The sequence below is a fragment of the Malus domestica genome, chromosome 13, assembly GCF_042453785.1.
Source record: "Malus domestica chromosome 13, GDT2T_hap1".
NCBI classification, from domain to species: domain Eukaryota; kingdom Viridiplantae; phylum Streptophyta; class Magnoliopsida; order Rosales; family Rosaceae; genus Malus; species Malus domestica.
In genome coordinates, this window is record NC_091673.1 from 24,794,035 (window position 1) to 24,866,123 (window position 72,089).

General features: G+C 37.7%; 2 protein-coding genes and 1 long non-coding RNA gene across 10 annotated transcripts; 1 reads left to right on the forward strand and 2 right to left on the reverse strand.

Annotated features, from left to right (window-relative positions):
* Positions 1-9,858: 9,858 nt before the first annotated feature.
* Positions 9,859-30,337, forward strand: LOC103453768 (calcium-transporting ATPase 10, plasma membrane-type). 7 transcript variants are annotated; one of them, XM_070811074.1, is made up of 37 exons: positions 9,859-10,201; positions 10,364-10,456; positions 15,858-16,102; positions 18,105-18,259; positions 19,077-19,193; positions 19,280-19,322; positions 19,554-19,663; positions 19,751-19,882; positions 19,997-20,086; positions 20,510-20,579; positions 21,316-21,386; positions 21,474-21,557; positions 21,647-21,724; positions 21,816-21,887; positions 22,087-22,170; positions 22,250-22,332; positions 22,468-22,576; positions 22,700-22,755; positions 23,030-23,072; positions 23,181-23,264; positions 23,617-23,754; positions 23,867-23,932; positions 24,031-24,129; positions 24,452-24,562; positions 24,913-25,080; positions 25,236-25,295; positions 25,944-26,108; positions 26,231-26,347; positions 26,539-26,637; positions 27,699-27,836; positions 28,016-28,116; positions 28,751-28,796; positions 28,915-29,040; positions 29,381-29,488; positions 29,572-29,663; positions 29,828-29,927; positions 30,018-30,337. In XM_070811074.1, the coding sequence occupies exons 4-37, from the start codon at positions 18,119-18,121 to the stop codon at positions 30,027-30,029; spliced, it is 3,213 nt and encodes a 1,070-aa protein (XP_070667175.1). In that variant the 5' UTR covers positions 9,859-10,201; positions 10,364-10,456; positions 15,858-16,102; positions 18,105-18,118; the 3' UTR covers positions 30,030-30,337. The 7 variants fall into 7 exon arrangements, with proteins under 7 accessions (XP_070667175.1, XP_070667174.1, XP_070667177.1 ...); XM_070811073.1 differs by having other exon boundaries at positions 9,968-10,201; positions 10,364-10,452; XM_070811076.1 differs by having other exon boundaries at positions 9,969-10,201; positions 15,900-16,102.
* On the reverse strand, positions 13,166-13,921 carry LOC139190676 (uncharacterized). Its single transcript, XR_011575021.1, has 2 exons — positions 13,785-13,921; positions 13,166-13,683 (listed from the first exon to the last, which is right to left on the reverse strand). It is a non-coding gene; the product is annotated as an uncharacterized lncRNA (long non-coding RNA).
* On the reverse strand, positions 30,308-33,550 carry LOC103453769 (choline monooxygenase, chloroplastic). Of its 2 annotated transcripts, none has more exons than XM_008393340.4 (10): positions 33,118-33,550; positions 32,797-32,842; positions 32,574-32,709; positions 32,160-32,234; positions 31,864-32,064; positions 31,641-31,736; positions 31,241-31,362; positions 31,039-31,132; positions 30,732-30,782; positions 30,308-30,645 (listed from the first exon to the last, which is right to left on the reverse strand). In XM_008393340.4, exons 1-10 carry the CDS (start codon positions 33,374-33,376, stop codon positions 30,508-30,510), a joined length of 1,218 nt encoding a protein of 405 aa, XP_008391562.4. In that variant the 5' UTR covers positions 33,377-33,550; the 3' UTR covers positions 30,308-30,507. The 2 variants fall into 2 exon arrangements, with proteins under 2 accessions (XP_008391562.4, XP_028946979.2); XM_029091146.2 differs by having other exon boundaries at positions 32,574-32,712; positions 33,118-33,496.
* Between the last annotated feature and the right edge of the window lie 38,539 nt (positions 33,551-72,089).

Genomic DNA, 72,089 nt, shown 5'->3' on the forward strand with positions numbered 1-72,089 from the left:
CAATTATTACTTTAATTTTATAATACCATTTCTGAATTCTTATTTTGTCTAAAAGACTTAGGACTAAATCTTATGTGGATTTCTTACCCGAATGAGCATCTGAGTTATGATCTGAAGAAGAACTTTGTTCTTCATCATTATTGTTAACAAGTGTTTGGGTTTGAACTCTACTAAGATGTGTATGAATTTCTAGATTCTTAGATTTTAAGATTCTAATTTCATCTTTGATTTATTAACTTCGCGTTGTAGATCCTTAATTGTGATTTCTTTCTTAGTCTTATTGAACCTTTCTAAGGTTGTGCTAAGAGAGATTTTTGGAGTTGATTGGAATTGGGGTTGGCTAGTGCCAAGTTATTCAAAAGAAACCAAATTTTTTAGTTTCTTGAGATAGAAAGATTTGAGTTCAGGGTCATCGACTTTACTTATTAATTCGATCAGAAGATCTTTTTGTTCTTCTTGTTTGTTAAGGACTGATATTTTGTTACAGCAAGTATCGATACATCCTAGCTTGATGTCGGGAGATGAAAAACTACTTGAGGAATTGTTATTAGAAGAGGATAATTCTAAGTCATCTTCTGATTAACTATGGTCTGTGTTCTTAAGTTCTAGGACTTGGATTAACTGAAGTTTCTCTTCCTCAGAGATCTTCAATTGGTTGATAGTTTTCTTAACACGACATTTGTTGGCGTAATGGCTAGATTTGTCACACTTGTAGCAATTTCCTTTTTGGTCTGGATTTTTGGAGTGGATTTTTTCCAGAGGGTTGCCTCTTCCACTTGTTAGATTTAGGTTTTTCATAAAATTGATTGGGTTCAAAGTGTTTGTTTTTGGATTTGTATTTATTGGATCTAGGGTATTGTCTTTTTGAGTACTTGTTGGAGTACTTATGATAAACTTGTGATTTTTTCTTTTTATTGGAGGGAGCAATAGGAGGTAATCCGTATTGTTCACAGAACATTTCTAGTTCATATTTAGCTATGGATTTATCTTTGTTGACTTGTTTTGGAATTTTCATATCGATACACATTTTTAATTCTTCTTTCTGGATAATATTAATTATATTTTCATAAGTAAGGGTATGATAATGTATGACATCTTCTTCATTAACTAAGACATTTCTAATTTTGTGTGCAAAAAGATTTGGTAATCCATTTATAAATTTTTCTTTCTAAAATGGTTGGTTACTGTCTTCTCTGAGTATGACTTTAGACATGAACACATCTTTGTACCATCTAAAGTTACTTAGAGTAGGATTCTGGTTGGTAATATAACTATTAGCAACCATAGAGATATGTTGAAGTTTATTGAGAAATTCTTGTTCTGACAAACCATCTATATTCCGTTCATAGAGTTTATCAGAAGAGACTGAGAATTGATTTTGGATATTTCTTTCTTCAAATTGAATATCTGGAGGCGTTGATCTGGGATACCAATTTTTAGTAAGAGATGTTGGATTAATTCGTTTATTTGTGATTCTTTTAAGTTCAAGATTCTGAAAAGCTTGTTCAACTTTTCGGATGGATTCTGAACTATCTTCTGACTCAGATGATATAGAAGATACACACATACACAATGTTTGTTTTAAAACTCCATTTGTTTTGATAAAAAACAGGTCTCCCCTTCATAACTCTTCTATATCCTTTTAAGGTACACCATAATCGTATAACCACCAGAATGTTAGGACAAAAAATCACATTTGAATTTTGCACGGAAACATATCTCTAAAAAATTAAGACAATTATAAAAAGATAGCATCTCAAAAACCATCAATCTAGTTACCCAAAAATCACAACAAATTAATTTCTTAAAAGAAGAAATTAATTACAAAAGAATTGAAGAACAATTAACAAACAAATCTTTGTTACAAAGCATTGACAACTTTCAAAAGAAACTTGTTAATGAAATTTGTTCGGATATTCCCAACGCCTTTTGGCACAAAAAACAATACATTGTTCAACTTCCTTACAATAAGTAATTTAATGAAAAGAAAATACCAACAAAAGCCAGACCAATCCAATTGAGTCAAGAAGTTATGGAATTTTGCAAAACAGAAATCTAAGAACTTTTCAATAAAGGAATCATTAGGAAAAGCAAATCACATCATGGTCTTGTCCTGCTTTTTATGTCCAGAAAAATGCTGAATTAGAAAGAGGAACTCCCAGGTTAATCATTAATTACAAACCTCTTAATGAAGTCTTGGAATGGATACGGTATCCAATTCCCAACAAAAGAGATTTAATTAAGAGACTTAGTCAAGCTGTAATCTTCTCAAAATTTGACATGAAGTCTGGATTTTGGCAAATTCAAATTCATGAGGATGATAAATACAAAACATCATTTGTCACTCCTTTTGGTCATTATGAATGGAATGTAATGTCATTAGGTCTTAAGATTGCACCTAGTGAGTTTCAGAATATCATGAACGAAATATCTAATCAATACAGCCATTTCTCAATTGTTTATATTGACGATGTTCTCATTTATTCCAAATTGATAGATGAGCATTGGAAACACTTAAACATGTTGCTAGGATAATTAAGTCAAATGGATTAGTTGTCTCAGCACCCAAAATTAAGTTATTCCAAACCAAAATTAGGTTTTTAGGATACAATATCCACCATTCAACCAATAGATAGAGTAATTCAATTTGCAGATAAGTTTCCAGATGACATCACTGACAAAACCCAATTACAGAGATTTCTAGGATTTTTAAATTATGTTGCAGAAATATCCACATCTTAGACAACAATGCAAACCCTTGTTTGGTTGTCTAAAAGAAAATCCATCATCATGATCCAATACTCATACTTTCATAGTCAAACAAATCAAATCACATGTTAAGACTTTGCCCTTTCTTGGCATTCCAACTCCTAATTCCTTCAAAATTGTTGAAACTGATGCCTCTGGAATTAGTTACGGGGGTATTCTCAAATAGTCAATTTCTTCCAAATCTCCTGAACAAATTGTTCGTTTCCATTTAGGAGTATGAAATTTAGCACAAAGTAATTATAGTACTATTAAGAAAGAAATATTATCTATAGTATTATGTATTAGTAAATTTCAAGATGATTTATTAAATCAAAAGTTTTTAATCAAAGTCGATTGTAAATATGCAAAACATGTTTTACAAAAAGATTTTCAAAACATTGCATCAAAACAGATTTTTGCATGATGACAAGCTATATTAAGTATTTTTTATTTTGAAATCGAATACATCAAAGGTAGTCAAAATTGTATCCCTGATTTCCTAACCAGAGAATTTCTGCAGGGAAAGAATGACAGTAAGAAGACCTAATCAGATGAGGCTTCCAGCCACTCTAATATATATATATATATATATATATATATATATATATATATATACACATGGGTTTGGATCTGGGACATATGCTTTTGACCCACATTTTGACACCCATTTTGTACGATTTACTTCGTAATGTATTTCAACGATCCGAACCGTTATATTAACTCATTTTGTAAGGCCCAATTCGTAATGTATTTACAATGATCCTTGCAAACAATTAGACAAATCTAAAACCATTAAGACATAAATTTGTTGTGAGGAAAATGAACAAATATGGTTTTACAAAAAAAAAAACTAAATTTACTCCTACATTCATATGGTTTCAGATTTGATTGATTTTTTATAGACATAATCTTTGAGGGAAGATCTAAAAGATAAACAGTTCAGATTGTTATAATAAATTACATAATAGACTTAAAAAAATGTGTGTCAAAATGTGTAGAAAGCATGTGTTAAACATTTCACTCGATCAACTATATGTTTTATATATTTGTTTAGGCCGAGATGGATTGACCTAAGGACCACAGTTCTCAGCCCAGTAAATATCCATTAGGTCAATAGGATTTTGGCCCACGAAAGGATCTGTTTGACCGAGTCCTTATGAAAGTAGGACTGTGAAAAAATTAAGGATAAGGGTGGCTCAGTCGAGTCCTACACACATGTAATTACCAAGGATTAGAATAAACCATGAATAAATGTGGATTATCCCAGGGATCATAATGCATACATGATCAGATAAAGATGGATGAATCTCATAATGAGACTAGTTTCAGGGTCCTATTGACAATAAAAAAGACCGACAATAGATGAAAATGAAGTTTTGACTAAGAGGGGATAAAAGGAATATTCAAGCAAATGTTGAGCAAACACAGTCCTATTAGGACTCTACCTCATCAAACTTGTTTATCAAGGAAGTCTCACCTTTAAATAGAAGAGGCTCTGCAACATTGAAGGCCCCTTCAACTCAACAAACAACTCAAACGCTCTATGAGAAATCCCTCACTCTGCGTGAAACTCTTCTCACACTTCTTGAGGAAAACACTAATTATCTTGACCTTCCCGTCAACACATCTTTAGTTTGGATAATACTGTGTTAACAACCGGTGAAGTTTGGACCAATAATACTAGAGCCATAGAATAAAGCAATCAATAAGCATCTTTAGTTTGTATTAACAACAATAGTTCTAGTAAGTTGGTTATCTATTCAAGTCTCGGCCGGAAACAAGTTTTTAACTTATTCACCGAAAGAAGTTACTTCATTAGCTTCCAGCGAAGTAGAGTGTTCTTTAATTGATTATTCTCAAGTGCATTTTGCAATTCGGCATTTAGACGGCCGAACCACGTTCACCATAAAGATGCTCACCTCCTTTGAGTACATGTGTCCCTACAACCTGATACCGATTCGGCACACCTATATCTCCTGAATATATATAGTCGATGCAGCTGAACATAGTGCAAGAGATCCTAAATTTTGCAATGACCTAACCTAGTCTTCAAGTTCTAGAACCCAATGCGAGATGTGTTACTTCCTCAACCTTAACTGCTCGAGTACATAAGTTAGCAGCACATTTGACACCATCACAACATATATTCTACTTGCCCCGATCAAATTCAGTTGTAAGTTGGCACACCCGTATTCACAAGAATGACATAGTTAGCTCATAGTTACTCAACATGTGCACCACATAGGCCTTGTACCTAAAATGTAGGAATACGACGTGTGGAACACATTAGTGAGTTTTGCTTATATTACAGTGTACAAGATTGTACAAATAATTTTGTTCCTTTTCACCTTCATTAAATAAATAAAAAAATCTTTTGTATTTTGCTCACCCTATTCATAGTAAATAGTACCTGTTTATGATGAACTCTTAATTTAGACTACACATTCATGACGTGAGAGCATGTTAGACTGTATGATTGTTGGTCTGATGATATGTTAGAACATAAACATACATTCTAAAATCAAATAACACTTGTGGAGAGATTTAAAATGTTATAAGCATTTTGAATATGTTACTTGGTCTAATGCTAATGTTATAACCAATTAGCATTTGCTAGACTTTTATCATTGAGTCGTCCAAATGTATATATAAAAAAATAAAAATAAAAATATAAAAAGTGAAAGAATTCATCATAAATATGTTACTTTGTCTCATACCGTCAATTTGTTCCATACTTGAATGCATAAGCCAACTATATTGGAATGATTTTTTTTTTAAGGAATGATCTTTGATTGAAGATTAAGAAATTAAGTGGTTTTGATTATAATTGTGAAGATATGTTATTTGCATGGGGTAGGAGGGGATCCGCATGTTAGGATTGACAGTCCTATTGGATAGAGAAAATCACAAACTAAATTAGAAAGATAGACACCAAGGATTTACGTGGTTCGACAATTTGTGCCTATCCACGGCGCAACGATCAATCTTCCACTAAATCAAAATAATGGGTACAACCAAAACAATCTTACCAAGCCGAAGACAAGGCTTGATGAATACAAGAAAGTATAACACACACTCTCTCTGACTAAATGTCACAATTTGTGATGGAACACTCTCACTCTCAACCTTAGCATGAAACAACTCTTAGAACACTCTCTCTCTCTCTCTCTCTCTCTTTCAAAGTGGTATACTTGCTTTTGGATGATCAGCAATAGTAAAATGCCACTTCTATTTATATGCATACATGAAACATCCTCCTAAGTCAAAGAATTAATTCCACCACTATCATTGGAAGTCGAAACGTTCATGCACCATCCAATGAATTGGCCTTGAAACTTCATATATTCATGCACCACATAGAGTTCTCATGTTTTGATTAATCTTATTTGTAATTCCAATGTATAGGGTGAATGAACCAACCATTACATTCCTTTGAATGTAGTATTCTTCAACAAATCATTAGTTCTCTAAAGAATTCTAGAGATTCCAAACCATCCTTCATCATGGGATGGAACCATGCTATACCAACACCATGTATTATCACGTATATGTAATTAATTTTTTTTTCCGCTATTGGTTGGTTGCAAAAGGATGAGAAATTTTGTGTGCCGGGAACACCTTGCCCCATGATGTTACCGTTTCATGTATTATAATATGAGGGGACAAAATTAAGGATGATTATTCAACCCCTTAAACCTGATAACCATTCGAATGACACAAATTTGAGGATGAAAATTCAGATATTTTTTGGATATGGGAAAAAACCGTTAATATTATTCGATTAGGAGTTTGGATATGTTTACAGGGGTCCCCAATCCGTATATGTCCCCGAATCTAATCTGAATATAATATTCTCACGTATTTAAATGATTTAATAATTTGTTTTGTCTTTCTCCCTTAGTGGCTATTATATTTGCTTTTGTCAGCCTTTTTTTTTTCTAGGACCAATTTGCCTTAATTTGCTTTCATATTTGGCTTATAATGAACATCTGAAGAAAGTATTGTTATGTTTGTTAAGATTTGAATGTGGATATTTAATGATGGAATTAGAATCCATTAAATTCTAATGTGTCAGTTGAACGAATAATTATTTGGCATTAACGAAGATGGATATAACCGTTAACCGATGAGAAATATGTTACCCCTTAGGTATGGTTATGGATAATCCCTGATGGTTAATTTGCGGTTATAAATATAGTTAATTTTCGTGGTTATGGGAATAGATATGACATCTCCGTCTCCAAACCGAACCATTGTCATCCCTAGACAAAATATAGTTCATATTATATGTACATATTTATAATTTCAGTAAAATTATAACACCACGTTGTAGTGTCAAATTACCATCATGTAAAAAGATTCATAAAACTGTTCTTTTCTTTTTCTACCAAAAAGAAAGGGATATAAAAAGAGAATTGTTATTAGCACTCCAAAATTCTTATTTTGCACTCCAAATTTTATATATTTAGAAAGAAAAACAAATTTTGAGAAGTGCATAATTAGATTTTTGGAATACAATATTCCCCAAAAAAAATTGGCCACTTTAGTTATTCGTTAAATAAGCAGAAACACTTCAAACATATTTCATTTATTTCGTCCGGCCAGTGATGAAATATGATAATCTATAATATCCCAGAAGACTTGGTAGTAGGGGTGGGCATAAAAACTGCAAAACCACATCGAATTGTATGAAAAAACCCGAAAAGAACCGAGTTGATCGGAAAAGTCAACTTTGAGTAAAAAACCGAACCAAACTAGTTCAAACCGGTTCCGGTTTCGAAGGAACAAGAACCGGTCGGAACCAAACCGAACTGTTTTACTAATAAATAAATTATATATATATATATATAAACACACGTGTCATGGTATAATAGGTTGAAAAATTAGTTTCACCAAGTTGCAAAGCAGTGAATCCATCCAAATTAAGGCTCACCCACCCTAAAATGTTTTTGCTTGCTACTGTTGGTACTGCTGCCAATATCAGGGAACCAATATCAAGAGACCGATGCTGCTTAAGTTCTTTATGTTTTTTTTTTTGTTTGCTGACCAACCAATGCACATTTCTTTTAATTTTCTCTTTTTGTTAACTTGGTGCCACTGCCAAAGACATTTGCATTAAAAAGGATTTGTGTTGTATGCAAGTTTATATAATCGTTTTAGAAGACGTATTTGAATGCATGATGATTTAGTGTTCAAATAATTTAGTATTCGGAACCGTAAACCGACAAGAACCGGAATCGGAACTGGTATAGACCAAACCGTATGATTATAGTAATAAATTTAAGCGGAACCGCACTAAATCGAACCATTGATATTTTCTGGTTTCGGTTCCAATTTAGGGGTGGAACCGCACCGTGCCCATCCCTTGTGCATAACCAGAACTAGTCTTGTGGAAATTTTAGGGTACTAGGAGAAGAAAAAACATCGATGAAGACCAACCACTGAGTAGCCGTTGTCTTGCCTGCAAATGCAGGCTGGATGTCAGTGGAAAAATAATAGTCCATCCCGGCCGTATAGCTTTCATTGTCATCAAGTGGAGTAGTTGTAGATAGAGATGTAGAATTTTTTTATAGACACCGCGACGACCACTCGATTACCAAAAGGGAAATTACCAGGAAAAGACGCTAATATAAGTGCCGCGCGGAGTCTTAGGATTGCGCAAGGATTACGCGTGGAAACTTTCATTCGATAACTCATATGAGAGACTTGCCGGAGCCGGCCGGCAATCGAAAGCTTTTCTACAAGATATCGTCAATCTAGAGTACTATGGTAAATAACTTCAGTTAGCTTTTGTTGATTGGTGCACCGTACGTGTGAATGCATCCAACATTTGCAAGGGAAACCTGCATATATACTTAAGCTTATCTACTCTGTCTCTGATTTATAATGCAACCCTCAATCAAATGAAGCTTGTAGGGCAAGAAAATTACGTGTTATGCTCTGGCCTTGTCCCCCCGAACTTAAAGTTTGTTCTACTTTTCTACATTATATCAAAAGCTGTCTGTTGAGCTAAAGACTACTGTATACGTACATATTTATCCATATCCACTATCTAGCATGTATCTGTATTTGGATATGTTGCCCCCCAAAAAAATTTTTATTTGGATATGCTAATCTCCAGAGATTGGTGGAGTGAAAATCAAGTAAAGGTTTAGAAACCTCAACCCCAGTTCGAATTCCCATAAATGCATTCTTTGGGCCAACCTGCATCAATTAGTGTGTAATATTTCTTTATTATAAAAAATTATTTGGATTATGATCCGGGGAAGTTCATAACCTTATTACCGAGCAATTTCAGTCACATGGATTTCTATTTTTTTCAACCTGCTTAGAATAAAGAGAGATATTAAGTATATTTAGTGACTTCAATCGAATTCATTCATTTTTGCATCTGTCATATTCGGTGACTTAATGGTCAGCCTTGCGTGGAAAAAAACTAAAAGCAATCGAAAGAGCTTCAATATATCGATCCCCTTGATCCTCACAAAATTGCTTTAAACGCATGCATGCTTTGGCCCAGACGACAGCAGAAGAAATTATGGAGTTGTTGGTTTAATTTGGTTACCTGTTAATTAGTTGTTGATCTATCATTAGCCAGGTAGGAATTGAAAGCATATCTACCTGCTGGGTCCTGAATTATAATGTAGTGTAATGGCAAGTCTTTAATTCTATTGTCTTTTAAGGGTTTTTCTTTCACTCATTTTTTCCTGGAAAGTTCCTACGATTCCAAATGATGTATATATCTTTTAGTAAACATATCCTATTACAGAATTAATCCCCCTTTGGACAAATTTCTGACGTTTATATATATGTGTAGTACAGAGATCATATGGTAGTACAAAAATGTAACAACAATAACAACAACAACAACAAAGCCTTATCTCACTAAGTAAGGTCTGCTATATGAATCCTAGAACGTCATTGCGCTCGGTTTTATGTCATGTCTTCCGTTAAATCCAAGTTGTCCAAGTCTTTTATTAGAATCTTTGTTCAAGTTTTACTAGCTAGGTCTTCCTATACCCCTATGGCCTTGAGACTCTGTCTCGTAACCACATCTTCTAACTAGAGTGTCTGTAAGTCTTCATTTCACATGTCCAAACAAACAAAAATAGATTTGTGGTGACGAGCGGTGACTGAATTAGACTTTTGTGGGCAACTTCCGGGAAAGTCAGTAATCTCTGAGTCCAAATTATATTATGACAAATCCCATCTTAAGGTCCACACATTTCATCCTTAGAAGTTGCACTACGTTTGATGCCCATCGAATCGGATTACGCACAGCAGAAAGAAAAATATCATTCTCAAATCGAGCGAAACGCCTTTTGCTGAATACTTGAGTCATTGCAAGTCCGTCAGTATATGTGCAAATAAGATATTCACTCATTTATGGAAGATGCGTGTCTTGAAATTGTTGGGAGGAATATATATTGCTGCAAAAGCGGTCTTTTTACACGTACGTATGTGCTTTGATGCTATCTTTGTTTGTCAATAAAGTTATGTTCTTTTACTCTATCTTCTTGAAGTTGTTCTTCTCCTTTTTTCGACATATGGAATAGAATATCAAACATAAGAATATCTGATCATCTGATCTTTCTGCATTTTCCCCGGAGGCCAGCTGATTCGATCTTTTAAGTTCAATTTCCTTCTGGAGCAATATATACACGAAGTTTCTTGGAAATTTCCTTCTATTGGTTTCTCGCTAAGGTAGGTATGTGTATTTTTTCCAATATATATATATATATATATATGGCTTTTTAACCAAAATGATCCCTGAGATTTGCATAATACATCACTTTGGTTCCTGATGTTGAAAATCAATAGAAATGGTGCTTGAGATTATCCACCATCCATTATTTTGGTCATTCCGTTAAAAACTCCGTTAAGTGTTCCGGAGCTCTTGGCCGAAAGTTTGGGCAATTTTCAAAGCTTCGTAACTCAATCGTTTCTTAACCAAATTTGACCCATAATAGATCAAAATGAAGATAGGAAAGTGTAGAACAAGATTATACCTATTTGGAAAGCCATTGATTGCAGGTTATGACCGGAAAATAGCCTGAAAGATGACTGGTCCATGAGAAAACAGGAAAACTCTCCGAAAACTAGGTAAACTTTAAACGTTTATAACTTCTTCAACACTCAAAGAAATTGAGTGATTCAAAAACGAAAATCATACTTCTTGATGAGACCTTTCTCGACGGCTAAATCGTCGTGGTTTGGCCGGAAAACGGCTCGAAAGTGGCTGTCTTGGTCTCAAGTTAGTCACTTTCAAGCCGTTTTCCGGATACACCACGGTAAATTAGCCATAGAGAAAGGTACCATTCTCTTTTTCTCGTTGAGAAGTATGATTTTCGTTTTTGAATAGCTCAATTTCGTTGAGTATTGAAGAAGTTATTAACGTTTAAAGTTTACCCAGTTTTCGACGAGTTTTCTAGTTTTCCTGCCGACCAGTTACCTTTCAAGCTATTTTCCGGCCATCTCCGGCAACCATTGGGCTTCCAAATAGGTATAATCTTGTTCGATACTTTCCTATCTTCATTTGGATATATTATGGGTTGAATTTTATTAAGAAACGATTGAGTTATGAAGCTTTAAAAATTGCCCAAACTTTCGGCCAAGAGTTATAAGATATTTAACGGAGTTTTTAACGGAATGACCAAAATAATGGATGGTAGACAATCTCAGGAACCATTTCTATTGATTTTCAATCTCAGATACCAAAGTGATGTGTTATGCAAATCTCAGAGACCATTTTGGCTAAAAAACTTTATATATATCTTTTGCAGTATATTATTCATGTTTTTCCTTTTGCATTAATGCAAATTTGCAATCACTTTGAATGGGAAACGAATAAAAAGAAATCAAATCCTCGCAACTTCATATTTGATTCTTAGCAAATAGTTTGAGGTCTAATGGGCGGAATGCAAAAGGCAATAATTTCAAGGAACAAATTTTAAGTGGATGTAAACCATCATTTTGGCTAAGAATGTATATAAAAACATAATTAAATATACATATTTAAAAGATGGGCTTGTTAATTATAGAGAGAAAAGTAAAACAAAGGCATAAGGTTAATGCTTGCATTCCCCCCTTATAGAGATGAGTTCGTTCCTTCACCTACGTATGACGTATCTTTACTGTTTCATAATTGGAACCGTTTTATCTCTTAATCTTCACTTGAAGATCGTCCTTACAAAAAAATCATTCAAATCAGATATTGTTTAGTATGTATGAAATCAATAAATCTTTTATCGTGAACATGCAACTTGGTACTGACATTGTTGATTTATTTGATACATTTGATGATTAAATGATATCCGATTCAAATGATTTTTAGTACGAATGATCTTCAAATGAAAACTAAGAGATTAAATGGTTCCGATTATAAAATTTCTACGATGGAGATACGTTATTTGCAAGTGGGAGAAATTGCTCATCTCCTAAGAGGAGAATGCTTTGCTTGTATTGTCCAAGATAATAATGCCAAACATTACTTGATCCTTATTAAAATTGGCTGTTGGCTAGAGGCTTAGAGCTACTCAGAAACTAATCGAGACGATGTTGGTTAGAGTACTCAATTAAAGTTCACAGTTTGCTCAACGCATGGATTTTGGGATGTTGATCCCAAGGAGCTTAGTGGTCTTTTGATTTTTTTTTTTTTTTTTTTTTTTTGAAAGGATAGTGGTCTTTTGATTTAGGCTCAGTGAACATATATAGTTAGTTTTATTTAATCCAATATTTATGTGGTTTCAAATTAAATTAAATTTTTGCATTCATTTTTCATTTGTATGACTATTTTGCCCATAATAATAAATATGAAATTAAATTGAAAATTCCTAATTATATGGTTTTTTAATTTAAAATTTCAATAATATGATTTGCACTTGAAAAACATTCAAACAGATCAATTAGCGAGTGTGACACAACTATTTACCTATGATAATTATATCTATAACACTTCCAAAAAAAAACCTTGCCAGAGAAAAAGTTTGTCAGGTCAAAGTTGTTTTCATTGCCATAAACTTTTAACCGACACAAGTTTATCGAGAAAGATTAGTCGGACAAAATCAGTCACTAAAAGTTTTACTCAACGAAATATCTATTTCGTCAGCCACAATAGAGTTAGACTGAAGAATACATTCGTCGGGCAAACATGTGTTGATCGTATTGACTCGACGAAATCATCTTGCTCGACTAGGATATTTCGTTGCCCAGAATCAAATAAAATAATGTTATAAATTTGACCCGATGAAAAAGTTGTCGGGCCAACTATATGTAACCAAAATTTGAAAATAATATAATGTTTGGCTGGACGAAATTCGTCTGGCTAATATTTTTTAAAATTTTTAGAAAATGTTAAAAAAATATTTGTAATAAATAATTTATTTAATTGTAATTATATTAATTTAAAAAGCTATAATTAATGACAACTTTAAAAATTTTATTTAATTACATTCAGAATAAAATTGTCCGTACAATTATGTTAAAAAAACTAAACATATAAATGTAAACTACTCGGCTGGATGCTGAGGTGGCTAGAGGAATGGCTTATGAAGGTCGCTCAGGGGCTCATGAATGCTTATACCAGAAGCTGACAAGGATTGGCTTACCCTAGCAAAGTACATGCACATTAATTTGCGCACAACAGCTTCTCTCCGCCCCACTTCTTCTTTTTGGTGCACTAACTCCATCTCTACATGCTGAAGTTTGGAATCAGTCTCGGTCGAAGGATTATAACTCGCTGAAGAAGACGACCTCCGAGGTCTTAAACCCGACTTGCTCATAGGCCGCAAAGTTCTTTGCCTTTCCATCGCCTAACCTCGTCCATCAGTAACTGTAGATACACCTTTGGATCAGGTATCAGCTTCTCCATAGGCATGTCTGGTTGCTACTGGGATAGTAGGCGAGGTACTCGTCCTTCTTTAGTGTCATAAAAGCCTACAAAAAAAAAGGGGAAATCAATTAAGATTTTTTATCATAATTTAAACCTTATTTATTGTAATGAAATTTACAATTAAATCATAGAAAAGAATACTTACAAAAATGCCGTTGCAACTTGGATGTCATAATTGGCATGTGTCTCCCCCCAAACATCCACCTTCGGGAAATGTGAACCTGTCGCTCGCCATTCCTCAACCCCTGATTTTTTTTGTAAAGTAAAACATATAATTAAACATTACTAAAGAAACATAAAAATTGAACTAGAATTAAAATGGATTTGGATCCCATTCGGATCCAATTTGTGGGGACCCTAGGGATCCTCACATCTTATCTATCACTACAGTTGACACCTACTTCAACTAACACCCCCTTTCTCATAGTTTTTATATTTTGGAATAAATCGACACGGATTAAACACTGTGTCGCAGTGTCTATTTCCTTATTCTATTTATTACATTTGGATTTAGACACTGCAACACAATGTCTATTATTTTGTTTCGTTTTTTCCATCACTCAAACGCCTCCTACATGTTCTTTTTTACATTTGGATTCAGACATTGCAATGTAGTATTCATTTCCTTGTTATGTTTTTTATTTTTGGATTCAGACGCTGCGTTGCAGTGTCCATCTCCTTGTTTTGTTTTTTCCATCACTCCCATGCCTCTTACATGTTCCTTTTCCTTTTCTTTTTTTTTTTTATTTTTTATTTATTTTTTATTTTTTACATTTGGATTCAAATACTGCAACGCAATGTTCATTTCATGGTTTTGTTTTTAACTTTTGGATTCAGACTTTGTGTTGCAATGTCCGTTTTAGTTTTTTCCATCACTCACATGTCTCATATCCTCACACGACTTCTCATTTTTACATTTGAATTAAGACATTGTATTGCAGTGTCTGTCTTTTGGCTCTATTTTTTAGATTTGGATTCAGATATACTGCAATGCAGTGTCCATTTCCTGGTTCCGCTTCCTTGAGTTGAGCAAACTCCTCCATGTAAACTAGGGGGGGGAGGGAGTGATAGAATATTCTTGTTCTAACTATTTATAATATCTTAAAGGCCATATGACATTCATAGAGAGAAGAATAAAATAGTTAAGTTCTAATATAATGAAAGGATAGAAGAGTCAAGTTTTAGCTATTTATAATAACTTAAAGCTCATGTGACATTCGTTACTGACCTATGCCTAGTTAATAAAAATATATCCTTGATTAAGTCCAAACAAAAACATAACATTGATATATGGCTAAATAGTAAAGTTTTATTGATTTAAATCTTAATAACTTTGCACTCAATAAAGAGTATTTAAGCTTGATATTCATCGGCAGCCGTTCTCACAGCTTAAGCTTTTGAGACCATTGTCGCTTGTCTATCAATTTAAAGCTTAATAACTTTAGTTTTACCAAGTAAGACTAAACTTAAATACAAGCTTACTTACCTGGAGATGGTGAAGTACATTCGTCGACAAAGAATCAAGACCGTCTTCTACGTACTTTCAACAAACTAGAATGTTTTAAAACCTAAACCTTGACTAATGAGAAATCTTTCAGAATAAAGAGTAACCTAAAAGATTAACATCAGAACAGATTACTTGGACGTGAAATCATGCCCCCTAAGCAGTGCCAAAACCAATTGACAAGCAAAGGTCACCCCACCTAAGCACACAGATCGATGGACCAAACAAGAACAATTAGAAATTATTAAAACAACCAAGAAAAATATGGTGGGGATGAAAGAAACTGCTAGAACTCCCTTTCCACTTATAGTATATATGCATATCTATCAAAAAAAAAAAATATAGTATATATGCATAAATGACTTAGTTGTTAATTATAAAGAGGTGAAAATCAAAGCCAGCAGACACTACCAATTGATTTAGCTGATTTAAGTACTGTCTGCATGAAAGGTTTCAGGCCGATTCATGTACATTTTTGGTTTCTAATACTGCAAAGTTATTCTTTATCCATTTAATATTACTTTCTCTAAATTAGGACACGTTTTTATTAAAATAAGCAGATTATTGCATCATTTTAATACCTTTCCACCTGTCTGTGCACAAATTCTTTCCAATCCACCACAGCTAGAACTTTTTTGGGGTTAAGTTCCACCCTAGATATTCTTATTTATATAATTGCTGCATCCAGTTTACATTAGTCCGTTTTGATTGCAGTTTTACACAGAATAAATACTTAATTACTGGAAATTACTTCAGGCATGCGCAGTACTCTTAGAGAAGAATAATATATATACATGCATGCTGGATTGTTTAGTAGAGGGAATATGAAGGCCACCTCAATTATATATAACATCTCAATCTCGTTGGCGATGCGGAGATATTGATCATCGCTTTTTCTTCTGAAGATATATCATACAACACTTCAGTAGTAGCTGTTCTGGATATTCTGCAAATTTCAGGTACGTATTATAATTTACTTATCTTTGCTTTCATTTCATTCATATCCAGAAAAAAATATATACGTATCAGATTCAGACCAAGCAAGAAAAGTCTAATAAAACTGCCACAAGTCACCCCCATACTCCTATACCAAGGTACAAAGTTATAGTTCCAAATTGCCACAAGTCATCCCCATATGCTGCCCCGCCGTTTGCTTATCGAAACTTTTGACAGTCTGCTCTGCCCTTCCACACGTCAACAATCTATCAAACCCCATCGACATCAAAATATAGTATAAACACTAGTGTGATCAAATCAACAATCTATCAAAACCCCCACCGACATCAAAATATAGTATAAACACAAGTGTGATCAGTCATGAATAATGATGCTACAACCGTGTCTACCTTGTCTTCTTGGCCGACTCAACAATCTTTCCATTGCTGCCATAGTTTTCTACACCTTTTATAGGACTTTATTTTGTTGCCTAATTCAATACATTTTAAAACTAATTTCCACACTAGCTTTTTGTTTCCACGTGTTAAAGAGTCACTCAACCAATTTTCTCCCTGGAAATAATAGGTAAAACTTGAGCATCGCCATTGATTATTTCCTTGCTTCCAACAAACACCATAGTAAATTCCGACCTCACTTGCAAGAAAAAAACACGATCACATGATTCGATTCTTTGCTTCCAAGAAACATCTTCCTAACTTGCTCCCTAATAAGGAAATTAATTATCCCACAGAAAAAGGGAAAAAGAAAAGAAAAGAAAAGGAAATAAAACAGGTGAGAAAATGAAAATCAAAGGAATAAGAAAAGGCACCGCCACTCTTGAGGTCTCCCCCACGGCAACTACCATCACACGGAACCGTGTGTCATTCGCAATCACAAATGTGTTTCTTCACCAAAACTGCTTCACTCACTCACTTTCTCGCGTAGGCAACGATAGTACTACATTAATGGGATGAGGGAGTGGGCACCTTACAACTTCTTATTTACAACTGAAGAATAATACTACTAGATTATTTCTTATTTCTTTACTCATCGTCTTTTTTTCTTCGAAAAACTAAAACTTCAGTTGGTCACAAAGATTCTTGACTCGAGTACCTATCTCTTGTCTATCCAATTATCTTCCTCTTTCGTAAACTAAAACTTTCACTTTGATTGAAAGATTATTCACTCGGATACTCGTTTCTTATATATCCATTTGTCTTTTTTCTTCATAAACTAAAATTCAGTTTCTAACAATTTGATTTGTGCATGCAAAAAAACGCATATTGCTACTCTCCAAGCATCCATTATAAGGTATATGCTAGTGCTATTCTTTAATTTAAATTTTTGTCATGAATAAGATGACCTAGAAGATCAAGAAAAATCTACATAAATTAGAATATCAATCCACACGTAGTGGAGAAGAGGATATAATCTAGGGTTTTCTGAAGAAGGCTGAGTGGAGAAATCGTAATTACCTTTAAACCCTTGTCCAAAATATCTTTTTCTTCAAACATGAAAATATTAGATTAGAGTCGACATTCAAACCTAACCAACCAGAATGTAAGAGCAACATTTTTCTCCACCGTAACCGTCGCTTGCCAAAATATCTTTTTCTACTGTCCCTAATATTTTTTTTATATATTCTGAGAGATAAAATAAAATAGGAAGGGACGGGGGTAGTAGGAAGTTTGTACGGCAGAGTCTCGACTGTAAAAGTGAACCCCTATCCAGCTATTATAAATTGTAGCCAAACTTTCCGGGTTTTCGTTAGGAACCCTAACGTTTCTGCCAAGTGCGGCGGAGCGAGCGGCGGTTCCAGATAAGTCTCGAAATTTCGGACTGGAAGTTGCACTAGTTTTTACTGTGACGAGCATTCGAGTTTTAGAAAATTTGAAACGAAATTAGAGATTAGAAAGCTGGAAATTGGGTTCGGGGAGTGAGAATTTGGGAGTGTGAGAGGGGTTTCGAGTGGTTGTTAGGGCCCGGCGGTTGAAGAAACTAACGGCGCCATCTCTCCTGCGACAGGTTTTTAACGAACGATGAGTCAATCGAGAGGCTCACGGGCGGATTTGGAGGCCGGCGGCAGCCGCTCGGGCGACTTGGACGACGAGTCCTCGTCCAGTCCTTTTGACATTGCCAGAACTAAGGATGCTTCGGTCGACCGCCTCAAGCGCTGGAGGGTATGCTTTACAATCTATATAACATTTTGCAGTTTTACAGTCATTTTTATATGTATTTACACATATATTGTTTTGTTTCTGCAATTCGTTCTTCATCTCTGTATATATGGATATGTATATGTTTATGTTGCTTTGCGGGTGTATTTTTGGTCCAGTGTTCTATCTGTTTGTGTATCTGCCTCTACGATTTAGGTTTCGGATTGTAATGTCGGTTTTCTGTACCGGATGGTAAATATCTATTAATAGTGTAGTTGCTCCCTCTATGTGAATAGATTAGTCTCAATTTTTCAAGAAGGGAATAGTACTTTCCGAAATTGTGTTAGGTTTAGTATGGCCAGGATTAGAAGATTAAACCTATAAAGTAGTGTTGTACAGTTGAAAGAAAAATTGGAAAATTGTTGGCGAAAAGTTCTACGAGCATCTTTTTTGATATGGGAGTCGTTTTTAATAACAAAATCAATAGAATTGGAAATATATCTTTTGGGTGCGTAGTTTACGAGCTTGTTTGGATATGCTTTTAAAATGACTGAAAGCGCTTTTGGTGAAAATATTTTTAGAAACAATCCTTAGTAAAAATGCTAGTAAATCCTAGAAAAGCACTTAAAGTGCTTCTTGGAACTGGTGCTTCTTGTAGAAAGCATTTAAAGTGCTTTTGAAACCTAAAAACATTTTCTCTAAAAGTGCTTTCAGTCATTTTAAAAGCACATCCAAACGAGACATTGTTACTGGAAATCATTTATTTTGTTTTATTTTATTTGATCCGATCTTTTTTATTGAGGCTTCTGGCTGAACTATGTTTTGTTTTGTTTTGTTTTAGCAAGCGGCACTTGTGCTGAATGCTTCTCGTCGATTCCGGTACACCTTAGACTTGAAAAAGGAAGAAGAAAAGCAGCAGACACTAAGGAAGATTAGAGCCCATGCACAAGCCATACGAGTAAATCACTTCAAAATAAATGTGTCTCAAGTCACTCATGTACTATCAGTATCCTAACATATGATTTTTCTTTATTTTTAAAATAGGCTGCATATCTTTTCAAGGAAGCTGGAGACCAGCAAGTGAATGGTACTTCTTTTTCTTTATTGCATTAATTTTTTTGTAAATATTATCCGCGGAAAAAAAATGCAACATTATTGTAAATATTCATTTTCGTTGTTTGAAGGGTATTACCCTGTTTTTTAGGATTGTGTTTTAGAGATCTCTCTCATTTGCTCCACTATCGTGATGCATAAATCCTGGTGTGGAAACTGTTCTCTGTGGTAGTTCTGGAGTTAACTTTTTGCTTTTTATTGTTAGGAGTCGTAGTACCAAAACCAAATTCTACTGGCGATTTTCCAATTGGACAAGAGGAACTAGTTCCAGTGACGAGGGATCATAATTTTGCTGCTCTTCAACAATATGGGGGGGCAAGTCCACCACAAAACCTCTTTTGTGATCTGAGTTGGTACATCAACACTGTTGCTTATATTTGTTCTGTTGTTTCCTTAAATCAGGTCACAGGCTTAGGGGACCTATTGAAAACAAATCTCGACAAGGGAATTCATGGAGATGATGTTGATTTACTAAAACGGAAAAATGCATTTGGGTCGAACACATATCCTAGGAAAAAAGCAAGAAGTTTCTGGGTAAATTTGCTACAGTTGTGAACTTTTGAAGTTTCCATATTGGATATAATAAGAAAAAAGAAGAAAAGTTTGTGCTGTCATAATATATTTCTTTTTTCTTTTTCTGTCTGATAGAGATTTCTTTGGGAAGCTTGGCAAGATCTTACTCTGATCATTTTGATGGTAGCTGCAGTGGCTTCTTTAGCGCTGGGTATAAAAACAGAGGTGAGCTGGCATTGGCTTCTTAATAGCTTCATCCTTAATCAGAGTAGGATGTGAAACTTTTAGGGTGTTCTTATGAATATCTGCTAGTTGTGGTGATTTTTATATTCTGATAATGTCCTGTTTGTTTTGGAGTCTGAGTTGTTGTTGTAGCATGATTTGTCTTTTCTTAAATAGTGCACCCTTTTGATTGCATATATTGCGAGGGCCATGGTGTTCCATTATTAGAGAAATGACCTCTATCATTACCACAGATATAGTGCTTATATGGTTGCAAATCTGTCACTTTTTGTGTGAATGTTGATGATTTCATAATCATATTTGGAGAGTGATATCACAAACCCTTGTGAATCTCATTTTATTTATTCATTTTAAATACGAAATTTGTTTATGGTGTTCGTCTTATGCATTCTTTGTAGCTTACAGGGTATAAAGGAGGGATGGTATGATGGGGGCAGCATTGCTTTTGCAGTTCTCCTTGTCATTGTTGTCACAGGTATTGACTTAGCATGTTTATTCAATGATGTCTAAAATGTATATATTTGATTGTCATTTTTGTTTCCAACATTTTAGTTAATTTGCTTGTAGGGGCTGGTGTGTTGATGTACTAGTCAACTTGCTTTAAATATTAGGCATATATATTATAGATGTCTAACAGTTTTGTTTCTTTCCCTCTCCATATTCAAATAAAATTCTGTGAATATGCTCAGCAAGTTTTGTAATTATTTCCCAAAAACTAATTTGAGTGAAGACTATTCATGGTGGCCAGAATCCATCAATTCCACATTTGAGCACATTATTTGACACTAAAGCCTTGAGTTCAAAATTTATTCATCTTTTCTAACTCTCTCTTTCTATATTTGTGTGTATATATGTATGTGTGTGTGTGTGTGTGTTTACGTGTGTATATGTGTGTGCACTTATATATACATATTATATATATACATATTATACATATTATATATATACATATTATATATATACATATTATATATATATATATATATCTGCCATTATTAGAGGGGATGCTATGCATGTCACTTGTAGCCGTATATGGGCTTCTTACAAATTTGGATGATGTTTAATCATTTATGCTCTTTTGTGGGGTGTTTAAGCATATGTCAATCATGAGCTTATACAAGTTTATTACTTGAATTCTAAAATAAATGGGAGTTTCTATTAATCTGAAGTGGTACACACTCATCAGTTTTTCCTATAATTTTTACCTGCAGCCGTTAGTGATTACAGACAATCTCTTCAGTTCCAGAATTTAAATGAGGAAAAGAGAAATATACATTTGGAAGTGAGCTTCTGGTGCTCTTCGCCGTCAGTTTATGTGAATTTTATTTCTTCTCATGTGCCGATATTTAGCTTTGGAGGTAATGTGCAGGTCATTAGAGGTGGTAGACGTGTTGAGGTCTCAATTTATGATCTTGTTGTTGGTGATGTTGTACCCCTTAATATCGGCGATCAGGTATGCGCATTTGTCAGTAAATGTTTCATGTATATTTCGCAATTGCATTCCAATTGAAAAGTTTATTAATATTGTGATTCTATATGTAGGTCCCTGCTGACGGCATTTTAATAACTGGGTACTCACTTTCAATCGATGAGTCGAGTATGACTGGAGAGAGCAAGATTGTGAGCCTCTATACATGTTCTTTAGCCTTGTTTGAACACTGACCATTTATTTTCTGTAAATCATATGATGTATATATTTTCCTTTTTTCAGGTTCGCAAGGACTCCAAGGACCCATTTCTAATGTCTGGCTGCAAGGTAGCAGATGGAAATGGTACTATGCTGGTAAAGATTCCTATCTTTCTTTTCCTTTTCCCATGATACTTATATAGATTCATAATAGTTTTTCTAGAGTCAGTCAATGGCATATCTGAAATCTTTCTGGGTACTGAGAATTTTTTTTCGGAGGCTTCTTTATTTGCTGCCCATGTAATTTTGAAATAGAACTGTCAATGTTTTAATATTATTATCATTGTTTCTTCAGGTAACTAGTGTTGGGATTAATACTGAATGGGGAATGCTCATGGCTAGTATTTCTGAAGATACTGGTGAAGAAACTCCTCTGCAGGTCAGCGATGAACTTTTAACTTGAATAATTTCATTTGATGCATGGAATTCTGTACTCAAACATATACATCTTTGAATAGGTGCGCTTGAACGGGGTTGCGACTTTCATTGGTATTGTCGGACTCACAGTGGCTTTTCTTGTCTTGATAGTCCTGTTGGTTAGGTATATTCCTATCTTCGCCAGTGACCCTTTCTCTATGACAGTGACACTTGATTTATGATAAGAGTACTATCACTAGTGACCCCTTCTCGATGACAGGGACACTTGATTTATGATAGAGTACTATAACTTGTGCAGATACTTTACTGGCCATACAAAAGATACAACTGGAAAACCTCAGTTTACCGCTGGAAAGACAAAATTTGGAGATGCCATAGATGGAGCCATTAAAATTGTTACTATTGCAGTATGTCAATAACTCCTGGGTTGTTTTCAATAAATACTTGCCCGTGATGTTTCATTGTTTACCTGATTATTCACTTTAAATACAAGCGTTTTTGTGAATTTGATTAATGTGAAAAAGTTTTAGGTCACCATTGTGGTGGTTGCTGTTCCTGAAGGGCTCCCTTTAGCTGTTACCTTGACGTAAGTCTGCTCATTGTTTTGTGCTAAACCTGTTTTTCTTTTTCTTTTTTTCCTTTTTTAATTTCACTCGTGTGTTACACTGAGTAACATACTATCAGAAAAATGATTATTTCGATACTAAGTTTTCTGTACGATGTGTTGTGGCCCTGGGCTTCCCGCAAGCCAAACATAAAATATAAAACTTTTCTTTTTTCTTTTGTAAAAGGATACGTTTTTATTGCATACGTTCCTCATTCCTTACTTTTGCCCCTTTCATTCTTTGGCTATGACACAGGCTTGCCTACTCGATGAGAAAAATGATGGCAGATAAGGCCTTGGTAAGTCTAATTGTCTTTCAGTTTTATGCCTTCATAGATTTTTAAGTATATGTACTTTTCTTAGGGTTAGCATATAATAATTTTGGAACAATGGATCTCTAAATGTAGGTGCGGAGGCTGTCTGCATGTGAAACCATGGGTTCTGCAACTACAATCTGCAGTGACAAGACTGGAACCTTAACATTAAACCAGGTGGGTATAACTTACACTACAATGGGGTTCTAAATGGAGTTCTAAATGCCCAGTTTCTCTCTCATTGTAAAATATATGACGGTCGAGGTGTTGAGGTCTCATCAACTAGGCTAGTTCAGATGAAGTTAGTTTGAGGGTTCAAATCAGCTTAAGTGTTGTCTTACTAAGAGAAAATTTTAGTCAATTGGTGTGGGTGTTGTGAGATTAAAAAATGGTGGTGGACGTGGCAGAACAAATGTTATGGACATTTATTTCTAATTGTCTCTCTTGCTCTCTCTCCTTCTCATTCTTTTGTTCTCTAGCTTAAGATTGCTAATGAGTGATATTTTTCTCTACATTTCTTTGAGTATAGATGACTGTTGTTGAGGCTTTTACGGGTGGGAGGAAAATCGTTCTCTCTGGCGATAAGCCAGACTTGTCTCCAATGCTATCATCTTTGCTTATTGAAGGCATCGCATTCAATACAAATGGCAGTGTTTATATGCCTGAGGTATGCTTAAAGTATTTGTGTTGCTTTCTTGGAAAGATTTTAAAGCAGAATATTGAGTGGTGAAGGCTTAGGTTCAGTAAGGTTGTAATTTGCTGTTTCTTCCCTTTTGTAGACCGGCGGTGATATAGAGGTTTCTGGATCACCAACTGAAAAGGCAATTCTGCAATTGGGAATCAAGGTTCTTTCGTTTGGTTTTCCAATTCATGTATCTTGCTACTGCTCATGGGTGACTTCATCCCTTGAACTCACCACTAATAATTGATAACTTGTTTGCAGCTTGGAATGAATTTTGATGTCATAAGGTCTGAGTCTTCACTTCTTCATGTGTTCCCATTCAACTCTGAGAAAAAAAGAGGCGGTGCTGCGGTTAAATTGGTAGGGAACTTAAGAATCTTACCTTGCCACACTAAGAGTTCTTGATTATATGGTTATATTATGCGGATCTTAAGATAGTACATTTTGAATTTTGTTCTAGTAGTTATGTATTCAATATTGTGTTTCATTTGTTACCTTCCTGGTTGCAACAAACATGTCAGGAATCTGGATGATCTTAATATTATATGTTCTCTTTTGTAAAATGTCTTCATATATCAGTTACAGTACATGGGGAAGAATATTAGTATTCATTGTGGATAACTTCTTTTGCATTCAAGGGAGGTGCAAGTAATGGTTGATTGCCTTTTTTCTATCTGTACAGCCCAATTCCGAAGTTCATATACACTGGAAAGGGGCTGCTGAAATAGTCTTGGCCTGTTGTACAAAGTACCTGGATCCAAATGACAAGTTGGTAGCTATGGATGATGAGAAGGTAGGAGAAAACTTTGGCGTGATAAAATGATAGTTAATTTCTGCATCTCTTTTAGTGAAACACTTGTATAATACAGTCTATTTTTTCTTCCTCTAATTTAGTCATTCCTTTCCAGCTTGAGATGATTTTAACACCCTTTTAGTTTTTTGTGATCGTGCAAGACATTATAACCTTCTTTTAAGCTTAAAAGACAAAATTTGAACTTGTACAAATTATCCCTAATATCAATTGTATGAATCTTGTTCCTAAACTTATTTTCTTACTACTTTTGTGTTCATTTTATGGTGACTTTGAACTTTGGAAGTTTTTGTCTAATATTTCATTTTAATGAAATATGCCTTTGTCTGCAGTCAAAAATTTTCAGGAAATCAATTGAGGATATGGCTGCTCGCAGTTTGCGTTGTGTTGCCATTGCTTATAGACCACATGAATTGGAAGATGTTCCAACTGATGGACAACTATCTGAGTGGGCATTGCCTGATGATGACCTTGTCTTGCTTGCTATTGTTGGTATAAAGGTAGTGCGTGACATTGTATTGCTAACTTAGATAAGGAGCATGTAACATTTAATATCCTCTGTTCTAAGCTGATATGTTGCTTCTTTTGGCACCTTCTAGATTTGCATTCACTTGTAGTTTGTTTAAACTTATTTAGAGAATTGAAAAAATTGCAGGATCCTTGTCGGCCTGGGGTGGGGGATGCAGTGCGACTATGCCAAAAAGCTGGTGTTAAGGTATTATTTAGTAACATCTATGTGAATGGTCTTCCGGATTTTTGATCTGCATAAAAAGGGTGTTTATTTTCGGATTAAGAGTGTTTATTACGCCAGAGAGAACAGAAAGGGTTCAGTCCCCAATTTGAAGAAAGCCCAAAGATTCTATGCTTAATAAGTTCAGCTGTCAACTTGTATCAATTGCTTGTTATTGTGCAACAATGGTAGTTCAACTTGCCTCTTTGTTTTTCATAGGGCTGTCCTATGTATATTTATTTATTATATTGTTTTGTAGGATTTTTTTTTTTCAGCCTCCACTTCCTCCCTCAGTTCCTTTCTCTTAAAAATTGTATCGTTATTTTGAGTTTTTATACACTTGGTCTAAATGCAGTTTTTGCACTGGTTGTAATTTCATTATGTCATTATGTGTCAATGTATGTCCTATTATGGTTAAAATTTAGTTAGGTTCAGATACATGTCTGTATCTGTAGTTTAGTCGTATAGTAACTGTATATCAGAAGAATCAATTTCATTTATAAAGAAATTTGGTAAAGTTTAAATATTCTTTTCATAAATTATTTTCTGGGTGTCATTTTAAATATTGTTTGGAGAAAGTGAACAACTGGATGTTGCATCTTAAATTCTCCTTCCAATCTGAGAATTTTGTAGGTGCGCATGGTCACGGGTGACAATGTTCAAACTGCGAAAGCAATTGCTATGGAATGTGGCATACTTGCTCCAGATTCAGATGCTACCGAGCCAACTCTTATTGAAGGAAAAGTTTTCCGTGAACTTTCGGATAAGCAGAAAGAAGATTATGCTGAAAAGATTTCGGTATGATCTGAGTAATTGGATATCTACTCATATTTACTTATTGTTTCTGGTGACATGTTTTTATGATTGAAGTGTGAACACCAGATTTGAGGAAAATTGGTTCTTTTTTGTGTAATGTGCAGGTGATGGGGCGGTCTTCCCCCAATGACAAGCTTCTGCTTGTGCAAGCATTGAGGAGAAGGGGTCATGTTGTTGCTGTAACCGGAGATGGCACTAATGATGCTCCTGCACTGCATGAGGTTTGTCAAATGTTTTCACTTCAGTTTTTGTTTGTTTGTCTTTTTTTGATTTTATTGTAGCAGCCTAATGTGTTTGAATCCCTGCACTAGTTTTGTAGTGGGTCATTTTTTGTGCCTTTTAGCTGTAGCGTTAAATGAGTTTATGTTTTGATGGTTTTTTTCTTTTGGAAATAATCCACATATGAGTTCAGGCAGACATTGGTCTTGCAATGGGTATTCAAGGGACTGAAGTTGCCAAAGAGAGTTCAGATATCATTATCTTGGACGATAATTTTGCTTCAGTTGTGAAGGTTAGCAACTGTATGAACGTTTTGCAGTTTATCTTAGTAATGTCATTGTCTATTGTATTGTAGTACTCTGTTCTACCTTTCTGTTCATAACTCCTTTCTTTAATAGACATTTTGTCTAGTGCTTTAATTAATCAGTAACATAAACACAAGCTCATTCTTCTAACTGGACTGTAACAAAAGTTCAGGTGTTTCATTCGGTAAATTCCATCCAACGGATGATACATACTTTTAATTAATTTATTACTTTGTTCTCTCTCAGTTCTCACTTTTAATTTTTCTTGCATCCCCCACCCTTAAGTGAATAGGATAGCACTCAGTGTGCATATATGGTGTCCAGATGTATAACATACTTTTCCACATTAGGCTTGTATACACTGAATTTTGCTTTTTGTTACATTGTCAAGAATATTGCTTCAATAAATTGACTCACTGCTAGACAAAAATGGCAAACAACTGAGAACATCAGTGACCTATTCATCCTCAGTATCACAGTGTCACTGAAAGAAATTAATGCCCAGAAAACATGAGAATTTGAAGAAGATTGAGATTATAATTGATTAGCCCATCAAAGCAATTTTATGGTGGTTTAGAACTAGAAATCTTTGGTTTTCTGCTTAGGTAGAAAAGGCATGACAAGTCATGTTGTGAAAATGGTTTGACTATTTCTAGAACCATCCAAGAAATCATTCGTCTTAGCCTTCCAATCTGGGCTCTTTGATTTGGGAACCATTTACACCTATAGGGAGGGTTTGTTATGCATTGTGAAATTGGTGTCATCAGGCTGAGAGATGTCAATAGCTTTGGAGATGGCTGAGAGTTAATTCCTAGAACATGAATCTAACAGAAAATATGTTGAGATAGAGAAGCGGAAAGCAAAAAGTGGGAAAGAATAAAAAGTTGATTAAACAAAAAAAGCAGTTGTTTAGGGAGTGTCAGCATGGTGACAAACTGACCATATGTGTATCTATCTTGGTCTGTTTTTTCATTATTATTTCGAGTGCCGATTCAGAAACCCAAATTTGCAAATCTTTAACAGTGTTTTGTTTATCTCATGGTTGTAGGTTGTTAGATGGGGTCGATCTGTATATGCAAATATTCAGAAATTCATCCAATTCCAGCTTACAGTCAATGTTGCAGCACTAATTATAAATGTCGTGGCAGCCATTTCATCTGGTGACGTTCCACTAAATGCTGTTCAGGTTTTGATCTCTCTCTCTTTCTCTCTCTCTCTCTCTCTCTCTCTCTCTCTCTCTATATATATATATATATATATATATATCTCTGTATCTGTATCTACACACACACACACACACACACACACATATATCTCTCACCTCCATGTGTACACCTGTGGATGCCTTTCTTGTGCTTTGTGCAGCTTCTGTGGGTGAATCTTATCATGGATACTCTTGGAGCTCTAGCATTGGCTACGGAGCCACCTACAGATCACTTGATGGACAGAACCCCTGTTGGTCGAAGGTAAGATTTCTGTGATGATGGCTTCTTTTTACAAAACAAAAAATAAAATAAAATCGCTTATATCACCAAATATGCTGTCTTAATCTTTGTTAGTCACCTAAAGTTTCTGAAAACTTGTGAGCATTTTGTTTTAGTTGATTTAACAATGTCATTTCTTCCCTTTTTTTTTATAATTATTTTGTCATGCTGTTTTGGATAAAGTTCTTGTTTTCGTAGTGCTCCAGATCTCTACCCTGAAAAGGGAGGCAAGGGAACAAGACATGATCTTTTCTGTGACAAAAATAGTTACAATATTTTGTGTCAAAGTGTGTTTCTGTTAGGTTTCCTTTTTACTGGTTACATTTATCTTTCAAGTCCTTGTCAACATGTCATTTTGACAATGCTTACCATAGCCATATATATTTTCATGGAGGAACTAAATTCTGAAATTGTAAGGCATCAGTGGGATTGCAAGAGAAATTTCCAACCTCTTTGTTACTGTGTTTTTGTGCACAGAATCTAAAAGTATAGTTTTATTGTGTTGAATGTGCTTCCCTTCTTCTTGGCCCATATTGTTGGATATTTCATGTCATTAAGCAGACTATTTGCTTTTGAGATGGTTATAGTAATGAACCTATGGTACAATGTTTTACAGAGAGCCGCTCATAACAAATATAATGTGGAGGAACTTGTTGGTTCAGGTACATGCGTTTATTAAGTTTATGTAAATTGAAGTATTGGTGCCCTATAACGTGTATTGTCGTGCTACATAGTCTACATTGTCATTTGTATATTTGATATATTGTTCTTGAACTTCAGGCTTTCTACCAAGTCACTGTCCTACTTGTCCTCACCTTCCGAGGAATAAGTATACTGAAGCTGCATGGTCCCAATGCTACCACAGTGAAGAATACTCTGATATTCAATGCATTTGTCCTATGTCAAGTAAGTCATAGCTGGTTAATATTAAGTAGTCTACGTTTGTTGTATTTTTTTTTCTGGTGTCCTTTGTCAAGTAAGTCTAAGCTTCTCACTTCGAGTTTTCCTATTAAGTTCTGCACTAAGTGCTACTAAAGTGGATTTGTCGAAAATGATATGCAACATGTCAGTTCAGCTGTAATGGAATATTGTATGCATTTCTAGTGTTGTTTACCAATTGGTTGAGGATGAAGCTGTTAGGGTTTATTTGTTTGTATTTGTAAGCATGATTTATCAAAAGGATGTCTTTAGTAAGTGAAATGTTCAACATACAATGTCTTTAATAAGTGTAATGTTCAACTTGCAGATTTTCAATGAATTCAATGCTCGAAAGCCCGATGAGTTCAATATATTCCAAGGGATAACCAAGAACTTCCTTTTTATGGGAATAGTAGCAGTAACTCTCGTACTTCAGGTGATACTTTAGTGCTTCTGTTTTTTTCATGTGGCTTTGGTGAAAGTTTGCATTTGTTTACACCTGGCTTTGCTTTTCTTTAGATTATCATCGTCGAGTTCCTTGGGAAGTTCACTAAAACAAAACCCCTTACTTGGGATCTTTGGCTGATTTCATCTGTAATAGCTTTTATCAGGTGAGTTGGTGAAGATACGTTTAAAGTTTGATTGATGTTACGATGATATTTATTATTTGTCCCAAACGAACCTATGATTATGCCGTGTTTTGTAATATAAGTAGAACACTCTTAAGAGTGTCTAGTTTCCTTCTGTTGGTTGACACAACTCTTCTCCCTTGCAGTTGGCCTCTCGCTGTTGTTGGGAAACTGATTCCGGTTCCAGAAACTCCGTTATACAAGTATTTCACAAGAATGATCCCTAGGCGAAGAAACAATCCAGAGGTAGGAGTTCTTGTATATTTCACTTCAGGATTAAAATGTATTACTATATTCCGAGCCCGTGATTTAGTCACCTGCCCTTTCGCCTTTCAGGTTAGTCAGTAGGAAGTGTGGAAGATATATTGCAGTTAGAGTGGCGGTTTCATAGCTTTCTGGGTCTGGATTGTTCTTTTGTCGGTTTTTGGCTAACAACAGATAACATTTCACAGAATCCACGAACTAATCTTTTGTTAAGTGGGGAATGTACTTGCAGCATTCAGCTTTACAGAAGCAAATAGTATTAGTCGGTTTGGTCTCTGCTCACTGGAATTTACTTGTGCAGTTTGTGTACCTAAAGAGTGATTTGGGGTTTTATAGTTTGACTTGTTTTGGAATGTTGGATGTGTCTATAAAAACAGAAATATTTAAACCGAGGGTCGCCTTGCAAGAAGATACAACTCGGATGTAATGTATACCTCTGGTGTAAATATACCGATACACCTCCGGTTACACCTACAAATTCCCATTAGGTACACATGCGACATTAAAGCCTTGGAACAATACCTCCTCTAAAGAGAGTGAGAACCCAAATGCAATGGGTTCATCATTCTGTTAAGCTCCTGTGAAGCAGGCAATGGAAATGGTGCATGGCATTCTCAACAGTCGGGGCGTATCTACCGATATTGTACGCGGGCGATTCCAAACCTCTTTGAACGCCTTCACATAGCATGACATCTTCCGTCTGTTGACCAGTTGTGAACTTGTGAGTTAGGCGTGGCGTAGATAATACAAATTACATTCTATGAACCAGGAGTGAAGTGATTATACCTGTACTCTTTCACTATCTTTCAAACTTCTCTCTATAAAATCTCTGTCATCCTGAGAACCGAAAGATCAAATAAACACAAGACAGCACAGCAGAAATCAACATGACGATACAATAACTATGCTGCGGGCTGTGCCGATCTTAATTGGTTCTTGTGTGACTTGATATTACTTGGAAGGAGCAAATCAGTCAGCGTGCTACGACATTTTAAACATGAATTTTCCGACGACATAAGAAACTTTCAATTTTAAACTTAATATTGTGGATAAGAGAGACATGGATTATCAAGCAGAGTAAATTCAGTATTACCTTAAGAGAAGCTTCAATAAAGTAATCAAATCTCACTTGACATTTCCGCGGTCCGAGCGGCAATACCAGATTGGTATCCATCCAAGGTCCATACCTATAAGAAACCATAAAAAGCCTAGTTATACCAAGTTCATTGAAGAATTAACTTAATACGAGTAACTAATGTAGCAATCATTGGCACTTTAAGTCACTGATCAATTACCTATTAATCATGAAATTTGGATACACGAAAGCATACAGCGCTTTTGACCCAAGCCGATCAAAATCATTTTTTCTTTCTGTCGAGCCGTCTTCACACTTTTGAATGCTGACCTTTTCATACATCTATATAACCAATAGCAATACGTCAGATGCAAAGGCAACCAACACTGAAACAGAACAATAAAAAAATTGAGGACCAAAGACAACGTTACTAGATGGATCTATGCTGCAAGAATAAAGGCTCTTTACACTACTCTAGATAATGAATCCTTGGTTTGATTGTGCTCGAAGAAAAAGTCGTCTAATCCATAGTACAATTCCCAACACCTTCAGTGTTGTAAATAGAATTTTTTTTGCAATTGAAGTACATATGCCAAGAAGAGTTGTTAACGGAAGCATACTGTGGTAGAGTAACCGTCAAGATTAAGACCAGATGCAAGGCCTTTATGTGCATAAGGCACGTGGTACCCCCCATCTAAGTAGTTGTCACAAAAGACCTGCAAAAAGAAAGAGTAATCAGTTGTCGACTCCTTCATCCTAAACAAGGAGTCATTAAAGATTATCATCACCGCTGGAAACTCATCCAGTAAGGAAAACTTTAAAGCGAACAGGCATGGAGCATACCTTCCAGTTACATTCAATCACATAATCACGTCGGCAAACAAAACTTAATGAAGTATCAATCCCGTTGTTACTCAGTACTTCTGCGGAGCTGCCAAGCCATTCATTTTGCACACTGCCTGGATCACTGTCAACATTCTGTTCCATATTGAGAAGAATAAACGGTCCCCAAGTTGCTACTTTTAGTGGTACAAGTCCAAACTCCTACCCTTCATGGCAACACAAAATCAATCAAATTATCCCTCCGTATTGAAAAATAGCGGGAATGTAATTGCATCCAAAATAATGTTACAACATACGTTTTCATTGAAATTCTGTATTCCAGTTATCCTAGTTGCCTTGAGAAGTGCACCATCTAACCCATACGTCCATCCCTGCAAAAGGGATTGCATGCTTAAGTATTTAATCAGAAGGTAAAACCATAGGAAAGTTAACTCGACTAGCAAAATTTTTTTTAAACAAAACCCTATTTCTAAGCACTGAAAGTTTTTCCAAGATAAGCAAACATAGAGTGGCCAGAGCACCCCATATGTAATGACGTACTATAATCAAAACCCACAAGGTAAAACTTTTGTAGCTCATCAGAGTTTGAAAAATGGATAAAAAAAAACTGTAATTTCTCTACTAATGTAATTAGTTAATTGAATTTGATATTCTTTTCCTTAAGAATCTGCTTGGAAGCAATCAGCAAACAGCAATGTAAGTAAACTGACATGATAAGGGCAGACAAAGCAGGACTTGCGGCCGCTTCCATATGCAAGGAGCATCGCGTGATGTCGACAGACATTGTGAAAAGCTTGAAGCTTTCCATCACCATCTTGGCATACCACAAACTCTACGTTTCCCAATCTGCTGAGTTAACAAATGACTCAAAATCCAAAAGAAAAACCAAAAACCAAACAGAACTTAACTAAATACTAGTAAAAAAGTTTCCACCTGCCAGTGAAAAACTCCCCTGCATTACTAATCTGTTCTGTATATCCTGAAAACCAACAACCATTCAAAAGCTCATAAATTTTCATTTGGGTTTTTCTCAGGAACCAAACAGATATCAAGCAGTAAAATTAAAAGGGAAACTGCCCGAAATGATCAGTTTTCAAATCCCAATTACCGAAGTGATCGGATTTTCAATATGTGTCGACATCTGATCGCTTTGTTTCTAACATTTGATTTGATTTTGATCACTTCAACAATTGAAATTCTGATTTCGGATCATTTTAGCCAATTTCCCAAGATTAAATGGAATTGGAAGCTGACCTACAGCCTGCCATCCACGGTAGAAAAGGGTGTCGATTTCGAGAGAGTAAAAGGATGGATTAGTGTACCATGAGCTGGGAGGAGTCCCTGCTCTCTCTATTGGGATGGTGGGTTCGAACTGACCCACGAGTGATGGGAGCTGGGGATTGTGGAGGGAGAAGGCCTTGAAGTTGCAGACTCTTCTGGGTAGATTGGGAAGAAGGTAAGGGCTTTTGGGTCGAAGTGTTTTGGGTTGGAAAGTTGCCACAGTCATCGCCATCTCCGTTGGCTTCGAGAGCTCCGCGCGCTCAGCCAGGAGCTTTGCTCTCACTGCTTCTGCTTCTGACTTTTTATTTTTCTATATGACTCCTCAAATCGGAAGCATTTCATCCTTAGTTTCAGGAAAATTGAGGGTGAATAATATATAATTTGTTTGAACAAACGATATTACATAAATTTATCTTTGGCAAGAATCGAATATTTATCACTTATAAATAAAAAGAAATATCATCAGAATGTTGTATTAAGTAGCTAAATAATATAGGAATTGTTGTAGGCTTATTTGACTGAACTGTATAAAGAACAGAGAGGGAAAGGGGTCGGCGACAACAGAGAGAGAAGAGAAATATGTAATTTTGAGGTGTGTATTGTATCACCTCCTTATGCCTTTATTTATATTAGTAGGATAGGTAGAATTCTTACCCTAATAGGATTACATCTCTAATAGCAATTAAACTACTAAAGAGAATATACAAGATACTCCTAGATACACTAGGATTTACACAATCACATTCCTAATCCAATAGGACTGCAACACTCCCCCTTGAGTATGTAAATACTCAAACAAAACGTCGCATCAGATCTTCAGCAGATGAGGTAAAACAATTGATGAAGTCATCGACACAACGGGTGAATGTGATTCTAAGATGTAAGAAAGTAAGTATGCATTGGTGTAGTAACACTCACAAAATCTTGTTACGGTAAAACCCAAGGCATGGGGAAAACCCATAGACTAAGGAGAAAAGTGAGAAGTATGCATAATGTCTTAAACAAACGTCAAACAAGACGAAAGTAGTGAACTCAGCGGAGTATGATCATCCTAGGATGGGTGTCTCATCAAAACCTCGTTAGGTAGCAAAAACCCAGTGGGAAAAATGCTCCTAATAATAGGAAAAAGAGTACATTAAGATCAAGTGAGTATGCTTCAGGATACTAACCCTGAGTTAGACATAACTTCCAAATAAGAGAACTACAAGCAATTCAACTTAGATAATTTATGCATACCGATTCCTTGGATGAGCTTCTAAAAAGTAGACTTGGGCAATGACTTGGTGAAGAGATCGGCCAAGTTGGCTTGGGAACGGATTTGCTTGACTTCAATGTTTTGATATTGTTGTTGCTGGCAAGGAAGAAAATATCGGTAATATCGGAAATATCGGTAGTCCGAAAACACGGAAATATCGATGGAAATATCGGGATAATATCGATATCGATAAAAATTACATGGAAACCACGGAAATTGTAAGAAAAACTTGGAAATTTTTATTGAAACTTTGCAGGATGTTTATTTAGTCAATTATCTAATAGTTTATCACAAAAAATTGGAAGGAAATGCATTGCATGATGGATTTAACTGATTTAAGTTGATTATATAGCGAGCTGACAAACATTGTGAGTGTAGAAAAAATGTAGTAAATAATTAAAGAAGTTTAAACACACCATAATCATTTATATAATGAATTAGTACAATGAAAGGGGTTCGACTATTTTAGCATATTTTCATATTTTCACAAAACCATAATCATTTATATATAAAGAATTCAAAACAAAACCATATATATACAAAGAATTAAAAACCTAAAATTTCTTATTTCCCACCCCCAAACTTAAATCACACATTGTCCTCAAGGTATGAGAAATAAAATAAAGAAAAACAAACAAGAAAATAACAAAACTACGAAATCCTAGGAAATGTAGAAGGACGATCAAAGATAAAACAAAAAAAACTAAGAAAATAAAATAGGAAAGAGAAATAGAAAAACAATAAACGAAAATAAAATAAAACAGAAAACAGAAAATAAAAGAAAAGGAAAAAAAAAATTGACACCCCAGAGAGATTCGAAGAGAAGAACTGTGAGCTTGCCAAGGTGAGCTAACAAAAATATGAAAAAATAAACCACTATATTACACCTCGGGGCTTCGAACGCAAGACCTGAGAGCTAGAAATGGCGAAGATGCGCTAACCAACCCGCACAAGTCCACCTGTGTCAAATGCTAGAAACAGCTACAATTTAAACTGGTGTAGCAGCGGCATCTGTCATTTGAAAACCCTAGCTATTCTTGAACACACATTGGATCCCCTTCCACTCGCCTCGAGCCCAGAGCCAACGGCTCTCTTTTGTCCATTCCCATGTCAGAACCTAAAGGCTTTCCTTCTCTCACTTGCACCCCGTCAGAACCTAAAGGCTTTCTCTCTCTCGAACTCTCTCAAACTCTCGTTCTCTCACTTCATTTCCCCGATCGCACCCACACTCAGGCACACCCAAATTCGTCCACCCCGATGCCAGCGCTGCATCTCCACCACCCTCCTGAACTCTCCCTCCCTCTCATCCGTCTCTGGGAAGCACGGCGACGCGCAGAGGAAGTTCGGCTGCCGTTGGGATGACAGAGTCTCTCCGTCTCCGTCTCTCCCTCGGTCTCTCCGTCTCCATCTCTGCCTTGGTCTCTCCGTCTCCGTCTCTCCCTTAATCTCTCTGTCTCCGTCTCTCCCTCGGTTCGGTCTCGACTCTCTCCGTAGTCGATCTGGTTTCCTCCTCCCTTTCTCACCTCCATCATCCTTCTTCTTCGATCTGGTTTCCTCCTCCCTTTCTCACCTCCCGGCGGCGACGACGACACCGAATATCACGATAATATCGCTAATATCGGTAATATCGCGATATTAGCGATATTATCGCGATATTTTAAAGATATTTTATTTTTAGTCAAAAAATATCGCTGGGGCAAAAAAACGATATTATCAGCGAAATATCGCCGATAATATTGATTTTTAATACCTTGGTTGCTGGTGAGAATAAAAGAACTTCCGTGCTATATGCGTGGTGTTGTCTTCCTTGATGTATCCCTTATTTAACTGCTCGATACATGCTGCATTGTCTTCAAAGATCGTCGTAGGAAAGTCAACGATAGAAGAAATACCACTAGTGCTTCGAATATGTTTCATAACTGCTCTCAATCAAAAGTACTCTCGCGAGGCTTTATGCAGGGCGAGAATCTCATCATGGTTCGAAGAAGTCATAACTAGCGTTTGCTTAGTAGACCTCCAAGATATAGCAGTATCTTCAATGGTAAATACATAGCCTATTTGAGAACGTGCCCTATATGGGTTAGATAGATAATCAATATCTGCGTAACCAATGAGGCAATAATTAACTCCACGACCGAGGGGGCGGTGACTCTTCTAGAGGATTCGTGGGTGTAGAACAAGCCCAAATCCATCGTACCCTTGAGGTAGCGGAAAATGTCTTTAACACCATTCTAGTGTCTGCGTGTAGGTGCATTGCTGTATCTAGCCAAAAGATTAACAGCGAATGAGATGTTGGGTCTAGTGCATTGAGCCAAGTACAATAAAGTACCAATAACACTTAGGTATAGAACTTCAGGCTCCAAAATCTCTTCATCATCCTCATTTGGACGGAAATGATCTCATTTAGCATCTAGAGTTCGAACGACCATAGGAGTACTCAAAGGATTTGCTTTATCCTTAGTAAAATATTGCAACACTTTCTGGGTGTAGTTTGATTTATATAATAGGATTCCATCCAAACAATACTCGATCTCTAGGCCAAGACAATATCGAGTTTTCCCAAGATCTTTCATTTCAAATTCTGATTTCAAGTGAGCGGCAATTTCCTCAAGCTTTGCGGGAGATAAGGTTCATGTTGTTGACATAAATTGCAACGATCGCAAATCCATAATGTGACTTCTTAATGAACACACATGGGCATAGTTCGTTGTTCACATAACCCTGACTTGTCAAATATTCACTCAAACGGTTATACCACATTCGCCCGAATTGTTTCAAATCGTAGAGTGATCTCCTCAATCTAATCGAGAGAGTGTTTCGTGGTCTAGAACTAGTTGAACTAGTCAATGAAAGTCCTTCTGGAACTTTCATGTACATTTATGTATCTAGATCCCCATAGAGATACACGGTTACCATGTCCATAAGCTGCATATTTGGTTTTTCGGAAACTACCAAACTAATAAGGTAACAGAACGTTATGATGTCCATTACGGGGAATACGTCTTCTCGTAATCAATCCCAGGGCATTGAGAGAAGCCTTGCGCTATGAGGCGTGCTTTGTATCGCACTATTTCATTCTTCTCATTATGCTTCTTCACGAAAACCCACTTCTAGCCCACAAGCTTCATATGTGGTAGAGTAGGAGCTATAGGCCCAAACACCTTACGTTTCGCGAGCGAATCAAGTTCGACCTAGATTGCTTGTTTCCAATTTAACCAATCCGTTCTACGTCAACATTCATCAACAGAACGTGGTTCAGTGTCATCACTAAGCTGGATGTTGGAAGTAATGGCATACGCGAATGCATCATCGATAATCATCTCATTTCGATTTCAAACCTTATCCAATATTGCGTAATGGACGGAAATCTCACGATTTTCGAGAGGCCGATATGTCTCATCTAAGACATTTCTGTAATCTAGAATAACCTTATGCGTTGGAATAGATGAGTAACCAATGGTTGGAATCAGACTAGAGTCACTAGTTTGTGCCGTTTTCCTCTTCCGAGTTATGAATCCTTAGAACCAAAAAGCCTGCCGCGCTTTAGGGTAGAAATAGGTGATTGGCTAGCCGCCAGTGTACCTTGCTGTGTGGGAGGTGTGGCCGCCCCACCCTTGGGGACGGTTCTCTAAGATGGTGTTATGGCATACGTTAAGTACATCAATCTTGGCAAGTGCGTTTGCAGTGGGTATATGTGATCTCGTCACCTTTGCTAGATCAGTAAAAGCATCCGACATGCTTTGAGCAATGCTCTGAAGATCTAGAATGCGTCGTACTTCAGTTTCAGATTGAGGAGTACGGGGATCTAAATGAGACATAGTGGGAGTAATCCATGATAATTTGCGGCGTTCTACAGGAATGTTGTGAAATCCCGTCCCCGGATTTCCCTATTTAAAAATTCGTATCTCGTATTTTGTATTCATATTCGTAGTTTTGACGCTTTCATATTTACGGCGTATATTTTTTCGATAAGTAAAAGGACAAAATTGCCCCTATTGTATTAAACAGAATTCTTTGTGGATGTATTTGATCCTTTCATGATTTCCAAATTTTCTTACATATTTGGATAATACTCGTCGATACGAGCGCGTGAGCGCAAACAGAACGTAATTTGGAGTTATAATGACAGAGTTATTAACATTTAAAGTTAGGGGCATTTTAGTAAATTTAACCTTCATTACTAAAAGGCTCCAGCAAAATCTGGACTAGTGAGGAAGTGACACATGGATGGCTATGATGCAAAGTTGAGGAGAGAAATAAGAGAGATAGATTGAGGAGAGAACAAAAAATGAAAGAAAAATGAGGGAAGTCGGCTAATCAGAAGTAGGGGAGAAGGGGAGATGACCAATAGGGGAAGGGGAAATGAGGGAAAAGAGAGAGGCGAGGTAACACCCGACCATGACCCTTTCCTATTGACTCAATTCTAACCCATGAATCGGTTTAGATCCTGACCCCTGAGAGTTTTTCCACTGCTTCCTCCGGTGACTTTTTGCCGAATTTCACCTGGCCACCACCCGTGAACTTCTCGCCTACCCTCATTCTTCGATTTCCCACACAAAATTGACAAGATTTGACTCTGTTTCGTGGGATACAGCGATGACGACTCCGAGGACACCCGACGACGATTCACCATTTTTTGCAACCCTCCCCATTGATCCCCACCATCAAACAACTTACCTTGAGCTCAAGAACAATGCCCAATCATTGGTTGCAGCATCAAAGTCGATTTGAGGACGAATCAAGAAACACCCAATTCTAGGGTTCCGACGGATTGAGGGTGGTTTTAGGCATTTCCTGGTCGAATTGGACTTCAGACCAGGTATGAAAATTGCTCACCTTGACTTGTTCTACATTTTTGTAAAATTTGGTAATGTTTGGAGTTAGTTGAATTTTCCTGTAAGTCAGGGCGGCCGACCATTGTGTGCGATGGCACGTGGCAGCAGCGCGTGGGCTGAGAACCCACCGAACCATCCTAGGCTAATTTTGATGCCTCGATTCCATATTTGACATCCGTTTAGTAAAATTCCAATGTTTTAACGTAGTTTCGTAATTGACCGCCTAGTTGGCCGTCGCTTGATTATTATATGAATTGACGATCTGACCATTGGATTGGTATCAAACGTTAATACATAATAGTATGTAATATTTGTGAACATTAGGAACTAGCGGATAGGGAATCCGATATGCAGATCTTCCCGAATTGAATTTCTAAATTTGTAAAATCAAATGTTGACCACCACTTGAATTTACGATTGGCAGAGATCCAACTGGTGGAACGTAATGAAATTTTAATATGTTGTTCTAGAAGCATAATGTGGACTTTAGGAAGCCACGGATCTGAAATCTGATAGGCGGATCTTCCATTTTAGATTTCTAGGGTTGTGGACCCTACTCTCGACCTTGATCGACGGTTGGCTTTTTAATCAACTAGCCCGAGTTCTTCTAGTGTGTCAGTTATCTTGGAGTGCAATTGAGATTTCATGGAGCTTGATGGGCTCATCATGATGACGTGTCTCCTTGGTTGACGTGTGACTCGATTCACGTACTAGTGGCATCGTATTATATTATACTTGTTTATTAAGTTTGTTTTGATTTTTGCATTGAAAAGTTTTGTGGAATGTGGTTTGATTTGTATGATTGGTATGATGTGATGAAATGTGAGGGCTAGTAGTGGACCGTTAACCCACCGTCATGAGGCTTCGTTGCTTCGTTGATCCGTTTTAAACTTAGTACGTGTGCTTTGTTTCATTTCATTTAGCCTTCTAAATTGCGTACTTGGTTCTTGTATTGTTTGTTCGAGCCTTTGATATGTTCCTTGGACTTCCGCTTGGATCCGTTGAGAGGTCCGGAATCCCTTTTACTCCACGATTCTATCGAGTGGTCCAGAATCATATCTTGGTTTGGATTCCATTGAGTGGTCCGGAATCCCACTTGGTGTTTTGGTTTCGTTGAATGGTCCGAAACCCGATGTTGATGGATTTCGTTGTGTGGTATGAAATCGCATCATTTGACTTATTGGTTCCTTGGATTCTATTTCAGCTTCAGAGATGTAGGCTTCAATCGAACTGTGTCGTTCTAGTCCTGCATTTCGATGTATGATATGTGTTGTTGATTGATGTGATTGTGGAATGACGTTGGTTGTGATTGTTGTTATTATGATTAGATTCGTTGACCAATATGACTAGAGATTATGTAGCGCTTCGTCGAATGTTCCTTGTGATGTTCCGTGCCTGTTGTGTGGTATTATGTTGAGACATAGTGATTTATCTGATGATTGTTTGAGTGTAGTGAAGGACGAATAACGAATGGCTTGATTCTTGTTTAGGATACGTAGGTAGTCTAACGAGAAGGTTAGATGTAGCCATAAAGTATACGCAAAATTATTACACAGTTGGATCTCGAGTTATGCTTTGCCCATATCCCGGAGGCAGGGTATGTTAGAGATACGGGTATTTGGTGACATCACGTGTCGATCCTGGACATATGTCGGGATCAAGGCGTGACAAATGTTAGTGATCTTATCTCCCCCTAATGACGGGAAGACTATCTTATCGAAGTGACAATTCACAAAGGTGCGGTAAAAAGATCTCCTGTCAAAGGCTCTAAGTAACGTATAATGGATGGCAAATCATAACCGAAATAGATTCCCATTTTTCTCTAAGGACCCATTTTGGTACGTAGTGGCAACGCTATTGGCATATAGACTGCGCACCCAAACACACATAAATGCAAGACGTCAGGCTCGTATCCAGTAACCAACTGTAACGGTGAATGAGGTAAGGTAGCGGTGGGCCTCAGGCGGACCAACATAGTTGCGTGCAATATTGCGTGGCCCTAGGCAGATACTGGCAAATTGGTTCGCATAACTAAAGTCTGAGCTATCTTTTGAAGGCGCTTTATGAAAGCTTCTGCCAGGCCATTTTGGGTGTGAACATGAGGTACATGATGTTCAACTTCAATCCCAATAGACATGCAATAATTGTCAAAAGTCTATGACGTAAACTCTCTAGCATTATTTAGTCAAATTGACTTGATGGATAATCAGGGTGGTGAGCCTTAAGCTTAATAATTTGTGCTAGGAGTTTCGAAAATGCAACATTGTGTGTGGACAATAAGTAGACATGTGACCATTGCATCGATGCATCAACCAACACCATAAAGTAGCTAAATGGTCCGCATGTTAGTTGGATAGGTCCACAATTATCCCCTTAAATCCTCTGAAGAAATTTAGGAAGGTCGTGAATAATCTTTGTAGTTGAGGGTTGAATGTTCAACTTCCCTAAGGAGCATGCTTTGCAAAGCGGATGGCCAATATAAGATTTCAAGTGATGCCCATGAGATGCTTTGAGGATACAGCACATCATATCTTGTTCGGGGTGTCCTATTCAATCATGCCAAAGCAGGAGAGTGTCTCGGAACCCAGCCAAAGGGTCGGCCACATGGTGTGTCTTGAGGGCTGGAATGGTTGTTATGTACAACCCACTCGGGAGACGTTATAGCTTCTCGTGAATACGCTTCCGGCCATATTCGTAAGAAGTGATATAAAGAAATTCGATACCATTCTCTTTAGTGGTTTGAACATGATATTTATTATCTCGAATATCTCTAAAACTTAGCAACGTTCTTCTGGAACGTGGAGAATATAGTGCCTCTTTAATGGTTAATTCAGTACCATTGGACAACATTATACGAGCCTTTCCATATCCTTCTATCAAGTTAGATGGCCCTAAAAGGGTTGTCAGAGATGCATTCTTAGGTATGAAGTGAGTAATAGTGTTTCTCACGCAGTATGGTGTGCGTAGTTGCACTATCGGCCAGTCAACTAACTTCCCCACTAGTCATACCTAGAAATAAATTAATTGAATCGGTCACATGCATAAATATAATTAAATTCATTCAATTAATCAATTCGAGAAATAATATCCATAGTTCAAAACAAACCAAAACCAAACAAATAATTCTAAATACTTAGAAAAATTGTCCGAAAATTAAACCATAAACTTAGAAATTTAGGAGGGGGGTTCGGCCACTCCTAGTGGGTCGGCCACTAGGGGTATAAAAACACCCTAACATGTCTTAGAAAAATAAAACTTTATTCTTCCATAGGAGCGGATGCCTCCTTAAAATATGAAACCTCTAGAGTTGTAGTAGCATCTTCGGGATGTTCCACATGCATAAAGTTAGTCTCACGATGGGAATGATACTTGGCAATAGCCTCGAGGTTAGCTCGACATACGTGTGACCAATGATCTTTTGATCCACAGCGATAACACATGTCTATTTCAGTGGAATCCAATTGAATGGTAGCTTTTCCCTTGTTCTTGAAGTTTGATGCCTTAGGGGCAAGGGGTTGGCGCTTTTAGGTCAAGTTTCCTCTCTTGGATGAGCTTCTGTTCGGTGGACCTTAGGCCTGTGGTGGGCCTTACTGCCCTTTTCCATGGCCACGACAGGGTTTCCGTTGGTTGTGGCTGCTAAATTGGTCACATGCGGTTCAAATGCGGCGCTCAAGCCAGTGGGTCGAGCTTGATGATTCTTCATCAAAAACTGGTTCTGCTTTTCAGCGAGAAGTAGAATAGAAATCAAATCCAAAAATTTAGTGAACTATTGTGCCCTATATTGTTGCTGCAGGACAACATTAGTGGCATTGAAGGTTGAATAAGCCTTCTCCAAGAGATCATGTTCGGTTAAGTCTTCTTTACAGAACTTGAGTAGTGATCGGATTCTACAAACTTCATAGTTGTATTCATTCACAAACTTAAAGTCTTGGAAGTATAAATGTTGCCATTCTTATCTTGCTTCAGGCAAGAAAATATCTTTCTGTTGATTGAAGCGATTCTCCAAAGCAAGCTAGAAGGTACGTGGATCCTCCTCTGCGAGGTGCTCGGTCTACAGTGCATCGTAGATGTGTCTTCGAATGAAGATCATAGCAGTAGCTTTCTGAGTTTCGTCGATGGGTTCATCATTGATTGGTTCCTTGATAGTAACTCTAAGACTCTTTGCAGTAAGGTGAAGCTTCATATCTAGAACCCACTTCAGGTAGTTCCTTCCAGAGACTTCCATAGTGGTGAAATTAAGCTTGTTCAAGTTTGACATGTCCCTAAACAGAGGGTATAACAAAACGTGGTTAGTCATTTGGAAAGCCATAGACATATATTGTAGAACATTCAGGTTATAGACATGTAGGTTTAATTTAAGCATGAAAGCTACAGGTTTCATGTGGGTAAGTTTTGAACGAAAACTTCGGATTTCAAAGGCACTAAAGTCGAAGCTACAGGTTCGATTTAGTTATGAACGTTCAGTTCATATATAAAGGTACTTGCAAGAACACATAATACAATATATAATAAAGTGTAGTGGATTTGTGGATTGCTTCAGGAACCCAAGTGTGAGTGCTTTGAGATTATGAAAGATAGTCAACGATTCAAAGAAATGAAATAATATGTTGAATCGTTAATTGACAAAAAGCGAGCTGTATGCCAGTAATTTTGGATTAATTTTTAGATTAATGAACTGATGGTCACTTTAATTAATTCAATAAATTGGGACCATTCGGGGTTGATCGTAGAAGCAAAAATAATTATAACATTTGGGTTAAAATTATTTAAAATGTCAAAAATTAGCATTGGATTCGAAAAACCATAGTCCAATAACATTGGGCTTGCAGCATGTGGGCCGAGGCAAGGTAAAAGCCCAGCAAACGACGACAGGTCGTGTTGGCGTGGGCTGGGACTCCAGGTCCGATCAAGGACAAACCCAACTTGGCTTTAGGCATACATGTGTGAGCTTGGGTTTGTTGATGATGATTCATAACAATGTTTATTTGCTGATGATCATCAAAGGGTGGTGCGGTCATTTTCTCATTATGGGTCTACGATAGTTTTACAACATTTAAGATTTAGTTATTGTGAGTGTTATTTTTTTTTATGATGGTCAGATGTGGGTTCTCCATAGGAAAAAAATTGTATTGTGGAGTTTGTAATTTTGATGTTACGGTGTTTCTTTTGACGTGTATAATCTTTTGATTATGTTTGACAAACCTACTATATGTACGCTCTTTTATTCTTTTTATAAATATTCAGCTAATCTTAAAAATGAATAGCAAATGTGATAAGACACGAATTTTGTCCCTTTTGATGAAAACGTGAACTAGTTTGATTTTTAATGTTCTCAGCTTTTGTCTAAAAAAAATTGTCGTGAAAGACTACAGTATGTCCGCATATTAAAGTGGCTAATGTTTTTCTCAACTTTTATCTCCAAATCATCGTGTTGATAGCTCCTAAACAATGGACATATATAGGAGAAATATGAGGAAGCTTCCTAGTAATGTTTACCTAATTTTGTTTTTGTTAGTTTTTAAACTAAATGAACATAAAAAGAGAACAATGAAAGAAATTAGAAAGTGAGAGAGATATTGACGTGTACACAAAGTATAGAATTCAAAATCTTTTCTTAATAGGTTGGGGAAAAACATGAAAAATTCTTTCATGCGGGGCATCTCTATGCGGCACAAGGCGCTCTCGATCTCTAAAATCGTGCACACGACAAAAAAAATTCTCATATGATCCGACTTTTTGTATGTAGCTGCTGTATACGACTGTTCACACAGAAAAATTCTCGACTAGGAGCCGTATGACTTTGTAGTTAAACTTCCCAACTTCATGTCCAAATCATGAACGACATTAAAGTGGCTAATGTTGTTGATGAATAGATTTTATATTATATATTTTACCCTAATCTTAGTATATTTTGGTTAATATATTGGAAGAATTTTGATACTTTGAATTGTATTTTCAATATAGGACTTTCGACTTCCTCTGGAGCAAAACAGGATCAAATGGACGAATTTTGGATTAATTCCAGTTGGAGGACGTTCGTGAGTCACTTAGCTTAATCGTATCAAAATTTGGGATTTTTCCACCAAGCGGTTATTTTTTGGCGATGAAATAAAGAAGCAGTGCGCAGTGATGGAAAATGACGTTTTTGGGCTTAAATGACGTTTTTGGAGCCCAAGATGATCTCGGATGGGTTCGTGGCCTTCTGGAAAAGTGTTCAGAATATTCCAAACATCAAATCCAGCTATATTGGGCCAGTTTTGGAGCAGCTTATGGGCCAAAACGTGGCTGTTCAGATTTTGGACGAATTTTTACTATTTTAATTTAGGGTTATGTTTGTCTTTAGGGGGATTAGGGTTTCTGTGGTGGCTGAGTAAATATATTGCTTAGCCGTCTACAGTTTCAGACTACGCTTTATTTTATGCAATATTGGAGACAGAGAGAAATGCTAGGGTTTTGAAGATTTTCTACTTGAAGGTGTTTTCAATCATTTTCTTAATAGATATTTCTATGATTTCAATTATGAATATGCGGAACTAATTTCTTTTGCTAGGGCGAAGCCTTGAGCCTTAGCATGAATATGTGATTTTTATTTAATTGCTTATGATCGATTGCATGCGTACTTTGAATTGTTAATCACCGGGATAAAAACTATCTAATTGTCGTAATGCCTGATCACCATTAGGATCTTTAGAAAAGTAATTTGATGCAATTTTGGTCGGAAGGTTCCCTGAAATTGACGCTGGCTTCTTGTGATTAATAATTGTAATTTCTCTTAGGATGAATATCACGTCTTAAGGATTGCATGGTTTTTCAAAGGATTTTCATAAAGCATAATGAGTCTTTCATGTTTAGATTTGATCCGAACGTCCGGACGGGTTGCATGTTAGATATACGTTCTATATTGGAGGTTCCAAGTAGAATATGAATTAGGAAAATCTAACCTTCAAAGTAGCATGTGTAAATCATAAGTAATTGGTAAAAATTCATAGGATTGCTAGGTGATGGTGGAACCCTAGTGCTTTCTTAATTTTATTCTCCCAAAACTGTTTTCTTTCTCTCTAGCTCTAATATTGCAGATTGTTTATTTTAATTCATTAATTTCGTTTTTATTGTAATTAGGTTATAAAATCAATCACTTCAATTTCTACTTTACAATAATTAAATGGAATCTGATTAGTTCGAATTATTTAATAATCCCTGTGGAGATGACCTTGCGAAATCCGATTATACTACAATAACCTTGTGATTCTTGCAAGTAAAATATGAGATTTAAGCCCGTTCACATGAGTAATAAAAATCCTATCAGTTGTAGCATGATATCATTGCTCATAAACAATGGAATGGATGACAGCCCAGGTTGAATAAGTCCCTGGTCTTATCATGAATGTCTATTTCTAGTGCTTACGCTGTACAAGGAACATAATGTACGGTTCACAAGAAAAGCAAAGACTTTAAGGAACCCTATCCAATTAGTTGGCATTTAAACTTGATTACTTCATCGCTAATCCTAAATCATATCTTAATTTGACGAACATGAACACACAGTTGGCGTATTTTATGTTGATAATAAAAGCATTATTCCGGCACCAATTATGCTAACAACCATTAATGAAAAAGAATATCGATTTTTTTTTGTCAAATAATATATTTTGTTATGTTAAATGTTAGATTAGTCACTGACGGATTTTGAACTCATCCTGTCATGTAAGTCTCAACACATTTCCACCACTGCAATAAATGACCACTTGCAAAGAATATCAGCATAATGATAATGGTTTGATTGGAAAGTCCTCGATTAATTAGGTCAAGTGCACAGCACCACTGGGATTATTGTTGAATTGTTGTTTGGTAATATATATATATATTAAGAATACTTGATATAATACTTAATAATTTAAAATATTGCCAACTAAAAAGCAGGTGTCGTCAACCGTCGATTGTTTCTAATTAAATCTAGCAGTACGACTTAGCGTTTTATTTTTAATTGGATTAACCCTTGACAAGGTTTTAAATACCCAATCTACTTGCATTGTATTTTTTAACCAATGAAATATCGTACCTTCGGAAAGAAAATGTCTAAAATATATGCAGTCTATTAAGGAATTCCTCTACCAAGATACTTGAAGACATCTCGTGAGGTTCACTTTAGATTGCATTATAATTATCGAAACGTAATAGATTAATGGCTAGTTTGGTATTATTCTGTTTTTTTTTAAATTGATTCTGCTGTTCTGTGGGAATAAATAACTGTAAAATAAAGTTGTTTAGTGTTTGGTAAATTATTTTTTGTAAAAATACTCTTAATAAAAAAGAAAAATGCAGTATGTGAATGTTTGGTAAACTTATATATAAATTACTTTGAATATGTTCAATGACTAAAAAGGGTATGATATTTAATGTGATATAATAATTATTAAAAACAATAATGTAGGGGCAAAATGACACACCCTGACTAGAGTCGAGGCATGATGGCCGTCACCCTAAGGTGACGTAACCAAAAGTGTAAGTGATGCAAAAATGTGAATAAATTAAAACCAAAACTAGAACTAATTTAAACTAATAAAGTGAGTTCGCATTAGTGGGTAGAACCCATAGAATACAAATATTCAGAGCATAGATGGTGCGTAATATATAAGCACACAAATTAAACCATCTTTTTATCAAATGTAGTAAAGTATGTAAGTAGGGATCGTTCTAAACCGGGGATTAGGAGGGCTTGCTAAAACCTCTAAACTAACTCAAAAACATAAAAACAAAGTTAAAAACGTTTGAATAGACTTAAAGAACTCAAAACAGGTTCACAAGACTCAAAATAACTTAGAGACACTCAAAACTGCCTAAAAACACAAACTAGGCAGTTTCTGACTCTAGCACAACTTTGGACGAAATTTGGGTTTTGACTTGACTCAAAACACTCTAAAACACAAACAAACAAATTTTAAACACTTTGAAACAAGAAAGTAAAAGGGGATTTTAGTTTTGATGAATTTGAAACAAACAAACAAGTTATAAAACTAGGAAGATTGTAAAACAAATTTAAGAAATAAGATGATGGATGGATTAGTTAGAGGTCCGTTCTTCACACATGACACACTTGTATATGAATTGATTTCCAATTGCTTTTCAATAAACTATGATGCTCAACACCCCAGATTAATTAGGTACGCTTAAATTAATCCTCAGATTTTCCTAATTTCATTGAATTGGATGATTGCATACAACAACCCAAAGCATTCCCCACAAGTTCCCTACATGAATTTCATAATAGAGATACAAGCAAAAATCATTAAGTTCTTTAAAAATCATAAGCATTGACGAAACACTTGTAACTATGAATTGCATGAAACTTATGCCAAGAATTCAATTAACGCGATTGTGATAAACAACCTTCACTACTTATGAATATAAATTTGTAACGATTAGGTGAAACTCATTTATATTCTAGCATCTAATTCATGCATGAAAACTAAGTATGCATCCTTAATAAACATACAAGAATTAGTTATGAATAAAATAGATAATTGAATTGCAATCACAACTTATCAAATCACAATTGGAAGAAATCAATTTAAATCTCAAGCATGTTCATGGCTTCAAACTTCCCCCTAACTAAATAGGGGTTTAGCCACTCATACTTACAAAGCAAAGATAAACAAATTTAAACATTGAAAACAAAAGAAAGAAAACACCTAAAAACGCTCCAACAATCCAATTTGAATGGCAAGCACGTCCAAGATCCTTCTTCTTCTCTTTGTAGCGGCACAAGGTGTGGTTTGATGGATGAGTGGTAAATTATGGTGGTGGATGGATATAGGTGGGTTATGGTGAAGGGTGGATGGGTGGATTGTGTTCTCTTTGATTTTCTTTTTCTATCCCTTTTATTCCTGTCCCCCGCGCCTCTCTTCTTTCCCACGCTGCCAGTGCTTCCACCTACCACACTACTTAAACAACCCAATTATAAATATATATATATATATATTATATATATATATTATTTATATATATATATATATTATATATGTATATATTATATATATATATATATTTTATGCTCTCCATTATTTTTCTCGTGGTCCACCCGTGTTCCACAATTTTCTATTTATTATTTAAAACCCATTTGTGCTATTTTTATTTTCTTTGCATAACAAATCCTATAAACACAAAAATAACGTAAATAGCTCAAAAATATGAGGAACTAACTAAGAAAAGACGAGTGAATTTGAAGTAAAAATATATATAAATATGATCCGATCAAATACCCCCATACTTAGCTTTTGCTAGTCCTCGAGCAAAACAAAGAAAACATGAAAAAGTACTAACATGAAAAACATTAGCTTCCCTCTATGTGACCCTCATAGAATTTCATTCGAGAAAACAAATCATCAAGAACCATAGCTAACACCAACAAACTAATCCAAGTTCATCTTTCTTATTCAAATATTAGCAGTAATCTTTGAATCATCCTTGAAGTGTAGTGTGTGAGATAGCCATGCTAATGCAATTTCAAGTTTTTATTTTTAAAATCATCATATGCAAACTAGCGACCTTCTCACGGGATATGCACTCAATCACACATGTGTTTAGTTTTAATGTGTTTCGCTCAAAGAAACAAATGTGAAATTTCTACCATAAGCTTGCATAAAGATCACTTCTCCACAGTCATAATTGCAAAACTTAAATCAATAGGACTTTTATTGGATATAATGAGGCTTAGGGATAGGGTTATTGAAACGAAATAATAGGAAAACACAAGTTCCAAGCTACATTGCAAGCAATTCTTTTGTTTAGATTTATAAGAACTCAAGCTCTCCAACGATTCTTCTGATACCTCCAATCACACCCTTAAACTGAAACTTTAAAAACTTTTTATTTTCTTTTTATACAATCTTTCTTTCTTTTTCTTTTTTTTTTTTTTTTTTTTTTTTTTTTTTTTTTTTAAATACAAACATGAAATACCCCCACACTTATTCTTTTGCCAAACACCTTCAAAGTACTTCACAAACGTTTCTCATAAGACAATCTCGCATTGCTCGCTTGGAAAGGGTAAGGAAAAAATGTTTCAGGTATAAGGGTAGACATATCTGGTGATAAGAAATAAAAGGCTCAACAAATACGGCTCAAATTGGCAATCTAATGATATCATTTTTTTCTTTGGGATACATGGTTATTTGGGCCATGGTGGTAAACCTAATGCCTCTATCATTTCCAAGTTCATGCAATCAATGACAAACATTTCGAAAGATCGTTACGCAAGTTCTAGAGATGTATTTCACATAAGTTCATCACACATGAAAGAATAGGAGTGTATGAAAAATGCACACACTTTCAATAGGCTCAAAAACTCACATAGGATGTATATGGTCACTAAATTCACATATGAAGCTTTAAGTCATACTTTAGTTTCACATTAACAAGGCTATGTGCATTTGGTTTTTCAAAGATGATCAAACATGTACAAAACTAACAAGAGAATTAGGAATTTCACAAAACACATGTTAACTAAGTTCTTGATAATCATGATTCAAATTTGATCTAATTATATCATTGGGTCGGGAAACTAACAAAAATCTAATTCAAAACAATAAGGGAAACAAGACAATATTTTTGGATTTTTTTAAATTTTCCGATTTTTAAATTTTTTTTTTTAAATATATTTTTTTTTATGAAAACAAAAAGCAACAACATGGAAACAAATGAAACTCGTTCGTAGTTGAAGGTACAAAAAATTTCAATTTGGTCATTTTTTATACTCTTTACCCCCAAACTTAAACTGGACATTGTCCCCAATGTCAGAAAACACTATAATGCAAATAAAAATAAAATAAATAAATAATAAGAAACAAAATAAAACAATTGGACTGAAAACTTCCCTAATTTGCAGTAAAATCAAGCGATGACCCCCAAGCTAAAATTCTGCAATCAACTTCAAGGGTGGAAATAACCAAAAGTTCCTGCAAAGAAAAGAAATAATTCAGTTAAGTGACACAAGAAAATATAAAAAAAAAAAATTGCAAACGAAAAATTGAAAATCACGATAAAAGACAATGAATAGAACTAATAAGTGGTCATTGGTCGTGCTTGTTGACTTTCCACAGCTTTCCTCTTGAACGGGGTGACACTTAGCTTTTTACTTGCAAGTGATGATTTGATGATATTGTACGGCGAAGCTTTGCTCTTTGGTTATGTTGCAGTTCCTTATTTGTTCTCCAAGCAGATGTGGCAGCTTCTCTAGTTCTTCAGCTCGGACTCCTTCTGCTGGGATGATTGTGCAAGCTGCATTCTTCTCTGCTTGTTTCTTCTGTACGTTGTCTCCACATGCTGTTGGTATCATTTTCGCTTGCCTTATCTGTTCTTCAGGTAGATGTGGCAGCTTCTTTGGAAGTACATCAGCAGTGGAAGACGAGTACTCGAGAGCAATTTCTCCATGTCCTGCAGGTTAGAACAAAGACAAGGAAAAGGACATGGAGAATGCATGATATGAGATACTCTTGCTTTCAACCATTATGATATGAAATACTTTTGCTCTGGATGGGTTGTTTGCAGGGGTATCCCAGGGAATGAGGAACACGGAGTAACTTAGGAGGATTCTTTGAGAATGCATTTTCGGAGATGAAGAAGTGTTAAGAGGGTGTGTCTTTGCTGTGAAAGGCGAAGGTAGATACTTATAGGACTTGTCTTCACAACCGGAACTATTCTCTCACGTATTGTCGGCAGCCGGTGGATGAATGAATAGTACAAATTACGCGCTTTCTGACAAAGCTGCCCGTAATTTTCGCAAAGCAGATTCCTCATTGATATCTGGAATCGGCGCTTCGAGCTCTGAGCATCGTCGATTGTAGAGGTAGCATGTGACACGTGCAGATAAATCTGGAAAAGAAGATTTGCCCGTGGGTTGAAGCCCAGCTTTTGAGAAAGCTAGCGTGTCTTTGACTGTTGAATTTCCCTCTTCGATTTCTGAATTGGTGCTTCGACAAACTGCCCGAGAATTTCGCAAAGCAATTTGCGAGTGACAAGTGGCGACACGTCAGGACAAATTGATCTTTTGAAATCCGGGGTTCGGCTCGTGGTTTCTGAGCAAGCCCAGCCTTTAAGAAATGAAACGCCTCTTTTGAGAAAAGAATCCGGCTTTTGAGAAAGGAGCCCCGACTCTTCGATTTGTGAGAGGACGCTTCTCTGAGGAGCGCCTCTCCGATTTCTTCTTTTTATAGAGGCGTTAATTTTGTTCCACAACACACTTGAGCTCCCTCCTGTAAACACTCCATTCTTGCAATTTCCAAAATCTTAATCTGTCCGATCTCTTCTTTCTCAACACCTTCAGAAAATGTCTGGCCCTTCCGATCGTCGTTTTGACTTGAACATTGGTGAAGAGGCAGCTCCGCCTTCACCAGACAACATATGGCGCCCATCTTTCATATCCCCTACTAGTCCCCTTACCGTGGGGGATTCGGTGATGAAAAATGATATGACAGCTGCGGTGGTGGCCCGGAACCTTGTCACCCCAAGAGATAACAGACTGCTCGCTAGACGGTCTGATGAATTGGCGGTTAAGGAGTCTCTGGCTCTTAGCGTGCAGTGTGCTGGTTCTGTGTCCAACATGGCCCAATGCCTATTTGCTCGAACCCGTCACGTTGAATCGTTGGTGGCTGAAATACAGAGTCTCAAAGAGGAGATTAGAGGACTCAAGCATGAAAATAAACAATTGCACAAGCTTGCACACAACTATGCCACAAACATGAAGAGGAAAATTGACCAGCTGCAAGACACTGATGGTCAAATTTTACTTGATCATCGGAGGTTTGTGGGTTTGTTCCAACCGCATCTTCCTTCGTCTTCTGGGACGGCACCGCGTAGTGAAGCTCCAACTGATCAACCTCCGATACCTCCTCCTTCCGTGGCCCCGCCGACTGCTGAAGCTCCGCCGACTACTGAAGCACCACCTGACCAATGAATTCTATTAGTTTACACATCATTGTAAAAAATGTTTATTTCTATTTTTTTTTTTTAGGTGTGTTTTGTTTTGTTTTGTTTTGTTTTTTTTTTTAAATCAATGTAAAATATGTAAATCAATGTAAAAAGACTTTGTTTAACCTTTCCCTACACTTAAACTAAATAACACAAACTCACATAAATCAACCAAATAACACAACTAACTGAACAAAACAAAATGAAAGCAGTAAAGATAAGGGTGTAAGAATTCAAATCTGATTTGGTTAGCGATTCCAAAGTCTCCCTTCGTTGAATGCTTGGGTTGCCTCCCAAGAAGCGCTTGATTTAACGTCTTTAGCCGGACGAATCTTTCCTTTAACCTCCCCTCGGCTCCAAAGCATGAAATTTATCTTTTAATGGGAGGTGATACTTGAAATGATTCGGCAATGGTTTAAATTCAAGAGTGGGTGCCTGAATCATCAAAATAAGAAACATGTTAGTATAAATTAAAATTAAAATTGGAGAAGATGGCTTATTTTCTTTTTCCAACACAAACTCAATGACAAACACCACATCTGTGAACATTTCCGGGACTTTGAACTTGGCCAGGTTTACTATGATGGTTGTGGCTTGTCCCGTGTCATCAAACTCAACTGCTTTGGGCTTGATTGTCTCATGCACAGCCTCTTGGATGTATTCTTGATATGCTTCAACCACTTCATTCTCTTGAATCCCTTTTCTTGGTGTGCAAGGTTCTTTGAACATTTCAATAATATCGGGAACTTGTTTTGGTGCACCAAGAATTAGGATATCACTTTGCACCTTTGGAAGAGCTTCCACAATGTCTTTTTCACTCTCTTTGATATTTGGAATCAAAAACCTGCAAGGAAAAAGGACATTTGGTGGACTAATGTTAGAATGAAGTGAATTTAGACTTTCCTCACCTGAGTTAGATGACATAGGGATTTGAGGAGTTTGCAGCAAGAATTCTTCTAAACTGCCCAGGTCGTCCTCCTCCTCTTCTGCTTGCAGCAGCAATTCATCCATGTTTGGGCTGTGTTTGGATGGTTCTGGGACAGCTTCATCCTTCATGTCACCTTCCAAGGTGGTGGCTTCATCGATCTCACTTTCTACCTTTGAATTTGCAATGTTCGAGTTGGAAAATTCACTTTGATCTTGAATCTGTGCCATGAATTCCACAATCTGCCCAACTTGCATTTCCAATTCGTCCACTCTTTTGACTCGGTCTTGCATCTCCTGGTTTTGATTTTCTACTCCCTGATTCAAAGAGGTGAGTAACTTATTAAATGTATCATTATCCAAGGATGTACCTGAATTGAATTGGGTTGATTGTTGTGGTGGCTGTGACGGTTCATATGGCCACTGATAGAACTCTTCCGATGGCGGCAATTGTTCTTCTTTTCGTAAACCCTGCGCCACAGAAATTAGTCCTTCAAGAATTTCATTATAATTCATGGGCATACTTTGATTTGATTGGAATTGTTGTGGGGGATGCTGTGGTGGCTGCATAGGTCTTGAATAGAACTCGTCTTGCTGCCAATATCCACCTTGTTGAAATTGTTGAGGTTCATCCCACATATAATCTGAATTACTTCTCCAATCTGAATTGTAAGCGTTGGAAAACATGTTGCCCCTTGATTGGTTATAGCCTTGATATCCCCAAACATCTTCATTGGCAGAAAATTGAGGACTTTGATATCCTTGCCCATAGGGCACATCAAGTGTATGGACACTTGGCATTGTGGTCCGTTCGGCATTATGAGTCAATTGAGCAGTGAGCTGTGCCAATTGAGCTTGAATGGTCGCAAGTGCCATGTCTCGCTCCATTTGTACCTAAAATCAAATAAAAAAAATAAATAAATAAATAAATCAAATATCAAAAGTAAAATACACAAACACCAATATAAACATAAACAAAAACAAAAATAAAGGGATTAGCAAAGTTGCTAATCCCCGGCAACGGCGCCAAAATTTGGTGCGTAATATATAAGCACACAAATTAAACCCTCTTTTTATCAAATGTAGTAAAGTATGTAAGTAGGGATCGTTCTAAACCGGGGATTAGGAGGGCTTGCTAAAACCTCTAAACTAACTCAAAAACATAAAAACAAAGTTAAAAACGTTTGAATAGACTTAAAGAACTCAAAACAGGTTCACAAGACTCAAAATAACTTAAAGACACTCAAAACTGCCTAAAAACACAAACTAGGCAGTTTCTGACTCTAGCACAACTTTGGACGAAATTTGGGTTTTGACTTGACTCAAAACACTCTAAAACACAAACAAACAAATTTTAAACACTTTGAAACAAGAAAGTAAAAGGGGATTTTAGTTTTGATGAATTTGAAACAAACAAACAAGTTATAAAACTAGGAAGATTGTAAAACAAATTTAAGAAATAAGATGATGGATGGATTAGTTAGAGGTCCGTTCTTCACACATGACACACTTGTATATGAATTGATTTCCAATTGCTTTTCAATAAACTATGATGCTCAACACCCCAGATTAATTAGGTACGTTTAAATTAATCCTCAGATTTTCCTAATTTCATTGAATTGGATGATTGCATACAACAACCCAAAGCATTCCCCACAAGTTCCCTACATGAATTTCATAATAGAGATACAAGCAAGAATCATTAAGTTCTATAAAAATCATAAGCATTGACGAAACACTTGTAACTATGAATTGCATGAAACTTATGCCAAGAATTCAATTAACGCGATTGTGATAAACAACCTTCACTACTTATGAATATAAATTTGTAACGATTAGGTGAAACTCATTTATATTCTAGCATCTAATTCATGCATGAAAACTAAGTATGCATCCTTAATAAACATACAAGAATTAGTTATGAATAAAATAGATAATTGAATTGCAATCACAACTTATCAAATCATAATTGGAAGAAATCAATTTAAATCTCAAGCATGTTCATGGCTTCAAACTTCCCCCTAACTAAATAGGGGTTTAGCCACTCATACTTACAAAGCAAAGATAAACAAATTTAAACATTGAAAACAAAAGAAAGAAAACACCTAAAAACGCTCCAACAATCCAATTTGAATGGCAAGCACGTCCAAGATCCTTCTTCTTCTCTTTGTAGCGGCACAAGGTGTGGTTTGATGGATGAGTGGTAAATTATGGTGGTGGATGGATATAGGTGGGTTATGGTGAAGGGTGGATGGGTGGATTGTGTTCTCTTTGGTTTTCTTTTTCTATCCCTTTTATTCCTGTCCCCCGCGCCTCTCTTCTTTCCCACGCTGCCAGTGCTTCCACCTACCACACTACTTAAACAACCCAATTATAAATATATATATATATATATATTTTATATATATATATTATTTATATATATATATATTATATATGTATATATTATATATATATATATTTTATGCTCTCCATTATTTTTCTCGTGGTCCACCCGTGTTCCACAATTTTCTATTTATTATTTAAAACCCATTTGTGCTATTTTTATTTTCTTTGCATAACAAATCCTATAAACACAAAAATAACGTAAATAGCTCAAAAATATGAGGAACTAACTAAGAAAAGACGAGTGAATTTGAAGTAAAAATATATATAAATATGATCCGATCAATAGATGACAAAGAGTGTGCAGTCAAAACTAGTGAAGTACTTAGTACACTGTGGATGCAAATTTTCTCCTCCTCGATCTTGGACGAGTTTGCACCTACAAAACAATTAACACCTTTGGTTAAGGCCAAGAGCCTCACGCGCCCACGATGAATGGGGAGGGGGGCTTTGGCCGAAGAACCTCCGATGCCAAAGTTAGAATTTAGAGAGAAAGAGTGTTTAGAGAATTTTGGGATTTTTGGGATTTTTGCCAAAGTGTTGGAATTTTTTCTCCTCTTTTTGGTGAGAATGGGAGTATATGTATAGGGATAGGAGGTGGCTAGGGTTTTTTGGGTTTAATTAGGAGTTACAAAATAATTTGCCAATAACTCCCTAATTAACTTGGCTAATTATTTGTCATATAAAGGAAAAAAGGTAGAAGGATGAAAGATGGCCAGCCTTTTTGTGGGAGTTAGGGTAAAGTGAATGGTCTAAATGCTAATTAAGGGAATAATTAGCTAATTATCATTATTTTAGAAGGAATGTTTTAGGAATTATGGAATAGGTATAATATTTAGCTAATTGATTAGCTAAATAATGAAATAGGAAATATATGAATAAATTAGGTTTTAAGTTGATACCTATTTTGGGCACTTTTGACTTGGTTGAAGGATAATTGCCTGCTGCTTGCGCGTGGGAATCCCGGTATGCCCCAAGGGTAGTTTTGTCTTCTTTTGTCAAAAATCCACGTGTCGCCTTGTGAATATTTTTGGCTCCACAAATGCCCCCACACCTGTTGGGCTGCTCGCAGAAAAAGGTAGCAGGTGTAGAGATATTCTTGCTTTAGGAAATTTAGGACTGCTTCCTATTTTGATATAAATTCTCTCTTTAATATGAAATTAGATCCTTCTAGGAAAGGGAAATAAATTTCTCTTAAAGCCTATTTAAGTCCACCTTAAGTGGGTTATTAAATCAACTTTGGAGAGCGATTTATTCTACCCTACAAGAGAGAGATAGCTTAGAGGATATTTGTTCCCCCTCCTCTAGCAATCTTCTACATCTTGCCGGTGCAAAGGATCGTCTTTCGTTGCTTTATTCGTCTTCTTCGTGCCGCACTGAGGTAAGAAAAAATTAATTTTCCTTGTCTTCTTCTTGGATGGTGTTACCGCGGGGCAGCCGTCGGGGTGGTGCGGCACGTCGGCTGGCATGGGCTTGGAGTCGGCTCAACATGGGCCAAAGAGGTATTGTGGCAGGGACCACTGTTTTAAGTTGCTTGACTTGGCTAGAACCAAGGGCAGCTTGTGTGGCTGGGGCTGCGGATTGTGGCGCTGGGGTGCAGTACTAGGCGAGTCACATGGTTCATGTCCTTTTAGGCTTTTGGACACGACGCGAGCTAGGCCGGTGAATGAGAGAAATGAAGAGGTTGTGGACCTCATGAGCTACTGGAATGTTGGGTTGAACTCCTTTGCTAGGTACCACGAATGGCGTTGGCTACTTTAGCTCTATTCGTCAGGAGAAACGTGGGCTGCTCCCAAAAGATAAGGTGAATAGGATCATGGCGGATGCATTGGCTCGTCCAATCACTGTTGTGGATCCTGCTGCAAGTGAAGGTGGGAAAAGGGATCTTCCCTACCTGCTCAAGAGATACCGGCTAAGAAAAAACCAAAGACTTCTTTCGCTCGCGCGGGTTCGTTGACTGCCTCCAGGCTTGTGATTAACTTGACTTTTTCCAAGGGGATGAAAAATGAGGCTGCTAGATCTGAGCATGTGGCGCCTGCCATGTCAAGAATGGCTAGTACGATTGCTGATAGGATTGTTCAGCATAAAGGTTCTGTCATGCTCTTAGTGCTGAATTTTGTACCAAGACGTCTGTTGGGAGCAAAGTCCGGTTCATCTTTGGAGAGGCTTGCTATTATGAAGAGCGATAAGGTGGACTCTGCTGCTAAAGTGGCGCCAAGGCCCATTCCTTATGCTGCTGAGACTGATTCGCCTGCTGGGAATGAGGAGACTGCTTGCGTAGGCAGCTGTGAGAAATTCACTAAGCTTGCTTCTGGAGGGGCTGCTGAGATCTATGTGCTTTTGAAACCAGATCTCTTGAAAACATGGACGCTTGTGCCAAGTTTGTTGATGGCGTTAGAAAGGTGTTTGCACAGCTCGTTTGCGAAGTATACGACCCAATTATAGAAGGACTGCTCTGCTTGCTATGATGCAGATATAGCAAGGCTGCTAAGGAGACGACAAATACTATGGCAGATTTTGAGCTTGTTGCTTTGAAGGGGTCTCATATGTTTGCCCCCACTCCTTTGCAGCTTGAGACCGCTCGTCAAAAGATCGTTGACTTGAAGACTAGGCTTGACGCGATCTAAGTTAAGCATGAAAGTGCAGAGAAAGAGATTGGATGTTACATACCTTAGATTCAAGATCTTGAGTTTGCAGTTTCTGAGCTTTGTTTCACTGCTTATGCAAAGGATGAAAAGTTGATTGCTCCTTATAATCAAGTGATCCACTTCAAAAGAATCGTCGATAGGCTTGAACCCCAAGTGTTGGAACTTTAAGGTGTACTGAAGATCAACGAAAGTCTGAAGAAGGAAGTGGATGAGCTGCAGAGCATCCATGTTGGTCTGCTCGAGGAAGATGAGCAGCTGAAAGGTGAAAAAGCTGGGCTCGGGGTTTCGACACCTTCTCTATTTCTCCGAAAGACTTGCTTGATTTTACTTTTGAGGCTTCTATTGGTGAAGTAGTTAGAGAAGTTAGTGCCCAGGCTGAGGCAGCCGAGGGTGAAGCGCCGGATGATACCGTTGTTAAGAGCGTTGCGGCTGCTAAAGGTGTGGCGACCGAGTAGTCGTGGGATGTCCAAGCTACTATAGTCTTCTAGGTAGCCTTTAGGATTTTATTTGTTTTTCCTTGTAACTCTTGTTTTACTTGAACTCCTTCGGCCTTTGCTAGTTGTTTATAAACATGTTTTCCTTTGCTTTTCTTCATCTTCGCTTCTTTTGTTCATGCCCTAACCTTTAGACTTGATAGACCAGTGGCAGGCATGCTACTTTTTTATAAGAAGACAAGCCCGCGTAGCCTATGCAGTCGTAGGTGTTGCTGTAGAACTTTGCAAAGTTGTTAGCCATAGGGTTGGTAGCCGGATGCCTTACTTACAGAAGCAGACAAGTCCGCGTAACCACTAGGCTGTTAACCTTGACTTTCTCCAATTCCATAGGTTGCGTAGCAAGTATCACAACACTTTAAGACTTGGTATAGGTTGTTCCGCGCTTGGCAGAGGTGAAGCTTATCGACTACGTAGTCGGCAGTGGATAAAACTTCGTATATGCGTGCTAGCTTGTTTAACCTTTCACAAGAATGTGTGGTTGTATAAGTCTAGTGCGGCTTTACTGCTCGAAGGGCAAGCCGTAGGCAGTCTTCCGGAATCTGTAGGCTACTTAGTGCACTCGGTAGCAGCTTTAGGATTCCAGGGCAGCCGTCTATCAGATGTACTGCGTAATGTGACCTCTCCGTCTCTAGGGTCCGGTTCCCCACAGATTAGGCCAAGAGACCCAAAATCCTTTAGTTAGCTAAGCCTTGAAAAAGACCATTGCAGCTACTTCTAGGAATCCTGGCGCAAGCCATCGTGCATCTAGTTATACTAGGGCAACCCGGCTCATCCACGTCTGGATATTCGGAGTGTAGAGTTTATCCTCCCATTCTTGGAGAGCTGACCCATGTAGGTGTCGGGGAATTGGTTTACCCACTCGCGTTTGAGAGCAATTAGTTTACCCTCTCGCACTGGAGAGCATGGTTGGTCCCTCGGGGGGCGGAATTCCTGCGGTAAGTCCCTAAGAAGGGCGCGGTCTTCTTTTGAAGTGCAGGAGTGATCAGTTGTTGTAAGCATGCAGCCAAGCCAAGTGGTGATTACTTCTGAATTCCTCATTAAAAAATGAGTTAAACGAACGAGAACTTAGATGTAAGGTAAGAACTGCATAACAACTGGATAATCCTCGGCTGGTGAGGTAGTGCCCGTTAAGCTGCTTGAGTCTTTGGGCTTTGATGTAGCGAGAGTTCACACATGGTACTTCCTCAGATTGTAGGCGTTCCACTGTTTTTCTATCTTTTTGTCGTTTTATGGGGGCGAGGATGTAATTGTTCTTGCCACCTACTCTGCTGATCTTGTACGGACTTTCCCAGATGGGATCCATATTTTTGGAGCCTCTTCTGCTAGCAGTGATAAAGGTTTTTCTTATGACCAGATCTTCTGGCTGGAACTGCCAGATCTTAGACATTTTGTTGTAGCTGGAGAGAAGCTGATGCTGGTAGGCTGCAATGCGAGTGATAGTCTGTTCGCGCATCTCTTCTGCTAGATCTAAGCTTGTGGCCATCTCATTTCGGTTGCTCGTCTTTTGGTTGTGCGATATGCCCATAGACATCCTTGGAGTTTGTCTGGCCATTTTCTTTTCTTATTGGTGGGGGATTTCTTGTGGCAGTCGAGGATCATCTTAGTGGATGCTTTGGCCCGCCTTATGCCTTGAGGATATCTTGGCGTAGACATGTGCTGCTTGATGCCATATTTTTAGAAAAACTTCGCCAAATCTTTGCCCACGAATTACGGGCTGTTGTCGGTGACAATGGATTAACGGATGCCAAATCGGCAAATGATACTCCTTCATATGAAGCGCTCTATGTCCGTTTGAACCATGATCGTCATGGGCTCTGCTTCTACTTATTTGGTGAAGTAATCGGTTGCCACGATCATCATGCCTTTGCCCTTGGTAGTCTGGCTGGTGATTAGTTAGGACTCAGAATGAATGGAAAGCTTTTTCACCACCAAGTCTTTTGTCATTCGAAGGCCTGCTAGTGGGGCTTCGTACTCTGCTTCGTTGTTAGATGCTTTGAAGTTTAGAATGATCGCCTGCTTGAGCATTGAAACGTCTGAGGTGGCAAGAAACACGGCTGCTCACGAGCCTTCGTAGTTGGATGCGCCGTCGACATGCAAACGCTAGAAATCTCCATTGAGGGAGCAGGTGTGGCTAAAGTGTGCTCGGCTGCCTTCGGAGCGTCGTTGGGCCGAGTTGTTGCGTTCGTTAGAAAACTTTGCATCTGCCAGGGGCTACGCCTTTATCGTCACTGGTTTGGATTCGATGGAATGGTGCGTCATCATGATGACTGCTTGTGTTTGAAGGTAAAACTTAAGGTTTTGGGTTACAATAATTATCGCCAAAGTTAGCGTTTGAATTTTTAATAGCATCGAGGAGAGCTTTTAAACTGTAGAATACAGGTAGTCGGGCCCCCATCTCTTCTCGCATGATGGTAGAGCTTATTGCTACTTTAGATACCGTCAAACATGCGAATAAGTCCTCCGCTGCTTCTAGGGAGGTGATGTCGGGTACTTCTTCAAGTCCTTGAATGTGCATTGGCGAGCCTCATCCCAAAGTGCATGCTTCTCTGCCAAAGCAAAAGAGTCTGCCAGAGTTAGATCTTCTTTCATGATCAATTTTCTGAATAGCGGGTGGTCTGCTGAAAGTCCTTTTTGGAAGGCTGCTCTAGCTATCGAGTCGTTGCATCCGACTATTTTTGCCTTCTCTACTTTGAACCTCCTCACATAGTCACGAAACGACTCCTTTGGGTTCTTCTTGACGTCGAACAAATGGTCAGACTTCTTTTTTATCGAGCGATAAGATGAATATTCTTTGGTGAAAACCAAAAAAAGTTTGTAGAAATTCCGGATGGATTGTGACAGCAGGGTGTAGAACCAATCTTGCGCTTCGCCTTGTAGAGTAGTGTGAATATCTTGCACATGAGATCATCGTTGTTTCGATAAAGGATCATTGCGCTTCGGTAGCGCTTTAAGTGTCTCTCCAGGTCTTCATCCCCTTTGAAAGATGTGAAATGTGGCATGCTGAACTCGCGTGGAGGCTCTGCCTGCTCGATCTCGTCCGTGAAGGGTGACCTGCTTATGTTGGTCATGTTCCGTCGTAGTACCTCGTCGGTGACCTCGTTGCGTTGGAAATCATGCAATCGCTTGGTCAATAGTCTCTCTACTTCTTCCTGAATTTGCCTTTGTTGGGGTAGCGGAGCTCTTAGTTGCCCCCAGCCATGACTTGCTGGTCTAGGCTACTCTTCCATGTGTTTGGCTCGTCTATGCCGTGGATGCAATGCATGTGGTACGTTCCTACCAGGCGAGCGAGTTCTTCGCAGGCTGCTGGTTGAACTTGAGCGGGATTGAGTGATTGCTTCTCTCCGTCTGTCGTGCTGCCTACTCTGATGTGAGGTGGATGATGCTCTTTATAGGCTTAGCCGCGAATGGACATTTTGTCTGGAAGGTTGCTTATGTTGACTATCAGAGTATGACCCCAACCGTGAATGTATGCTCATTTGTGGCCTAGTCGAGCGTGCATGCTCTTCCGCGCACTAAGACGGGAATGTACACTGCCTAAACGTTCGGCTCGTGGCTGGTCGAGTGGCTGCTTACCGGGACGCTGTTGGAAAGGTCTATCTGCCCTTGTCCTACTTCCGGATACCTAGTCCGGGGCACGTTGGATCCCGATGCGTTGCAAAAGTTGATTCACCAAGGTTGTCTGTTGTGCAAGGGCGTTCGTCTGTTGTGCAAGGGCGTTCGTCAACTCTATGACTTGTCGAGATAAGTGTTGTTCGCCATTTGGATTGGAAGAGCTTGGAAGGAATGCGCCTCATTGGGCAGTGGAAGGGTGGTAAACTCCGGGCGCGAGATTTGAGTTGGAAAATGCCAAATCCACGAAAAAATGTGGTGAGAATGCCCCCGGCTCGATGGTAGGTCCGGATAGTTGAGATAGTCTTGGGCCGACTTGGGCTGCTTGGAAAGCCATGAGAACAGGCTGGGCCGTGAGAGTGGGCTGCTCGACTGGAGCTGGCTGGGCCACGGGAGTGGGCTGCTCGTCGGTAGCAGGTTGCTCGACGTGAGCAGGTTGGGCCATGAGAGTAGGCGGCTTGACGGGAGCAGGCTAGGCCACGGGAGTGGGCTACTCGACGGAAGTAGGCTGGACCACGGAAGTGGGCTGCTCGTCGGGAGCAGGCTGGGTCACGAGAGCAGGCTGCTTGGCAGGAGCAGGCTGGGCCATGGGAGTGGGCTGCTCGACGGAAGCAGGCTGGGCCACAAGAGTGGGCTGCTCGACGGAAGCAAGCTGGACCAGGGGAGTGGGCTGCTCGTTAGGAACAAGCTAGGTCACGAAAGCAGGCTGCTTGGCAGGAGCAGGCTGGACCACGGAAGTGGGCTGCTCGTCGGGAACAAGCTGGGTCATGAGAGCAGGCTGCTTGGCAGGAGCAGGTTGGGCCGCGAGAGCAGGTTGCTTGGCGGGAGCAGGCTGGGCCGCGAGAGCAGGTTGCTTGGCGGGAACATGCTGCTTAGTATGTGATGCAAGCGAATGCGAGGCTTGGGCCCGGGCCCATGCAAACTTGGATGGCACGACTTGGGTCGTGGCCTTGGTGCCGTGAGCCTTGGATGGCACGGCTCGAACCGTGGTGAAGGCACCATGGACCTCGCCATGGGTGGCTACCGAGGTAGCCACCGTGGTGGAAACTCGTGGTGGTGGTGCTGCTCCACTTATTGTCACATTTAGCCTCACGGATCTCCACAATCCCATTTCTTGAACATTAGAATGTTCACTTGTGGAATTTTCTAAATTTCTAGCCATTATATTTTGCTTATACGTTTTATCAAAGAACCCTTGAAAGTAAAAAATTCTAATAATAAGAACGTATGAAAAATATTCAAATGGACTAAAAAAATAAAGAAAAAACCTTTTTGTGCGAGAGTCTTCTACGAGTATGGATTTCAACTCTCAATGAAAGCACCAATTTGTAGATGCAAATTTTCTCCTCCTCGATCTTGAACGAGTTTGCACTTACAAAACAATTAACACCTTAGGTTAAGGCCAAGAGCCTCACGCGGCCACGATGAATGGGGGGGGCTTTGGCCGAAGAACCTCCGATGCCAAAGTTAGAATTTAGGGAGAAAGAGTGTTTAGAGAATTTTGGGATTTTTGCCAAAGTGTTGGAATTTTTTCTCATCTTTTTGGTGAGAATGGGAGTATATTTATAGGGATAGGAGGTGGCTAGGGTTTTTTGGGTTTAATTAGGAGTTACAAAATAATTAGCCAATAACTCCCTAATTAACTTGGCTAATTATTTGTCATATAAAGGAAAAAAGGTAGAAGGATGAAAGATGGCCGGCCTTTTTGTGGGAGTTAGGGTAAAGTGAATGGTCTAAATGCTAATTAAGGGAATAATTAGCTAATTATCATTATTTTAGAAGGAATGTTTTAGGAATTATGGAATAGGTATAATATTTAGCTAATTGATTAGCTAAATAATGAAATAGGAAATATATGAATAAATTAGGTTTTAAGTTGATACCTATTTTGGGCACTTTTGACTTGGTTGAAGGATAATTGCCTACTGCTTGCGCGTGGGAATCCCGGTATGCCCCAAGGGTAGTTTTGTCTTCTTTTGTCAAAAATCCACGTGTCGCCTTGTGAATATTTTTGGCTCCACATACACAACGGGATAAGTTCCTACACTTAAACAAGGATATGTCAGAATCGCCGGCTAATCCTTGTACGCCACTGAGTAATTCTGCTATAAAGGACTTGGAGGGGCGAAAAACAAAAGGATGAGTGGGCAAAAACAAAAGTTTATAAAACACATTTATTTTTCAGAACATACTAACCCATCGTAGTAAAACATGTATAGTTTCCATAAAATCATAGTACGTATAAGTATGAAAACAACTATAATTAAACAATAATGCCAGACTACTCCAAACTACAATATTTCAACAAAAGCATAATGAAAACAGGTTGCTCCTCAATCTACGCTAGGACACGAGTTCGTGCAGATAGTTTCTAACATGAACAGGACTGGAGTGTAATATATAAGTACACTTTAGTGCTACAATCACGTGAAGACTAGCAATAATCGCAATCACTTACAAGTTGGAGTTGCCTAATGCAACCTATATGACAGGATTGGCATCTACTTGGATCCAAGGCGAGCGTGCTGTTCAAAGGTGAACATATACGTGAAAGACTAGCCCTAGCCCTGGGCTAGCACTAACACTGGGGTGCAGCAATGATGAGCATACTACATGCATAAATATAAACTTGCCATAGCACTAACACTGGAATATTAGTACACACGTGTACAAATTTACTCATTGTTAACACACTTTAACGTAACATAATTTTTTTGTTACAAGTCTGATTCGAGCCTAACTTATGCCCAAGCGTTCGTAACAATAAGTACTATTTAATACAATAAAGAGAAAAATAATTTAAAGCTGAAAAACCACGTCCACATCACTTTGCCAATAAGGGCACAAATGTCAAATTACATACTCGGGGATAAAATTATGTGGAAAATTAGGCACGGGTCATCATAATCAACCCCCTTTAAGAAAATTTCATCCCCGAAATTTCAACACTACTAAAGATCATAATTGAAGAACAGACGTGGATAAAGATCTCGCATGGTTTCTCCATAAGACCTTCACCGTACGAATGGTCTTGTTCTTGAGAACTTTTTCTTTCCAGTCAAAAATCGTCAGTGAAACCTCATCATAAGTCAAATCCAGATTAATCTCTAACTCTTAAGGAGGAATTACATGTGACGGATCAGAGACATATCTTTGTTGCATCGACACATGGAACACATTATGCACCCTTGACAACTCTGGAGGTAGATCAAGTCGATAGGCAACTTCACTAACTCACTCAATGATCTGATATGGTCAGATGTAACAAGTGCTTAGCTTCCATTTCTTCCCGAATCGTGCAACGCCTTTCCATGGCGACAACTTTAAGAATGCCCAATCTCCAACCTTATATACTATGTCGGCTATACTCTTTTGCTGATTCTGCACTACTTTCAGGTTAGCCTTAATCACCTAAATATTTTGTGTCGTCTCATCCACGATCTCAGGACCAACCAAAACTCTTTCACCTACTTCGGACCAACATAACAGTGTACGACATGATTTCCTATACAGCGCCTCAAATTGTGACATACTAATGCTGGAGTGAAAGCTGTTATTGTAGGTGAATTCTATCAAAGGTAAGCGCTTGTGACATGCGTCTTCGAACTGTAGGACTAAAGATCTTAGTATGTCCTTCAACATCTGAATAGTTTTCTCTGATTGCCCATTAGTTTAAGGATGATAGGCGGTGGTGTAGAGTAATTTTGATCCTAGAGCTTCTTGAAAAGTTATCCAAAATTTTGAAGTAAATATGGGATCCCGATCAGAAATGATACTAATTGGAACACCATGATACTTGACAATTTCAAAGATGAAAAGTTCGGCCAACCAACTTAGCGAGTAATTCTCATGAACAGGTAGGAAATGCGTTGACTTGGTAAGTCGATATACAATCACCCATATACCGTCATAGCCATTACGTGTACGAGGCAGCTCGTACACAAAATTCATTGTGATATCTTCCAATTTTCACTAGGGTATTAGAAGTGGCTGTAGCAACCCAAATGGTTTCTTTCTTTCTGCCTTGACCTGCTGACAGACTAAACAGTGACTCATGTACTCAACAATTTCTCTCTTCATTCCTAGCCATAGTAGAAAGGTCAGATAGTATAGTACATTTTAGTACTCCCGGGATGCATCGCATAAGCTGAAATATGCGCATCATCGAGTATTTCTTTCTTCAGTTCTTGCTCCTTAGGTGCAAACATCTGATCGCCTTGCATGAGCATACCATCATGCATTTGAATCCTTAGATCATTTAATACTGCTTGCCTTAACTCCTGAGATTCGGAGTCATTCATCTGAGCTTCTAGAACATGATCCAACAAAACTGGCCTAACTTGAAAGTTGGTAAGCAGAGCTCCCTGCTAATCCGTTCCCAAAACTGTTCCAGTGGATCTTAGGTCGGTCAGAAGAGGAACACGACATGCATAAAGAGCATTAAGTCGGCCATGAGATTTCCTAGTGGGAGCATTTGCTCCAGTATTCACATGGCCAAGGTGATACTCGATAGTGCAGTCATAATCACTTATCAACTTCATACATCTGCACTGCAGAAGATTAAGTTCTTTCTGAGTAAAGATATAGTTGAGGCTCTTATGGTTAGTGAAGATCTGACATGTTTCCTTATAAAGATAGTGCCACCAAATTTTCAAAGCGAAAACAATAGTTGTCAATTCAAGATCATAAGTAGGATAGTTCATCTCATGGGGCCTTAACTGTCGCGAAGCATACACAATCACTTTTCCATGCTGCATCAGCACACAACCCAGGCCATTCAGAGAGACAATATTTCAACTATTGGAAACTTCGTTCACAATCATCACTCCATTCAAAATTAACTCATTTCCTGGTCAACCTTGTTAGAGGTAGGGCTATGGCTAAAAAGTCTTTCATAAAATGTCAATAGTAGCCCGCAAGACCAAGAAAACTCCGAACTTCAGTGGCATTCTGAGGTTGCTCCCAATTTTCCACTGCTGCTACTTTCTTCGGATCCACGAGAACACCTTGAGCTGATATCACGTGTCCTAAGAAAGACACCTGATCCAGCCAAAACTATAACTTACTGAACTTAACATACATTTAATTATCCCTTAGCTTCTTCAAAACCAGATGTAGATGTCTAGCATGGTCAGCCTCGCTCTTAGAATGCACCAAAATATCATCGATGAAGACAATTACGAACCTATCAAGGTACGGACGAAATACCCGATTCATCAAGTCCATAAAAGCTGCGGGAGCATTAGTTAACCCGAATGGAATCACAAGAAACTCATAATGACCATATTGAGTTCGGAATGCTGTTTTCGAAACATCATCACTTCTAATCTTCAATTGATAATAGCCAGACCTTAGATCGATTTTTGAGAAAAATGCAAGCACCACGAAGTTGGTGTAAAAGATCATCGATACGAGGTAATGGATAATGGTTTTTAATCATCACCCGATTTAGCTGTCTGCAATCGATCTGAAAGTTTCATCTTTCTTCCTTAAAAACAAGAGTGGAGCTTCCCAAGGGGAAATGCTCGGCTGAATAAACCCTTTTTCAACAAGTTCTTGCAATTGAGTTTTTAATTCCCTTCACTCTGTAGGAGCCATATGATAAGGAATTAAAGAAATAGGATCGATACCTAGAATTAGGTCGATAATGAACTCTATTTCACGTTTTGGTGGTAGACCAGGTAAGTCATCGAGATAAACATCCCGAAAGTGTCTTACTACTTGAAGGTCTTCTACACCAGCAAGAGTCTCCTCAATCATTATTATATGAGCTAATTAGCCTTGACAACCTTTCCTTAACATCCGCTTAGCCCTCAGGGTAGAGATAATTCCATACTTTAGACCGCTATGTTTGCCGATAAAAGTTACCATTGGCATGCCCGGTCGATGGAAGGTAACAATTTTCTGATGGCAATTCAACATGGCACGATTTTAATCTAACCAATCCATGCCCAAGATAATGTCAAAGTCAACGATATCCAAAGGAATAAGATTGGCTGGCATTACGACATCCTTGATAAGGACAGGACATCCTCGATACTCCCAACTAACATAACAAACTTCACCCCTAGGCATCGAAAACTCCAACTCGTAACCGAGGGGAGTGGGGATAAGGTTGAGTCTTTTGAGCAAATGTATGGGAAATAACAGAATGGGTAGCACCCGAGAAAATTAATATTCTAGCAAAATGGCCAAGAACATTCAACGTACCCATAATCAAGTTGGGGTTACCCTGAGCATCTTGCAAGGTGATGTGATTGACTTAACCCTATGCCTGATGTCGGCCTCCTCAAGCCCTGTTTCCCTTGTTGTCGCATCCTTAGTTACCTCGACCTTCATTTGTTGGATTAGGCTGCCTGGTCGATGTGTTGCTGTTGGAAGCTATATCAAGATTCTAGGACTGCCTACCAGCATACCATTGAGCTCCGTCACCAGGATACGGCGTATACAGCGTGTAACCCTCTTGGTATTGAGGATAATTGCTCTAGTAGTAGGGATCATGTGGGTACTGATATGCTCATCCTAGATACTGAGCTATGTCACCTTGGTAGTGGTAAGCACCACCATAGCTTATCTGCAGGTATGTACCAAAACCTGGAATCTACTGGAGATGAATTGCAGGTGGTACAGTAGGAGGCTGAGGTTTCTGCTATTTCTGTGGATACTAATTAGCCATGTGCCCCATCTGACTGCATGTATAACATCCACTACTCTCCTTCTTACACTCACCGTGATGACGATTATTGCATCTGCGACAGAGCAGAACACTATTGTCGCCCATTCGTTGTATATTGGAACTTGAACCACCGCTCGACGATCCAGAACTATTTCCACTTATCTTAAAATTCTGAGTCTTTCTAGGGCCAAAAGATGACTGCTCTCTGTTATCATTCGTCTGGGCATTACTGTTATCCTTATCATCAGGAGTATTCTTAGAATCCTCAACACGAAACAGAACCTCAGCCTCCTACTGTATTACGAGTCCCCAACTGCTTACGAGTCCCCTTCTTAAAATAATAGATCATCTCTTTGAGATTCTCAGCGATCTTGGGCCAATAGCGAGATAAGTCAATGAACTTTTGATGGTATTTGAGGCTGACATCTTACCTTGTTTTAGCTTTGTGAATTCTTCCCTCTTTCGGTCCTTATACTTCAGAGGTGTGAATCTGACCTCAAATAGGCATTTGAACACATTCAAATTCATGGCATCTTGAGCAAACAATGGGTGTGACCACTGAGCCCACCATGATCCAGCTCCTAGATGGAAGAACCAAGTTGTTGTCTCGACCTATTTATCATATGGAAGATTCCCCTGTCCCTGCATAACTTGTAAAGTCTTCTCAACATGGTCGATCCAAATCTCGAATATCTCAGGCCCCTTATTATTGAAAAAATTATTTATCTGCAGGTGGGATATAGTCTCTAAGGTAGTCCTTTGGGGAGGATGAAGTGTGGACTAAATGGCGCTGGCGATCGCCTCACCCAGTTGCCCAAAATCCGGGAAGTTAGTCTCAGAAGGGACACAGGGTTCTCTACGAGGTGGCATGATTATGACATAAGAGATAAAAAATTATTAGGACCTATAGCACAAACGAGGAATGCAACATTGCCAAAATCCTATGCTCTGATACCAAACTGACACACCTCGACCGGAGTCGAGGCAAGGTGGTCGTCCCCCAAAGGTGACATAACCAAAAGTGTAAGTGATGCAAAAATGTGAATAAATTAAAACCAAAACTAGAACTAATTTAAACTAATAAAATGAGTGTGCAGTAGTGAGTAGAACCCATAGAATACAAATATTTAGAGCATAAATGACAAAGAGTGTGCAGTCAAAACTAGTTAAGTACTTAGTACACAACTGGATAAGTCCCTACACTTAAACGGGGATATGTCAGAATCGCTAGCGAATCCTCATATACCACAGAGTAATTCTGCTATCTAGGACCTGGAAGGGCGACAAACAAAAGGGTGAGTGGGCAAAAACAAAAGTTTATAAAACATATTTATTTTTCTTAACATACTAACCCCTCGCTGTAAAACATGTATAGTTTCCATAAAATCATAGTACGTATAAGTAAGAAAACAATTGTAATTAAACAATAATGCCAGACTACGCCAAACTACAATATTTCAACAATAACATAATGAAAACAAGTTGCTCATCAATCTACGATTGCACAGGAGTTCATGAAGATAGTTTCTGACATGAACAGGACTGAGGTGTAATATATAAGTACGCTCTAGTGCTATAATCACGTAAAGACTAGTGATAATTGCGGTCACCTACGAGTCGGAGTTGCCTAATGCAGCCTGTATGACAGGACTAACACCTACTTGGATCCAAGGTGAGCGTGCGCTGCAGAGGTGAACATTCATGTGAAAGACTAGCCTTGGCCCTGGGCAAGCACTAACATCGGGGTGCATCAGTGATGAGCAGACTACATGCATAAATATAAACATGCCATAACCATTCAATAATTCTAGTCAACATAATAAACGTACTTGTGCATCCCGTAGGATTATTTTGGCATTTCACAGCAATATAACATTTCTTATAATATATTTAATCATGGCATTATAGGGGTAATATCAATCTAAAAACAATAATGGCATGATATGCATAATTCGATTCAAAAGCATTTGTGGAAACTATAAAGTTTACATACACACACACACACACACACATGAAAACAAATGCCCACTCACTAATACGTGGTAGCCTTGCTTGACTTCGTACATCGTCAGGATAATTTTCACCTATATGTGAAATAACTAAACTAATAAATTAAATAGGACATATTAAAAAAGGGTAGGTAAGTTTCCCATACTT

Coding starts and splice junctions, on each gene's coding strand:
- LOC103453768 (XM_070811071.1), top strand. CDS start 18,119: ATGAGTCAATCGAGAGGCTCACGGGCGGATTTGGAGGCCGGCGGCAGC. Junction 21,725..21,815: donor TGACTGGAGAGAGCAAGATT/GTGAGCCTCTAT, acceptor TCCTTTTTTCAG/GTTCGCAAGGACTCCAAGGA. Junction 29,041..29,380: donor ATGCATTTGTCCTATGTCAA/GTAAGTCATAGC, acceptor TTCAACTTGCAG/ATTTTCAATGAATTCAATGC.
- LOC103453769 (XM_029091146.2), bottom strand. CDS start 33,376: ATGGCGATGACTGTGGCAACTTTCCAACCCAAAACACTTCGACCCAAA. Junction 31,737..31,863: donor TGATTGAATGTAACTGGAAG/GTATGCTCCATG, acceptor TTCTTTTTGCAG/GTCTTTTGTGACAACTACTT. Junction 31,133..31,240: donor CCAAATTTCATGATTAATAG/GTAATTGATCAG, acceptor GGTTTCTTATAG/GTATGGACCTTGGATGGATA.